General features: G+C 45.0%; 3 protein-coding genes and 1 pseudogene across 4 annotated transcripts; all 4 read left to right on the plus strand.

Annotated features, from left to right (window-relative positions):
* The first annotated feature begins 14,646 nt into the window (after positions 1 to 14,646).
* LOC121136376 (olfactory receptor 10G2-like) lies at positions 14,647 to 18,761 on the plus strand. Of its 2 annotated transcripts, XM_040736714.1 has the most exons (2): positions 14,647 to 14,662; positions 17,756 to 18,761. In XM_040736714.1, exons 1-2 carry the CDS (start codon positions 14,647 to 14,649, stop codon positions 18,682 to 18,684), a joined length of 945 nt encoding a protein of 314 aa, XP_040592648.1. In that variant the 3' UTR covers positions 18,685 to 18,761. The 2 variants fall into 2 exon arrangements, with proteins under 2 accessions (XP_040592648.1, XP_040592647.1); XM_040736713.1 differs by lacking the exon at positions 14,647 to 14,662 and having other exon boundaries at positions 17,728 to 18,761.
* Positions 18,762 to 32,590: 13,829 nt separating this feature from the next.
* On the plus strand, positions 32,591 to 33,992 carry LOC121136378 (olfactory receptor 10G3). The gene has a single exon (XM_040736717.1). It carries the CDS (start codon positions 32,591 to 32,593, stop codon positions 33,530 to 33,532), a length of 942 nt encoding a protein of 313 aa, XP_040592651.1. The 3' UTR covers positions 33,533 to 33,992.
* An 8,507-nt stretch (positions 33,993 to 42,499) lies between these two features.
* On the plus strand, positions 42,500 to 44,216 carry LOC121136379 (annotated as a pseudogene).
* An 18,010-nt stretch (positions 44,217 to 62,226) lies between these two features.
* Positions 62,227 to 67,287, plus strand: Sall2 (spalt like transcription factor 2). The gene is given in 3 exon segments (XM_005087013.4): positions 62,227 to 62,419; positions 62,797 to 63,218; positions 63,221 to 67,287. Coding segments are annotated over 3 exon segments (3,015 nt in total). The 5' UTR covers positions 62,227 to 62,352; the 3' UTR covers positions 65,747 to 67,287.
* The last annotated feature ends 4,353 nt before the right edge of the window (positions 67,288 to 71,640 follow it).

Genomic DNA, 71,640 nt, shown 5'->3' on the forward strand with positions numbered 1-71,640 from the left:
GGATTTCACAAATGTCAAGACACAGCTCAGAAAATGACTAGGAAAGAGCTGGGACAAAATTAGGAAGTGAATATAGAAATCCCAGACCAGAAAGCACTAGCCAAGGAGAACAGTAAGGCATGGAAACTTTGTGTAACCACGGCATGACTGTGGGTCAATTGAAAATATTACACACATAAAACCCAATAACGAACAGAAGTAATCATCTGCCAGTCACCTTAGAGACGGTGTCAAAGTACACTTAAAATTTCTCCATGACTAAGGGCAACAGTGGACATAAGAGAGGAGTGTTGGTAAGAGTCCAGTTTTGATGGTGTACCAAAGCCACAAGCCTTGAACCTAACCAACAACTCGTTGCACAGTGAAAATTTACAAGTAGTGCTGTTTGGACAGAAGGATGTACTTCTCAATCCACGGCAGCTCCCAATGCCCCTAGAATGAGTGGGGAGGAGAAGAGGGAAGTGTCTTTCCTCTTTATTGTTTATTTTTATCTTATTTAATTATTTTCTGGCTTTCCTTAGCGGGGAAGGATGCTACAGGAGTGAGGGGCAGGACTGGGGTGCATGATGTGAAATTCCCAAACAATCAATTTTAAGAATTCAGTAGAGAGAAGCGTTGAAACAGACCTAGAAACTGAACAAGGCATGCTAGGTGAAAGACACCCACGGGGAAGCTTGGGCCCTCACGGTCCATGTTGCCTGAAAGTATTCACAGGCCTGCCTGGCACCATTATGATGAGCAAGAAGATAGTGGAGAAATGAAAGAGAAAGAAAAGCAGAGTGGTTCAAGTGCTAAGAGGCGGTTGGTAAGAGGCGGAGCTAAAGAAGTGAGGGCAGACAGGAATGGTCTCACGGTGGGTGACCTGCTTACCACTCGGACCAGGGTGATGTCTGGGCCCAGACAGCTGCCTACAGCTATGTCTGGGCCTGTGGTCCTACTGCAGCTGGGGTCTGTGTTGATGTCTGGATTTCCTAACACCATTAAAGGCCATGGCCAATGCTAGGGAGCTGAGCTGCTATCTGAGGCCATGTTGGTGTCTAAGGGCCATGCTGCCACTGGAATCATGCCAATCTGTGTGGCCTGCACTGCCAACTGGTGCCATGGTAGCATCTGAGCCTGGGCTGCTGATACAGACCTTGTCTAAGTCTGTAGTCCTTCCACAGCTAAGGTCTGTGTTGATGTCCACAGCTCCTGATACCCCATCGCCATGCCATTGCCAGGAGTCTGAGCAGCCACCCGGGACCATGTTGGTGTCTGAGGACTACACTGCCCAGGATTACCTTGACTTTCCCTTTGTGACCTGTATTTATTAGTCCAATGCCTGCCTTTGCCACACCTACTGCATAATCCAGAAGGAAGGGGTGTTCTGTTTGGATTATGTTTATAAAAATAATTGTATCTAAAAATGCCCTTCTTACAATTCCCTAAAAGGTGACCTTGTCTGCCACAATCGAAACACTTGACATTTCAATTTTTCTTCAAACCTCCTACCCATGCATCATCACAGTCATGAGATTCAATATTAATTGTATCTCGGATCCATTCCTGGAAAAATTCTGACCTTGCCTTTAAAGGCCAAAAACCAGAGTTTCTGGCTTATGGATATGATATCATTCTATTGACTGCTGAAGTCAGTCTTCGTAAGAAATCCATGAAGGCTTCCTTTTGGTCCTGTATAACTTTTGCAAATGATTCAATTTTCTTTCCTCCTTCTCAAATTCTGTCTCAAGCATGCAAAGCTGCTGCACAGCATAAAGTCAAGAGGTGGTCATCATATAGACATTGCCTTTCTAAAGCAGCATAATCTCCTTCTCCAAGAAGTTGATCTTGGGTGACTTAACACCTCTAGCTTTAGCCCGTGTTCAATAGTCTTAGCCTTTTTTCTGAACCAGGTAGTCCATTGTAATTATGGACCAGGCTCTGAAACAGCTTTAACCAAGTCTATGCAATCTGTAGGGATAATTCTATTACAAACTGACCACATGTTTGCTTCACAAATGGTAAATGCATGCCATATAGGACTACTGCTTCCTTGAGTTTCTTTAAATCTAATATTGGCACAGGAGTTCAATTAGCTCTTATATACCCTCCATCATTTGGTAATTCCTGTAAGGTTACTGGATATACTAAGGTTGGTTGTTCGAAAACCTTAGGCCATTCCTCTCTTACCTTATAATGCAATGCTAAACTTGGTTCTCCTTTGATTGTCTGGATTCAAATATCTCTATGATCTGCTTTAACGAGCTCTTCTAAGACCTGTATCTTGGCATTTATATCAATCAACTTTTTTAGAAATAAACCAAGAATTGTAAAATGGACAACAAAAATTATCAAAATAGTAATTAGCAGTATGTCCTTCCCAGTTAAGTTTATTATCCCTTCATTTAACTGTTCCATTTAAAATCGTGCATTGTGAAATCATACAGAGACCTAACTCTTTCCATTAATATTGTTTCCCATTTTTTTAGATTTATTTATTTATTATGCATACACTGTTCTGCCATATCTCATTATGGGTGGTTGTGAGCCACCATGTGGTTGCTGGGAATCGAACTCAGGACCTCTGGAAGAGCAGCCAATGCTCTTACCCTCTGAGCCATTTCTCCAGCCCCCCTGTTTCCCATTTTTTAATGTAGGAAAAGTTCTCTCTTTTAGCCAATTCCTTCCTTTAAGAATTCCCAATTGTCTCACCAAATGTGCCAACAATGACAATTCTGATGAGGGTGAAATGTGAAACTGACTGCTGCTGCAGTACAACAGGAGAAGCCCGAGCAGGTTTGAGGGCAGCTACCTAGTTTGGCAGCAGCCTGAGGGGGTCCAGGAGGTCCAGGGAGAGCCCACAGCCAATGTGGGGAGTGGAGAGAGAGCCTGCAGTCTGAAAACCCACACACAGGATTGTGTGGGGAAAAAACATGTGGCAGGAGCAGCCCAAAGGAAAAGTCAACTGCTTCTGGAGTTTGAGTGGCAGCAGAAGACTGTTTACAGAGGCTACAACAGGGAAGTCCCAAACTGACTCAAAGACTTGGGGGGAAAAAAAAAAAGCAAAAGAAAACCTAGGTGGCTGGGCAGGGACTCCAGCAGAAACCCCACCAGCAACTCAGGCCTGGGCCTGAGCCAGTGACTTCAAAGCCACAGGCAAGCTGGTTTTTTCATGAAATCATACCTTTATATCAGGCGCCAATATGCAGCACTAATAATAAAAACCCAGAGACAAATATTGGGGTTCAAGGTGAAGATGAGAAAAACAAAGCAGTCAGCCAGTCGCTTTTACCTCTACCAAGGCTGAAATGGAGATGTTGTCTTCCCTGTGACTGGAAACTGAATGCTTAAGACTGAATGCCAAATACTAAATGTCTTACATACCTTTCTAGTGCTGGGATTAAAGGCGTGGGCTCTGTTTCTCTTATAGACTGATTCACTCTCATGTAGCCGTGCGTGGCCTTGAACTCACAAGGATCCATCTGCCTCTGTCTCCTGAGTCCTGGGTTTAAAGGTGTGTGCCACCACTGCCTGGCCTCTATGGCTGTGGCTAGCTTCGTGTTCTGATCACCAGGAAAGTTTTATTAGATCATAAGCAATATATTACCACATAGCCTTCGCAGAGACTAAATCTTGTAGGAAAGAGAAAAGAGACTGTAGCCAGCCTTTCTCTGTCCCACCAGCCAGCTCCCAAATCGTGACACATAGACTTGCTATTAATTAGGAAAGCTCAGCTAATAGCTTGGGCTGGTTTTTAGCTAGCTCTTACAACTTAAATTAACCCACTTCTTTTAATCTATGTACTTCCCCAAGACTCATTTGCCCCATCTATGTACTGTCCATCAGCTCTCCTGCTTCCTCCGTGTCTCCTCATCCCTGAACTTCTTCCTCCCAGCATCCTCTGTGCCTGAAAATCCTGCTTAGCTACTGGCCATTCACTTTTTCATTAAACCAGTCAAAGCGACACATCTTCACAGTGTACAAAAGTTTATTCCACGACAAGAGGAAGACATCATTATGGTTTGAACTTCAATTTAGAAAAAGAAGAAAACGGAAGTCCTGAAATGTAGAGGGACGCCTCCGAATAAGGCCACGAGACGGTGGTTTTGCTTATTCCAGTTAAAGAGCTCTAGCAGTAGCATAGTAACTTCGGGAAACTGGGTGTCTAGCATGTCTAGTTCCTATAATTCTTCCTCCCCTTCCTGTGTAGGGTTCCCCTGGATCTGTCGAGTATTTGGCTGTGGGTCTCTACATCTGTTTCTATCTGTTTCTGGATGATGACTCTCTAATAATGGTTGGACTAGGCATCAATCCATGAGTGCAGCAGAACATTGTTAGGAATCATTTCATCAACTTGGCTTTTTTTCTGGTCGTGTTTGGTTCTATCATGAGTCTCTAGGCTGTGCTGCCTTTGGTCCATGGCCATCCTCGCAGTATCAGGCATGGGCTTTATGATTGTCGGTTCAGTCTCTGTGAGCACCTGTGAGCCTTGGTTGGTTGATCTTGTGGGCTTTCTTGTAGTTGACCCCTCTGGCTCTTAAAATCCTTCCACTGCCTCTTCCACAGGATTCCCCCAGATCCATCTACTATTTGGCTGTGGGTCTCTGCATCTGCTCCCATCAGTTCCTAGATGAAGCCTCTTTGATGACAATCATGCCAGGCTCTGATCTATGAGTATAGCAGAGTATCATTAGGAATCATTTCATTGACCTTTTTTTTGGGGGGGGGCTGGTCATATTTGGTTCTATCCTAGGTCTCTGGGCTATCCAGCCTCTGGTTTCTGGACATGTAGGCAGTGTCAGGTGTGGGCTCCCTGTTGTAGAATGAGCCTCAAGTTGGGTCACAAGTTCTCTGTGGCTATTACCCCAGCACGTCTTTCAGGTAGGACAGATTGTAGGTTGAAGATTTTGTGGCTGACTTAGTGTCTAAGACCCACTTCTAGGAGCCTTGCCTCGTCATAGAAGATAAACAGTACAGGCCCCATATCCCCATTACTAGGCAATTTTGCTAGAGTCACTCTCATAGATTCCAGGGAGTTTCCATTGCACTAGGTTTCAATATCACCACATAAATGCCCCCCAATTCCAGTTGCCTCACCTAGTACTCTCTCCCATGCCCAACCTAATTCCTCCTATTCCCATCCCCACCTGCCCCCAGTGCACCTGGAAAATCTATTCTATTTCCATTCCCAGGGAGATCCATACATTCCCACCCCCAATCTTGATCCCCTTTTCTTACTTAGTCTCTATGGGTCTATGGATTGCAGCATGATTATCCTTTACTTAACAATTAATAGTCACTTATAAGTGAATACATACCATGTTTGTCTTTCTGGGTCTGGGTTACCCAAGTCAGTTTGAACTTTCCTAGTTCCACCCATTTGCATACAAATTGCATGATGTCATTATTTTTAACAGCTCAGTAATGCACCATTGTATAAATGTACCACATTTCCTTTATCCATTCTTCATTTGAAGGACATCTAGATTATTTCTAATTTCTGGCTATTATGAATAAATCTTCAATGAACATGGTTGAACAAGTGTTCTTGTGGTAGGAGGAAGCATCCTTTGAGTATATGCCCAAGAGTGGCATGGCTGGGTATTGAGGTGGATCAATTGCCAGTTTTCTGAGGAGTCACCATATTGATTTCCACATTGACTCTACAAGTTTTCAGTTCCACCAACAATGGAGCAGTGTTCCCCTTGCTCCACATTCTCACCAGCATGAGCTGTTACTTGTGTTTTTGGCTTAGCCATTCTGGCAGTAGTAAGATGGAATCTCAAAGTAGTTTTGATTTGCATTTCCCTGATGGCTAAGGATGTTCAGCATTTCTTTAAGTGTTTCTTAGCCATTTCAGATTCCTCTGTTGAGGATTCTCTCAACAGAGATCTGTACCCCATTCTTTAATTGGATTATTTGGTTTGTTGATATCGGTTTCTTGAGTTCTTTGTGTGCTTTATATATTAGTCCTCTGTCAGATGTGGAGCTGGTGCTTTCCCATTTTGTTCTATTGACAGTGTCCTTCGCCTTACAGAAGTATTGTTGGTTGTTTTTAATCTTTAGCTCTTTTAAGGAGCCTGCCACCCAGTACCCAAATAAATCACACACAGAGTCTTATTATTGTTTATGAAAGCCCAGTCTTAGCTTTGACTTGTTTCTAGCAAGCTTTCCTTAAGTCTTCCCATCTACCTTTTGCCTCTGGGCTTTTTCCCTTCTCTTCTGTAAATCTTACTTACAGATGGATGGATGGATGGATGGATGGATGGATGGATGGATGGATGATGGATGGATGGGTGGGTGGGTGGGTGGATGGGTGGCTGGGTGGGTGGCTGCCTGGCTGCCTCGATGACTGGGTGACCAGCCCCTGCTATCATCTCCTAGTTCTCTTGCTGCCTCGTGCCTCCTTCTATTTATCCTCTCTGCCTGCCAGCCCTGCCTATCCTGCCTCCTGTCTCACTATTGGCTATTCAGCTCTTTATTAGGACCACCAGGTATTTCAGAAAGGCACAGTAACACAACTTCACAGAGGTAAACAAATGCAGCATAAACAAAAGTCACAGACCTGAAAATAATATTCTACCACACAGAAGCTTTTTGGTTTCGTGAGGTCCCATTTATTGATTGTTGTTCTTAGTACCTGTACTATCAGTATTCTGTTCAGGAAACAGACTGCCTTATTTTTATTAAAAAAAAAAACTAGAAGAAAGGGTTCAGAAGTTCCCAACACAAAATAATGCTGGGGCTTCAGAGATGAAAAACCTCCTCTGACTGTTGTTACACATTGCATGCATGTATGGTATTGACACTATACCCCATAAATATGTAAAATTATGCATCAATTAAAAATACAGGGACTGGCTCAGCAAGTAAGAGTACTTAGTGCTGTCACCATCACCCACATTAGGCAACACACAACCACCTGTAACTCCATCTCTAGAGCATCCAATACCTCTGATTTTGAGGGCAGCTGCACTAAGCCCCCACATACAGACACAAACACCAATGTAAAATAAAAAATTAAATTTTAAAAATACAGTATGGGACAGCATGACAGCTCAAAGCCACTTATGGCCAAGCCTGACAAGCTGAGCCTTCTCCCTGAGACTCACAGGGCAGGAGGGAAAGCTGGCCCCCACAAATTCATTCTGACCATCATACATGCTCAACAGCACAAATGCCATCTCGAAAGATAAATGTAGTCACAAAATGTTAATGCAATGCAGATGTTTATAAGGCGCTGCCCTGTACTATTTCCCAGTTCCCATGGCATAAATGCTGCCACTGAGTCAGTCCAAGCTCTGCACATGGAACTCGTGAGAGGTGAGTAACCACAGAGCATGCCCACTACAGACAAGACCAGAAAACACAACAAAATAACTGAGAGTGGTGAGTTTTGAATAGTAGTGCACTTGTTTAATATGCCTTATTTAATCAAAATACATTCTAATTGCAAATTGGTATTTTAATTTCTACTTTGTCTTGGCATGGCAACTCACACCTTTAATTCTGGTACTCAGGAGGCTGAGGCAGAAGCATCACCATGAGTTTAAAGCCAGTCTAGGCTACAGAGTGAAACTCTGCCTCAACAGCAACCAAGAATATTAATAGAGTCATCCAAGACTATTTAAACTGAATGTACTCAACCAACCTGAATTTCTGGGAGGGAGGGGTTGTTTGTTTTGTTTGATATTTTTGTTCTTGTTTGTTTCCTTTCTGTATTTAGAGAAATGGGGAGAAGGAAGGATGATTAGCTAAATTATTGAAAATTGATGAAAGTGAGTCAATGTGGGTGAACGAAGTAACTCAACAAAGATCTCAGAAATTGTAACTCATCTGAATAAGTTATATTGCTCTTTACAGTTCACTTTCCAAACGTGTGGAAATTATTCTTGCTTATTACCAAAACAAGGAGTAATGAGGACCTGAGAGATATGGTTCTCACAAGGGAAATGTTTCAGGGTGGAACTCCCAAGAGGCAGAAGGTTTGGATTTGATTTTTTTTCAAATCTCTTGATGGTGTTTTCTAATCAAAGAGATCCAGCTAATAACTAACCACCTTTAGGACAGAGGAGAGAAGCCTTGTTGTATAAAGAGCCTTCCAGAACCATTCTACAAGCCTGAAGTAGACCACCATCAACCCCTGGAAGGTTTTAATTGCCTTCCAAAGCAAAGGACTGGCTGATAGCATCCTCTGAGGCACTTTCCTCAAGGCCACACCACCTGGGGAAGAGACCCACCTCCTCCAAGACTCCGAATCTGACCCAGAACAACTCACAATAATAGTAAATTCATTCCACAACTTAGACTCTTTTTAACAATTTGATCAAAAACAGTATTTAATTTTTTTAACCTTCTTCTTCCTCAGCCTATCCAAAGTTAATGCATTAGGCATGTTGGTTTTACATTAAAGTGGCCTTTTCCAGATTCAGGAACTTTTTCTACTTATTGTTTGTCTCTTTAGAAGGTGATAAAGTGACAGATGATTCCAGATTCCACTTCATTATGCAAGCACAGTAACAGGTAAGGTCCTTAACCTTCTCTTCCCAGTAATGAGACACTTAGTCTACTTAAAGGCCAGGGTGTCTTGTTTCTGGTGCCTTTCCTGTAGAACTTAGAGTGTAAGGACACTGATAGAGCAATCAGAAGGAAATAATATGGCTTCTCTCTCCCCACACTGAGCAAACTCTCTTCAGTCTCCTTCCTCTACCTCTCAAGTGGCCAATGGCCTGAAAGGGCTGTGTTGTCTGAATGGGGCTCTAAAAGCAGACTGGAGCCGGAACTTAATGTTTCATTCCACAGTCTTAAGCAATTGATATCTGCCCATAGAAAAGTGTCCCGTGCAAAATCAGCCTCAGTGCAGACATGTTGAAGAGGTCAGGCTCAGTGCAGCAGTGCCAAAAAAAAAAAAAGACCAACTGCCTCTGATACAGCTAATGTTGCGAAAGGCAGGAAGAGATACCACAAAGGGCTCAAAGAAAATCAGCTTCCCAGGGTAGGGTCACAGCAAATGGTCCACCCTATGGTTAAGAGGGACCTGCCCCCATCAGGGGAAAAAATGAAAACCAAGAGTAATTGAAGAATAACCTGTGATATTTTATTATATGACTCCCAGTTGCTTGAAGCTGTGTAGCCTTAGCCTATGAAAACTGAAGAGTGAATGCAAACTTGGACCCATTTCTTAAAAGATTTAAATACTGGAGGGGAAAGGAGACATGCCTTGACCATGCTACTCTCCTGAACCACATTGTTTGTTGCTTTAAATGTTGATTGTATCAGTGATATGGCCACTGATTTGTGTGCTTTTAATATTAAGTCACAGCTATTGCATAAGACGCCATCAAACAAACTGGGTTTTATTTCAAATAAGAAATCTTAGGATATATATTTAGCCAAGATATTTAAACTCTTAATGCACACTACTATATTTAATTTCATATGCTTTAAATCATCTAGCACATACTAGTTTTATTATTTTATTTGTGTGTGTGCCTTTTATGTTCATGTGGGTGTGTGTACATAGAAACTAGGCCAATGATGAGTGTCTTTTCCAATTGCTTCCCACATAACTTTTTTCAATTTGTTATTTTATTGTATGTGTATTGGTGTTTTACACGCTTATATGTCTGTGCACCACATGAATGTCTGGTAACCATGGAGGTCATAAAAAAGCATTGGCTATCCCAGAACTAGAGTTTCAGACACTGATTAGCCGAGATGTGGGTGTTGAGAATTGAACCTGGGTCCTCTAGAAGAGCAGCCAGTGCTCTTAATTCCTCAGCCAACTCTCCAGCCCCTCACTACATTTCGTTTTGAGACAAGGTCTCTCGCTGAACCTGAGCTCATCAATTGGCTATACAGGCTGGGCGTTGGTGGTGCACGCCTTTAATCCCAGCACTCGGAAGACAGAGGCAGGTGGATCTCTGTGAGTTCGAGGCCAGCCTGGTCTACAGAGCGAGTTCCAGGACAGCCTACAAAACAATACAGAGAAACCCTGTCTTAAAAAAAATTGGCTACACAGGCTGATCAATGAGTTCTAGGGACTCTCCTCACCTCCACCCTACCCACACCTACCCACACCCCACCCACACCTACCCATACCCCATCCACACCTACCCACACCCCGCCCACACCTACCCACACCCCGCCCACACCTACCCACACCCCACCCACACCTACCCACACCTACCCACACCTACCCACACCCCACCCACACCTACCCACACCCCACCCACACCTACCCACACCTACCCACACCCCGCCCACACCTACCCACACCCCACCCACACCTACCCACACCTACCCACACCCCGCCCACACCTACCCACACCCCACCTACACCTACCCATACCCACCCACACCCCACCCAGTGCTAGTGTTACAAATGTATACCACCGTCCCTAGCTTTTACATGGGTGCTGGAAATCCAAGCACGAGTTCTTAAGCTTCTCTCCAATATTAACATCTTTTAAGTGATAAATTCAAGTTTGCTTTCACTCTTCGGTTTCCATAGACTAAGACTACACACTTTTAAACAATCAGTATCATATAATAAAATTTCACAGATTAACATTTGGTTACTATCAGTTTTCCTTTTTTTACCCTAGGTTGGCTCCTTTTTCTCTATAAAAACAATCAAGACTCTACCCATTCCTAAAACTGATCTCCTGAGGACTCCATCCCGCACCATACTCTCTCCTAGTAGAACACAGACACTTCCGGGAACCCTCTTCCCCTTACCTCCCTGGTCAACCTTCTTCTGTGGCCCCGCAGCCCACACTCAACTCAAAACCAGGACTTTGTGCTATGTCTACCCAGAAAAGGAACCTGTCCCTTGGACCCATCCACAATAAGCACCCTTTATCTCCCTACCTACCATCTGAGTTTCTCAGGGCCAGACAACAAGGAAAGGGTTGGCAGGATCCCTCTCCCAGCAAAGCACTTGGGGAAGTGTACCAGAGTTTCCTGTCTCAGGTTGAAGAAACATGCGTTTTATTCCACACTAGGATTCCCAACATACATTTAATACCCAAGCAACTGTCTTCTTAATATAATGTATAATGGCAGTACGACCAAGTTCTCACAAAACCTTTAGAAACACTTCATTTCCTAATGTGGAATGTACTGAGACTGTACTCTCTTTCTCTTCCAGACAAAGAGCCGCCCCTCCTTCCAAAGGAAATTAAGGCACCCCCTCCTAAAAATAAGGTAAGAGTTGTGGACAACCTCTGAAACTAGCACTTATGTAAACCCTATAAAGTAGGTAGGATACATTCATTATTAATTACTAAATGTTATTGTACACACTAAGCCTTTTTCAAGAATAGTATGGATAAATGTGTTTGAGATTTGTGTTTATAAAGAAGAATGTTCTAATGGCATCTCTATGGTTCTAGCTGTTAATGTTAGGATCCCCATGTAATTAATTCTTTTTTGTTTGTTCTTTTGTTTGGTTTTGGTTTTGGTATTAGACAGGGTCTCTGTAGTTCTATGTACTTCTGACTGTCCTGGAACTTGCTATGTAAACCAAGTTAGCTTTGAACTCCCAGAGATTCACTTGCCTCTGCTTCTCCCCTGCTGGGATAAAAGGCATGCATCACCATCCCCAGATTATGATTAACTCTCCTTAGTTTAATATTTGTCATGTCCTTTTTGTAGACATAATTTATTTTTTTAAAACAATCTTTTCTCATTTTACATACCAATCCCAGTTCCCACTCCCTCCCCTCCTCCTGCTTTCCCCACCTTCTTGCCACCCTACCTCAGAGAGGGTAAGGCTTCCTATGGGGAGTCAATTAAGTCTGTCACGTCTCTTTGAGGCTGGACCAAGGCCTGTATATCTAAGGCCCCTGTATATCTAAGCTAAGCGAAGCATCCCTCCAAAGAGAATGAACTCCAAAAAGCCAATTCAAGCACTAGGTATGAATCCTGGTCCCACTACCTACCCCACAGACGACACAAGCCACACAACTGTCACCCACATTCAGAGGGCCCATACAGGTTCCCCAGTCCGGAATCAGTGAGCTCCTCTCATTAGCTCAGGTCAGCTGTCTCTATGGATATCCCCAAAATGGTCTTGACTGCTTGGCTCATATTATCGCTCCTCCGTCTCTTTGACTGGACGCTGGGAGCTCGGCCCAGTGCTCAGCTGTGCATCTCCACATCTATCTCCATCAGTTGCTAGATGAAGATTCTATGATGATAACTCAAGTAGTCATCAATCTGATTACAGGCGAAGGCCAGTTCAGGCACTCTCTCTGCTAATGCTTAGAGTCTCAGTTGGGGTAATCTTTGTGGAGTCCCAGGGATTTCTTTAGTGCCAGGTTTCTCATTAGCCCCATAATGACTCTCTCAATCAAGATGTCTTTCCTCGCTCTCCCTCTCTGGCCTTCCCCCATCCCCACAATCCAGTTCCCTCATGTTCTTCTCCCTCCACCCCTTCTCCCCTCCCCCTCCCCTTTTGCCTTTCCTTCTCCCCACCCCTCCCCCACTATGCTCCCAGTTTTCTCAGGAGATCTTGTCTATTTCCTTTCCCAGGGGGATCTATGTATGTCTCTCTTAGAGTTCTCCTTGTTACCTAAATTCTCGGGGGTCGTGGATTACAGGTTGGTTATCCTTTGCTTTACTTTGCCTCTTTGTATTTCTGAGTATTTACCTCACTCAGGATGGCTTTTCTCTAGTTCCATCCAATTGCCTGCAAATTATGTGATGTCATTTTTTTTTTGCTGCTAAGTAGTACTCTATTGTTTAAATGTACCACATTTTCTTTTTCCATTCTTCAGTTGAAGGGCATTCTAGGTTGTTTCCAGGTTCTCTTTATGACAAATAATGCTGCTATGAACATATTTGAACAGATGTCCTCGTGGTGTGATTGAGCATCTTTTGAGTATATGCCCAAGAGTGGTATTTCTAGATCTTGAGGTAGATTGATTCCCAATTTTCTGAGAAACCACCATACTGATTTCCAAAAAGGTTGTACAAGTTTGCACTCCCACCAGCAATGGACAAGTGTTCCCCTTATTCTGCTTCCTCTCCAGCATAAGCTATCATTGGTGGTTTTGATCTTAGTCATTCTGACTAGTTTAAGAAGGTATCTCAGAGTTGTTTTGATTTACATTTCCCTGACAGCTAAGAATGTTAAGCAATTCCTTAAGTGTCTTTTTGGTGATTTGAGATTCCTCTGGTGAGACTTCTCTGTGTAGTACCCTGTAAAGGGAAACCTTTTCCTTGTGGAGAAGCCTTCCCGCCACCTTGGTTCCAGAGCCGCATCAATCCCAAATAAACACACAGAAGACTATATTAATTATGAAGCTGTTGGCCTTGCTTGTTTCTTATTGGCTAACTCTGACTTAAGTAATTACCCCATAATTGTTAATCTAAGTATGTCTCTTACCGGAGAAGTTTCCGGGCTTCCTACCCCATGGCGTTACATCTCGACTCTCTCATGTTTCTCCTTCCCAGAGTCCTCCTGGACTCCTAGTCCCTCAGTACCCCATTTTTTAATTTGATTATCTGGTATTTTGATGTCTAGCTTGTTGAGTTCTTTATATATTTTAGAGATCAACCATCTGTCAGATATGGAGTTGCTGAAGATCTTAAGCCATTTTGTCTTAATGACTATGTCCTTTGCCTTACAGAAGCTTCTCATTTTCAGGAGTTCTTAGTGTCTATGCTACTGGTGCTGTATTTAGGAAGTGTTCTCCAGTGCCCACACATTCAAGACTACTTCCCACTTTCTCTTTTATGAGATTCAGTGTGGCTAGATTTATGTTGAGGTCTTTGATCCACTTGTACTAGAGTGGGGATAGATATGGATCTATTTGCCTTCTTCTACGTGTTAACATCCAGTTATACCAGCACAATTTGTTGAAGATGCTTTCTTTTTCCATTGTATAATTTTAGCTTCTTTGTCAAAAATCATGTGTTCGTAGGTATGTGGGTTAAGATCAGGGTTTACAATTCGATTCCATTGGTCTACCTGTCTATTTTTGTGCCAATACCAAGCTGTTTTCAGGACTATAGCTCTATAATAGAGCTTGAAGTCAGGAATGGTGATACCTCTGGAAGTTCCTTTATTGTACAGGGTTGTTTTGGCTATCCTGGGTTTTTTAATTTTCCATATGAAGTTGGTTATCATTCTTTCAAGGTCTGTGAAGAATTGTGCTGGGATTTTGATGGGGATTGCATTAGATCCATAGATTGCTTTTGGTAAGATTGCCATTTTTATTATGTTGATCCTCCCTATACAAGAGCATAGGAGACCTTTCCATTTTCTGATATCCCCTCCAATTTCTTTCTTCAAAGCCTTAACGTTCTTGTCATACAGGTCTTTCACTTCTTTGGTTAGCGTTACCCCAAGATATTTTATGTTATTTGTGGTTATTGTAAAGGATGATGTTTCTCTGATTTCTTTCTCAGCCCTTTTATCATTTGTGTATAGGAGAACTACTGATTTGATTTTTTTAGTTGATCTTATATTCTGCCACATTATTGAAGGTGTTTATCAGCTGTAGGAGTTATTAGAATTTTTGGGGTCACTTATGTATACTATCATATTGTCTGCAAACAGCCAAAGTTTGACTTCTTCCTTTCCAATTTGCATCCCCTTGTCCTCCTTTTATTGTCTTATTGCTCTAGCTAGAACTTCGAGTATTATATTAAGTAAATATGGAGAGAATGGACAGCCTTGTCTTGTTCCTGATTTTAGTGGTATTACTTTGAGTTTCTCTCCATTTAGTGTGATGTTGGCTGTTGGCTTGCTGTATATTGCCTTTATTATGTTGAGGTATATTCTTTGTGTCCCTAGTCTCTCCAAGATCTTTATCATGAAGGGCTTTTAGATTTTGTTGAAGGCTTTTTCAGCGTCTAATGAGATGATCATATGTTTTTTTCTTTCGCTTTATTTATATGGTGGATTACATTGACAGATTTTCATATGTTGAACCATTCCTGCATCTCTGAGATGAAGCCTACTTGGTCATAGTGGATGATTTTTTTATGTGTTCTTGGATTAGGTTTGCCAGGATTTTATTGAGTATTTTTGCATCAATGTTCAAGAAGGACATTGATCTGTAATTCTCTTTCGTAGTGTGGTTTGGGTATCAGGGTAACTGTGGCCTCATAAGGAGTTTGGCAGTGTTCCTTCTGTTTCTATTGTGTTGGAACAGTTTGAGGCATATAGTTATTAGCTCTTCTTTAAAGATCTGGTAGAATTCTGCATTGAAACCATTTGACCCTGAGTTTTGTTGTTGTTGTTGTTGTGAGACTTTTGATGACTGCTTCTATTTCCTTAGGGGTTATAGATCTACTTAATTTATCTAGTCATGATTTAATTTTGGTATGTGGTACCTATCCAGAAAATTGTCCATTTCTTTTAGATTTTCCAATTTTGTGAAGTAAAGGTTTTCAAAGTATGACCTGATAATTCCCTGGATTTCCTCAGTGTCTGTTTTTATGTCTCCCTTTTCATTTCTGATTTTGTTAATTAGTATGTTCTCTCTCTTAGTTTGGATAAAGATTTGCCTATCTTGTTGTTTTTCTTGAAGAACCAACTCTGTCTTTCATTGATTCTTTGGTTTCTACTTTATTGATTTCAGCCCTCAATTTGATTATGTCCTGGCATGTACTCCTCCTGGGTGATTTTGCTTCTTTTTGTTTTAGAGCTTTCGGGTGTTTTCTTAATTTGATAGTGTGGTATTTCTCCAATTTCTTTTTTTAATATTTTATTTATTTATTACATATACAGTGTTCTACCTACATGCCAGAAGAGGGCACCAGGCTGAATTGTAGATGGTTGTGAGCCACCATGTGGTTGCCGGGAATTGCAGGACCCCTGGAAGAGCAGCCAGTGCTCTTAACCTCTGAGCCACCTCTCCAGCCCTCTCCAATTTCTTTATGTAGGTTTTAATTCTATGAACTTTCCTCTTAGCACTGCTTTCATGTCCCATAGGTTTGGGTATGTTGTGCTTTCATTTTCATTGAATTCTAGGAAATCTTTAATTTCTTTCTTTATTTCTTCCTTGACCCAGGGGTGATGCAAATGAGCATTGCTCAATTTCCATGAGTTTGTAGGCTTGAGTATTATTGTTGTTGAATTCTAACTTTAAGCCATGGTGATCTGACAGAATATGGGGGTTATTCCAATTGTTTTGTATCTGTTGAGGTTTGCTTTGTTACCAAGTATGTGGTCAATTTTAGGGAAGGTTCCATGAAGTTCTGAGAATAAGGTATATTCTTCTGTTTGTGGGTGGAATGTTCTATAGATGTCTGTTAAGTCCATTTGAGTCATGACATCTGCTAGTTCTCTTATTTCTCTGTTAAGTTTCTGTCTGGCAGACCTGTCCATTGGTAAGAGTGGGATGTTGAAGTCTCCTACTATTAGTATGTAGGATATGCAATTTAAGTTTTAGTAATGTTTCTTTTACATATGTAGGTTTTCTTGTATTTGGGGCATAGATGTTCATAATTGAGACTCCATCTTGATAGATTTTTTTCCTGTGATGGATATGAAGTGACATTCTCCATCTGTTTTGAGTGATTTTAGTTTGAAATCTATTTTGTTGGATATTAGGAAGCTACACCAGCTTGTTTCTTAGGTGCATTTGATTAGAAAATCTTCTCCAAACCCTTTACTATGAGGTAATATTTATCTTTGTGGTTGAAGCGTGTTTCTTGTATGCAGCAGAAAGATGGATTGTGCTTTTGTATTCACTCTGTTAGGCTGTGTCTTTTTACAGGGAAATTGAGTCCATTGAAATTAAGAGATATTAATGACCAGTAATTGTTAATTCCTGTTACTTTTCAGTGGTAGTGTCCATATGTTTCCTTTCTTTGGGATTTGCTGGTGTGAGATTATCTATTGCCTTAATTTCATGGGTGTAGCTAACTTCCTTGGATTGGTGTTTTCCTTCTGGTACTTTCTGTAAGGCTGGATTTCGATAGGTATTGTTTAAATCTGGTTTTGCCATGGAATATCTTGTTTTCTTCATTTATAGTGATTGAAAGCTTTGCTGAGTACAGTAGTCTGGGGTGGCATCCATAAATTGTGTCACCCATGGTGTTTTATCACAGCAAGAGAAAATGACTAATACATGTCTGCAGAACATTTAATTATATTTAAACTATAAGCCAAAATAAATCCTTCTTTATTTTTTTCTTTTTTTTATAGAGGAGCTCACTATGTAGACCAGGCTGGCCTGGAACCCAGAGAGATCCTCTGCCTCTGCCTCTGCCTCTGCCTCTGCCTCTGCCTCTGCCTCTGCCTCTGCCTCTGCCTCTGCCTCTGCCTCTGCCTCTGCCTCTGCCTCTGCCTCTGCCTCTGCCTCAAGACATCAGGTTGGCCTGGGCATGACTCAAGAAGGTTTTCTTGATAACTAATTGTATAGGAATACCCAGACCACTGTGAGAGGTGCCATTCCCTACAAGACCATGAACAATGGGCTCATTTGTTTCCCTGCACTTGACAGCACATGCAATGTGCCTAGCTGTTTGAGTTACTACCTTTACTTTCTCAAAATGATTATGTAACCTAGAGTTGTAAAGCGAAAGAAGTGCTTGTCCCCTAACTGCTTATTGTCAGGGTATTAGACACAGCAAAAGAAATTAAATTAAGCAGATGGCAAATGCTTTCCCTCAAATTATACACGTTCTTTGTTTAAGGTCCCATTCCCAGATATAAGATTGCCTTACCTCTTCCTTCTATTGTAGTCCTCTTGTCTAACTTCATGATTCATCTTAACAGACTAAGACATGAGAAGAAACAGAAACACATCGCTAGACACTGTGGTGACAGATTTCATTCTCCTTGGCTTGGCTCACCCTCCAAATCTAAGAGCCTTCCTCTTCCTGGTCTTCTTCCTCATTTACATCCTGACGCAGCTGGGAAACCTGCTCATTCTGCTCACTGTGTGGGCCGACCCCAAGTTGCATGCCCGTCCGATGTACATTCTTCTAGGTGTGCTCTCATTCCTTGACATGTGGCTCTCCTCTGTCATTGTTCCTCGAATTGTATTAAACTTCACTCCTGCCAGCAAGGCTATCCCATTTGGCGGCTGTGCAGCTCAACTATATTTTTTCCACTTCCTTGGCAGCACCCAGTGCTTCCTCTACACTTTGATGGCCTATGACAGGTACCTGGCAATTTGCCAGCCTCTTCGCTACCCTGTGCTCATGAATGGAAAGTTATGCACAATCTTAGTGGCTGGAGCTTGGGCTGCTGGCTCCATCCATGGGTCTATTCAAGTCACCCTGACCTTCCGGTTGCCCTACTGTGGACCCAACCAGATAGATTATTTCTTCTGTGACATTCCCGCAGTCTTGAGACTGGCCTGTGCTGACACAACAGTCAATGAACTTGTGACCTTTGTGGACATTGGGGTGGTGGCTGCCAGTTGCTTCATGCTGATCCTGCTCTCCTATGCCAACATAGTCCACGCCATCCTGAAGATCCGCACTGCTGATGGGAGGCGGCGAGCCTTCTCCACTTGCGGCTCCCATCTCACTGTGGTCACGGTCTACTATGTCCCCTGCATTTTCATCTACCTTCGGGCAGGCTCCAAGAGTCCCTTGGATGGAGCGGTTGCTGTGTTTTACACTGTTGTCACTCCATTACTGAATCCCCTCATCTACACCCTGAGAAACCAGGAAGTGAAGTCAGCTCTGAAGAGGCTAAGAGCAGGGAGAGGGAATGTGGATGGAGATAAGTAGCCACATGCACCACCATCACTGTCGTGTTTTTAACTACTGTCCATGTGACAAATGTTTAATACACAGATAATACTTTAGAATGAACTGGATGTAATTCTACTACAACAAATGCTCCTGGTACCCTACATAATCTCAATAATTTGCTAGTTATTTTATATGTTTTGATCCATTCCTCAGAAAAACACATATTTTATACAAATGTTGATGGTAAGGAGTGAATATCTAAGCAGGCTTAGGGAAAACAGGACTCAATTTCCTTCCATCCCTTTGCTGCAACCTAACTACCCAAGCTCTCGACATTCAGGATCACTTTGTGTGAGTCAAGACACATGTGTGCTCTCAGCATTCACTTAGGAACTCTTTTTTTAGAATATTTTTATTAATTTTTATTTATATTAAAAATGATCTTATTTTGCATACCAATCCCAATTCCCTCTCCCTCCCATCCTCTCTCTCCCCATCTCCTCCCACCCCCCATCCACTTCTCAGAAAGGGTGACGCTTCTCATGGGAGATCACCAAAGTCTGTCAAGTCATTTGGGGCAGGGCGTAGGCCCTCCCCGGTGTAACTAGGCTGAGAGAGTATCTCTCTACGTGGAGTAGGCTCCAAAAAGTCGGTTTATGCTCTAGGGATAAATACTGGTTCCACTGCCAGAAGGCCCCATAGACTGCCCAAGCCTCCCCCACCCCCAACTGACACCCATTTTCAGGAGGTCTAGTTCAGTCTTATGCTGGTTCCCCAGCTGTCAATCTGGAGTCCGTGAGCTCCTTGGGAACTCTTTAGAGCCTCTGAGTGTCCATTCAGTCTCTTTCCCTTCCCCATGTAGTCATACACCAAATTCTGTCCACTCTGCCACCAGGAATGCCCCTCAGGCTCCATATCACTCCATCCTTTACCACAGCAGTACCAGAAGTTCTTTTCTGAAATTGAAGACTAAATAGTTCATGTTTTTCCTTCTGAATATTCACCGGCTTTCCACTGTATAAGACAAAGGTGGGCTTTGGGCATAAATTCAAAGTCCTGCATATCCAATCCCAATGTTCTTCCCCTCTCAAAAATACCTCTGCCTCCTCATCTGGCTCATCCCCATTCATTGACTTACCTGCCATCCCCTAAACATTCTGTGTGCTTTCCCACAACTGAGACTTTGCTTTAGTCCCATAGCTAAATGTGCTTCATCCTCCTCCATGTTGGTTAGCTGATATTTTATGTTTCATTCAAGACCTGTAAAAAAAAATCTTAGTCCTGAAAAAGCTTTTCATAACTCTCTTGGTCATATCCTCTATCTTCTTCTCTGTATAACTACAGGTCTTAGAACTCTGAAACAGCACTCTTCCTTAGTAACCTATATACTGTATATATATACAGTAAGCATTCCTACCCTACCTAAAGGTAGGAATCCCGAAGAACAGAAAGCATGCTTCATGGCTGTTTGTGCTACAGCTTTATCAAATAGCCTTCCTATATACAAATGACAAAAACACTGAAAAACAAATTAGAGAAGCAATACCTTTCACAATAGCCTCCCTTCCCAAAAAAAAAAATCTTAGGGTAACTCCAACAGAGTAACTGAAAGAAAGACATGTATAATGAACACTTAAAGGCATGAAAGAAGATACAAGAAGATAGAAAGATTCTTCCATGCTCACGAATTAATAGTATTAATATAGCAAAAATGGCCATCCTACCAAAAGCAATCTACAAATTTAGTGACATCCCCATTAAAGTTACAAGTCAATTCTTCACAAAAATTGAAAAACAATTTTCAGCCTCATACGGAAAAACACAAAACCCAGGAGAGTTAAAACAATCCTGAATAATAAAAGAACTGCTGGGCCAGGCGTTGGTGGCGCACGCCTTTAATCCCAGCACTCGGGAGGCAGAGGCAGGCGGATCTCTGTGAGTTCGAGACCAGCCTGGACTACCAAGGGAGTTCCAGGACAGCCTCCAAAGCCACAGAGAAACCCTGTCTCGAAAGAAAAAAAAAAAAAAAGACTAAAAGAACTGCTGGAAATATCACTTTCCCCTATCTCAAACTGTATGTACTACAGAGTTATAGTAATAGAAACAGCATGGTATTGGCACAAAAACAGACACGTTAATTAATGGAATTGAATTGAAGACCCAGACATGAACCCACACACCTATGGAGACCTGATTCATAAGGAAGCCAAAAATACACAATGGAAAAAAGAAAGTATCTTCAGCAAATGGTTCTGGTCTAACTGGATGTATGCATGTAGAAGAATGCAAATAAACCCACGCTTAGCACCCTGCACAAAACTCCACTCCAGATGGATCAAGGACTTAACATAAGGGCAGAATCACTGAACCTTATAGGAAAGAAAGTGGGAACTAGCCTTGAAATCACTGGCACAGGAAAAGAATTTCTGATCAGAATACTGTTAGCATAGGCACTAAGATCAACACCATGAATAAATGGGACCTTGTGACAATGAGTTTCTGCATGACACTGCCATTCAGACAAAGAGGCAGCCTACAGATTGGGAAAATATTTTTATCAACTCCACATGTGATAGAGGACATTAAAAAAACTCAAAGAACTAGATATCATGAAAGCAAATTGGGGTACAGATATAAAAAATTCTCAAAAGAGGAAACTCAAATGGCTAAGAAATACTCAAATGTTCAACATCCTTAACCATCAGGGAAATGCAAATCAAAATTCCTTTGATATTTCATCTTACACCTGTCAGAATGGCTAAGATCAATAAAGCAAGTGACAGCTTATTCTGGCAATGATGTGGAGCAAGGGGACTTTCCTCCACTGCTAGTAAAACTACAGCCACTATGGAAATCAGTGTGGTGGTTCCTCAGGAAGATAGGAATCAACATACCCCAAGATCCAGCTATATCACTATTGAACATATACTCAAAGGAAAGATGCTTCATCCTACCGCAGAGACATTTGGTCAGACGTGTTCATTGCTGCCCTATTCATAAGAACCAGAAACTGGAAACAATCGAGATGCCCTTCAACAGAAGAATGGATGAAGACAGTATCCATTATGCAAAAAGTGAGAGATCTTAGAACACTCAGCCCTAAATGGAATGTCTCTCTCAAACTCTCCCCCGGAGTCAGAGAACACCATGGAAGAGGAGTCAGAAAGAGTATAAGAGCTAGAGGGAATAGAAGACACCAAGGAAGCAGTGTCTTCCAGACGCAACAGGACTGGAGCACATATGAACTCATACTGTGGCAGCAAGCCCAGCGCCTGCATGGGTCTATACAAGATGGAGTCCCAGAGCTGAAAGGTGAAGTGGACACAAGCTGCCACCCCTAACCCAGAATCTATCCCTTACTGAAAACTGCTCACAAAAGAAAAATTAGTTTCCTCCAATGGAGTCTCACTGGGTATACAAACAAACCACACTACATATTTACCCAAAGGACTTGACACCAGTGTATCATACAGACGCTTGCACATCGATGTTTATTCCAGCACAATTCACAGCACCTAAATTCCATGCCCATGACAAAGAAACTGTAGTATGGGGTAAACAGTGAAATCTACACAGCCATAAAGAAGAAAGTTATGTCAAATCCAAGAAAATGAATGAAACTATAAATCATCACATTGAAAGAACTCAGCCAATCTCAGAAAAACAAATATGTTACATTTTTCTCTCATTTATGGCTCCTACATTGCACATAGATTCAGTGTATGAGGAGGCAGGGGAAGGCGCACACCTTTAATCCCAACAATTGGGAGGCAGAGGCAGGCAGATGTCTGTGAGTCTGAGGCCAGCCTCGTCTACAGAGTGAGTTACAGGACAGTCGGGGATACACAAAGAGACCCTGTCTTCAAAAACAAAACAACAACAACAACAACAACAAAAGATACAATGTGCAAACTCATGGAGATTAAATATCTTATTGCTGAAAGATGAATGGATCAAATAATAAATCAAGGAAGACTCATAGCAATGAACACTTACAAGTAAAGATGAATAGACTAAAAGATAAACTGTGTGACTCAGTAAGCCACACTACAGCTTCCACAAGATTCTTCTTTTTCTGTTTTTGTGTTGTTTTGTTTGTTTCACTTGGTTTTTGTTTTGCTTCTGTTTTTTAATTTGGTTTTGATTTGGGGGAGGTTGCATGGGCAGAGAACAGATTCAAGGAGATAGGTGGGATTGGAAAACATGATATAAAATTCATATAGAATCAATATAAGGAAAAAATAAAATAAAAATTATTGCAAGAACCTTCCCGAACCCTCCAGGTGTAGTCAGGTCCCACGTCCAGGGCCCAGCCTAGACCGGCCGCCTCTGAATATGCTGCAGCCTTCCTCTAGAATCCCACTAGGACCCACCCTACCTGTCACTGACACACAGGCCCCTCCCACACCACATCAACCTCTGCTCAGCCAGATCCTCCATATTCTTTTCCAGGGTCTAGCCTAGAAATGAATGGAACTAGAAAAGCTTATATTGAGTGAGGTAAACCAGGCCCAGAAAGACAAAGATCACATGTTCTCTCCCATCTGAGGCTACTAGCTTTAAATCCTCAGCAGTGAAAACATATCCAGAAATAACCAAAGAGACCAAGAAAGTGTACAGGGACCATTACTGGGATGGGAGAATGGGGAACAATGGAGAGGTGAATGATAGGATACAGTTGTCTTGTCAGCTAAGTGGGAAGGGGTCTCTAATTAGGAAGTGGCAATAACTACAAAAAAAGAGGGGGCTAGGTTAATAGTGGGGATGTCTGAAAGGTCAGAAGGAATCATACTATTAACTATCTACCTTTAAGACAACTATAATACACGCATCTCTGTGTAAGTCCTCTCTTGAGTTGTTGGTCAGAGATGTCCAACAGACTTCCAAAACGTTACAGGTGATTGCTGTTGCCCTTGGTTGTCCCCAGATGTGGAAGCTAAGTCACTATCACTGAAGACATCCATGCACACTGGACGCAGAACTCATAGGACCCTGAGCTAGAGAGCGCCATGCAAGCTTCCAAATGAGAGAAGAAACCAACAGCCCTAGCGAGCTATGACTTCTATGAACTACAACATGACCAGCATGGCACCGTAACCCTAAGGGTGCGGTAGTAGTGCACATCCCTTGGCAGTAAGCAACAGGGACAAGAGGGAAATCATGCCTGGTACTGGAAACTACTCAGGTCTATTGGAATCATGGATCTTAGAGGAGAACCTACAGCCGCTGCTTTACTAAACCATCATATTCCCTAGCTACACCTAAATCTTTGTCCTTACACTCACAGATAAGTGTAGCCCTCGCCATTCAACAAGGAGATGTCTCTTTGCAACAAGTGGAGACCGTTATAGAAAACCACAACCAATCAAAACGCAGAGTTGTAGATGCCAGTCCCAGTGGATGCATCTACAGAACACTCAGCCCCTAAAGCTCAGGGACCACTGTGAAGAAGGTGGTGGGAAGATTGTAAGAGCCAGAGGATCAGGGCACTTGCTGTGAGGTTGTGTCTCCTACGAATTTCAGAAGCTACACCATCAAGTCTCACAAACACAACTGCTTAAACAGCTGGACAAGGGCAATAGACACCAAAGTGGACACAGGAAGGACCAAGAGGCCTCAAGACTACACAAAGAACTAGAGGCGGCCAGGGGTGCTCAGGGACGGAGAAATGGTCTTTCCCACGGTAGAGCATGTCAGTTGGTTATCCAAAATGCCAAACGGTTAGCCCCAAAAACATACGCACAAATAGCACTGTGGAGGGTCCAAGGAAACGCTGAAGGAAGACCCTGGACTCAAATGGTATGTAAAAACAAAGAGCGTTTATTATGCCACACGCAAGTGAGGTCATTCACCTGTACAAAATGGTGATGACCCCTGAGAGGCGTGGATAGGCTCTGCTCCTCTTAATCGTAGCTAAGGGGAGTTTCAGGAGCAATTAGGTCATCTCACACTTAATTGGTTAAGCAAGCATCAGTTACATTAGCATGTTTTTAATTAGCTGAGGTTTAGTGTTATCATTTTTGGACTCATCTGCGCTAGCTTGGCGGTGACTCAGAACGGGGCTGCTGGGTGTCCTTGAGATACTGTGGGGCTGACTTAAGCCCTCTGTTTTCTCCCTCGACCCCGAATGTAAAGTAATATAGCGGATAATTGACCCTTTGTTGGGAGAGCCACCTGTGTGTCCTTCTTGGAGAACTGAACCCTAAACTCAGTTGTAGAAGTGGGAGAGCTTAACCCCTTCATTTGTACAGACTGAGCAGATTCTACTTAGGAGTGGGTGGTGGTGGTTTGCGTGGGAAAGACAGCCAAAGGCTCACGTATTGGAATGCTTGGTCATTAGAGGGTAGCGCTACTTGACAGGGATCAGGAGGTGTGGCCTTATTGCAGGAAGTGAGTCGCTGGGCGTAGGTTTGGGGGTTTCAAAAGCTCAAGTCAGGCCCAGTGTCTGTCTTCTTCTTCCTGCTGCCTATGGATCTGGATACAAAATTCCTCCAGCACCGTGCTTCCTGACATGCTGATATTAGACTAAGCCTCTGAAACCGTAAACTTCAGTTAATGTTTTCTTTTATAAGAGCTGCCATTGTCATAGTGTCTCACTTCACAACAGTAGAACATTGACTAAAACAGTATGTAGCAATTAACGAAAAAAGAAGCCACAAATTTGAGTGTATGGAAGGCTTGGGGAGGTGGGGAGAAAGGAAAGAGGGAAAGGATGTAATTACATTATAATCTCAAAAAACAAAATATTTTTTTTTATTTTATAAAAGTGTTGCCGGGCAGTGCTGGCACACGCCTTTAATCCCAACACTTGGGAGGCAGAGGCAGGCGGATCTCTGTGAGTTCGAGGCCAGCCTGGTCTACAGAGTGAGTTCCAGGACAGCCTCCAAAACAATACAGAGAAACCCTGTCTCGAAAAACCAAAAAAAAAAAAAGTGTTTAAAAAGGAGGCTGGAGAGATGGCTCAGAGTTAGCACTGCCTGCTCTTCCAGAGGTCCTGAGTTCAATTCCCAGCAACCACATGATGGCTCATAACCATTTATAAAGAGATCTGATGCCCTCTTATGACCTGCAAACATACATGGAAGCAGAACACTTTGCATAATAATAAATAAATCTTGAAAGAAAGAAAGGAAGGAAGGAAGAAAGGAAGAAAGAAAGAAGACTGAGCCAGTAAGAACATTCCTCCATGGCCTCTGCTTCAGTTCCTGCCATTAAAAAAAAAAGTGTTTAAAAAAGAAAAACTGGCCTGGTGTGGTAATGCATGTCTTGTCCTGTCCCAGCAGAGGCAGGCGGGTCTCTGTGTGTCCAAGGCCAGCCTGGTCCACAGAGCAAGTTCCAGGACAGACAGGGATACACAGAGAAACCCTGTCTCAAAAAGAAAAGAAAAGAAAACAGAAGAGCAAAAGATGCAAAGTTGGGAGGGCAGGGAAGAGCGATATGATCAAAACATATAGTACAAAAGTAGAAACTCGCAAATAACTAGTAAAAATAAATTTCAATAAGCTAATAAATATTAAATCAAAAAAGATATTGTGTGTGTGAATAGTACAAGCAAATTTGTCTAGAAGACAAATGAAGTTGTTGAGAGTGGGAATCAGGAACAAGAGAGTAGAAGATATGGGGAAATGTATTCAATTTTTGTATACTTGCAAAAACCTGAATAGATAAATACATTTAATGAGATAAACAGATTGTGAATCTCATAGAGAATTACTTGAAATACTGTACATAGGGGCCACCAAGTCTGATACCTGACTTGGCTTCCCAGAACCCACAGTGTAGAGAAAATTCACTCCCAGAAGTTGTCCTCTGAACTACACAGGAGCACCTAACATCTGCTCTGGACCATACATGTACACAAAGGCAAAACAAATAAATATAAAAACATGTGTAACTACATTTCACTTGATAGATGGATGGGAAGACCTAGTCAACACTAGGGGTGGTGACCACATCTATAATCCTGGCTACTTGAGGGGTAGAGGCAGGAGGGTCAGGATTTCAAAATTAGTTTCAATTACCTGAAACCCAGTAGCAAAAACCAAATAAACTATAAAATAAACATCTTCAGTAGCCTGGAGACCTGAGAGTCAGGTAATGCTTCTCGTAGTCTGTGAAGATCTACCATAGTACCTTAGTCATTCAAAAAAAAAAAAAAAACCTGAATTCCTGGTATGTGAAAGTGCTAATAAAAACATTCTCCACCTTTAACAGCCGTACTCCTCTCCTCCTCCTCTTCCTTTTTCTCTTCCCCCTTCCTCCCCCTCCTTCCTCTTCCTCCACCTACTCCCACTCCTCACACTTCCTCCTTCCCCTCTTCTCCCTCCAACTTCAAAACCTGTTCTGAGAGGGAAAGGAAACCACAGTCACAAAGTCATCAAGCCCTGATAAGCCCCAAAGACCTTATCCCCCCTGGTCTTACAACGCTGGAGAAACCCAGAAAGGCAGGCCATCTCCCAGGAGACAGATTACAGACATGAGAGCTGCCTTCTCACTGGGGTGCTGTTACAACAGTCCCCACACTGAAAATCTCACACACGAAAGTGCCTCTGGGGGGGAAACAAAGCAAAAACAGACCACAGCCGGGACCACCTTCAGTACCAGCCTCAATCTTCCGCAGCCCCCAAGGAAAGGTGAGAAGAAGTCCTACAAATAATAAATACCCCCACTACCAGCCAGGCAGTCCGTTACTTTGGTCCAGGCAGAGCTGGGTCTTCTCCCATCCGCTCCTCACACTGAGGACCCTGTGGGATGGAGAACTCTCTCCAGCAAGAGTGCACCCCTTCTCTCAGACTGTAAAACGGCCTTCTTCGGTGGATGCTGGCACCTCCTGAGGAGAGACCCCCACGCTCCCACACCAGCACGGTAGGAGTCCCGTCCCTCAGAGTCATCTGGAGGCTTGGCTAATGGAGAGGGTGCCAAAGAAACAGCACAGTGCTCGCAAATACCTGAGCTTCAGACACAGGCGAAGGTTGCGGCAAAGCCGTAAGGCGTGTCTCCTCTTACTCTGTTCTTTAGTTATTGGGCATGCTTTTCTTTCTGCTCTCCAACAACGTTTCCTTCTGTGAAATCACAGGACGCTGCCTCTCCTGCTGTCACTGGCTACATCTTTCAGCAAAGCTCTTCCTTAGGAGCAACAGTCATCGACTGCCATCTGTGTGAGCCCGGGAGGGCGACAGTGTGTTGGAGTCTGTAGTGAGTCCACGTGTGATCCTTGTGGTCCACATCAAGTCATTGCCCCCAGCCCCACCCAGAATTTGAAGGTGATATTAAGCAAGTTGGAATCTGGTGGTTCTGTTAGTGAATATTTTAAATGGATAATCCAGAATGTTACTAACAGCTTCATAGCCTTTTCTGTTTTGTTTTTGGTGGTGTTGTTACTGCTGCTACTGTTCGTTTTCGTTTTTTGGTTTTTGGTTTGTTTGTTTCGTTTGTTTTAAGAGAGTGTCTCACTAGATAGTTACTGAATTATAACTCATTTTGTAGACCAGGCTGGCCTCAAAGTCACAGAGATCCGCCTGCCTCTGCCTCCTGAGTGCTGGGATTAAAGGTGTGCGCCGCCACCACAACTAGCCCTCAGGCTTCACATTCTTTTTGGAATGTGTTAGTTTCTTGTCTCATATTTTATTACAATACTTTCTCATTGCACACATGCACACACACACACTTATTCATTGTAATACAGTTCATCTTTAGATTATCTTTTGTTAAAAAGCTTTATTGTAAAATTCAGAAAAGGGGCAAGAGTGAGACATGTAAGTAGAGTTAGGAACTAACAAATCCTTGCAAATTAAAGGATGATACAAACCAAGAAAGTTACGTTGCATCACTGATAGTTGCTAGTGAGAAAGTTTCAAACACGCCGTCTAAATTATGTAACTCTGAGGCTGTGGGTGGGGACAGGTGTGTGGAATCCCAGTGCTTGCTCCCTAGAGACAGGTGAGCAGGAGCTCAAGGCTAGACAGGGATACATGTGCCCTGTCTCAAAAAAAATTTTATGCCAGGTGGCGGTGGCACATGCCTTTAATCCCAGCACTTGGGAGGCAGAGGCAGGCGGATCGTTCAAGGCCAGCATCTCAGGCTTTTTAACTTGGTTTCTGGAAATTGAACTCAGGTCATGAGGCCACATGAATACCAATTCTGTCCACTGAGTCATCTAGGTTTTGAGACTGTTAGACTCTGACTCTTTAAATTCATTATTCAAACCGATGCTTTATTAAATTATTTTGGATTGCTATTTGTGGGTATTCAGTAAAACAGAAAACTTCTGGGCAGGCAACCACAAGGCATGGTTGGAAGCTATACCCCATTATCCAGCTGTGAGATTTCTCGGTTATTTAACTTCTGGGGAATCACAAGAACGTTACCTGGATGCAGATGATATTATTACTCTATAAACTGTCTTGTTTTGCTTTGTTTTTTTCTAATTTTGTTTTCAACTAAAATATTTGCCCATTTTTCTCTCTCATATCTCCAGCCATTCCTATGACCTCCCTAAAATGCATGGCCTCTTGTTCTTCAATTAATATATATTAGCCAGGCGGTGGTGGCACACGCCTTTAATCCCAGCACTCGGGAGGCAGAGGCAGACGGATCTCTGTGAGTTCGAGGCTGGGCTCCAAACAATACAGAGAAACCCTGTCTCGTAAAAACAAAAAAAATTAATATATATTATATTAATATGTAATATAATATATTATATATTAGTCTATGATTTTTCTACTGCACTCCAATGAGGGAGAGGCTGCAGTGTTACTGTCTCGGTGCTGAGTCTGAAGCCAGAGCATTGCATATACTTCTCTATGGAGCCTCAGCTCCACCCAAATGAGGCTTCACCAGGAATTGGTTTCTTTCCCTTTCTGCCATGCTTCTTCCTTCCTCTCTCCCCTCAATTCTCTGCTCTTCCCTCCTTCTTCATCTCCCCATGTCTGTCCTTGAAAGGCATTAAATTGTCTCAGGCGAACCATGTCTGGGGATATTAATAAATCAAACTACATCATAGAGTTGTTGCTCTATAGATAACAACCTTCATTCTTAAAAATCTATGACAGCCGGGCATTTGTGGCACACGCCTTTAAGACCAGCACTCGAGAGGCAGAGGCAGGTGAATTTCTGTGAGTTCAAGGCCAGCCTGGTCTACAGAGCGAGTTCCAGGACAGCCTCCAAAACAATACAGAAAACCCTGTATCAAAAAAACAAAAAAAGGGCTGGAGAGGTGGCTCAGAGGTTAAGAGCGCTGCCTGCTCTTCCAGAGGTCCTGAGTTCAAGTCCCAGCAACCACATGGTGGCTCACAACCATCTGTAATGAGATCTGGTGCACTCTTCTGATATTTAGGGATACATGGAGGCAGAATGCTGTACACATAATAAATAAATCTTTAAAAAAAATCTATGACAATGGCCATGACCCAGAGGGAACAGCATTGACAGTCAGAGGGGAAGGGAAGCTTACCTATTCATATTTATAATTAACTGAGAAGAAAAAGAAATAAATGACAGGAAAATCTTGCACCTAGAATGGCTTCACGTCAAATAGACATTCAGTGTTACAAATAGGACTGTGTCCTTCATTGCTCCTAGTAAGAAGCCCTGTCATCCAAGGACAGGCTTAAGAAATAACTGTTCTCTCCAGCTCTGTGTGGGTGGGCTGCAGTTCACACTGAGAATGAACTACAACTCACTAGCAATGGTAACTTCTGCACAAGAAATTACTCCTTCTGGACAGTAAAGAACATTCTCCACTGGGGTGTAACTCAGGATAGACCCTTGCCTCCCATACCTAAGAGCCTGGATCCAATGCTCAGCACTGGGGTTAGAAGAGGAGGAGGGAGGGGGGAAGAAGGACGAGGAAGAAGAAACTAACATTCCCTAACATAAAAAAACAGTGTGACAACTGTCTAATTGTGGGTCCACGGGACCTGATACATTCTTCTGGCTTCCATGGGCACCGGTCATGCAAGTGGTGCACATATGTACCTTCAGACAAAGCATTCAGATACATCAAATAAACATTAATAAATCTTTTTAAAAAATAGTGTGAAGGACTGGAGAGATGGCTCAGAGATTAAAAGCACTGACTGCTCTACCAGAGGTCCTGAGTTCAATTCCCAGCAACCACATGGTGGCTCACAACCATCTGTAATGAGATCTGGTGCCCTCTTCTAGCCAACAGGCTACATGCAGACAGGACACTGTATACATAATAAATAAATCTTTTTTAAAAATAGTGTGAAAAGTAAGAATTTAGGGAAATAGCCGGGCGTTGGTGGCGCACGCCTTTAATCCCAGCACTTGGGAGGCAAAGGCAGGCAGATCTCTGTGAGTTCGAGGCCAACCTGGTCTACAAGAGCTAGTTCCAGGACAGCCTCCAAAGCCACACAGAAATCCTGTCTCGAAAAACCAAAAAAAAAAAAAAAAAAAAGAATTTAGGGAAATATGTAACAGGGAACAGGGGAGTGAAGACACAGATTCAGAAAGAAAATGGAGTGAAACTGGATCAATATATCCTCATTACTACCTAAAGGAAAAGGCCGTGTATCTAAAGAGAGTGTGGAAGTGTCCCTCACAAAGTGGTAGTTTGCCAGACCAAATGCCTCAGAACTTCAACAGCCCAGATTAAATATGTTGTATCAAATTCCCTTTGCCCCTAAGATAGGTGGTGGCAGCGCACATCTTTACTCTGAGCACAAGGGAAACAGAGGCAGGAGGATCTCTGTGAGTTTGAGGCAAACCTGGTCTACAGAGTGAATTCCAAGACAGCCAGAGCTGTTACACAGAAAAACCCTGTCTCAAAAAAAAAAAATCCTGGGCTGGGGAGAGGGCTCAGTGGTTAAGAGCACTGACTGCTCTTCCACAGGTCCTGAGTTCAATTCCCAGCAACCACATGGTGGCTCACAACCGTCTGAAATGAGATCTGGTGCCCTCTTCTGGCGTGCAGGTAGAACACTGTATACATAATGAGTAATAAAATCTTTTTTTTTAATCCCTTTGCTCCCACTCAAAATAAAGAAACATAAACACAGTTCCTAATTTTATTTCTAATAATGACCAAGTAAGTGTCCAGGTAGTAGACTCACCATTTCAGTCACAGCAATGAGCTGTCTTAGTGTTCCTTTGGTTTATCATTCTCTTAGGTACTGGAATGGTGCCAAATGATTTCCCAGAGTCTTATTGAGGAAAAGACATGGCCGACTAAGCCTTCTAATTGTAAACACAATAACGCTATGACTCAGGAGCCCCAGAAAGCTAGAACACCAGTGACATGCAGATTACCCAAGCACACTTAACGAGGTGACGCTGCTGGCCTAGTTGGGAACGTACCACAGAACTGAAATGGGAACCTAGGCCCAGCTTGGCTCATCGAGTTTGGAGAGTATGTAGGGAAATTGGAATCGGTAACTCACTAACACAGTGTTCCCTTTCTGAAGCGCAGTTGTCACAGTTTACCTGTGTTAGCCTGTTGGCTTTCATTTCTTTTCTTTGTTTTCTCAGCCAGCTCAGGCTGGCTCAGACTCTCTATGTGCCTGACGAAGATCTTCCAATCCTGATCCTCCTGCCTCTACCATTGAAGTGCTGGAAATAAAGGTAACCTTGAACTATCATGATATTTTTAGATTTGTGTGGCTTCTTAATAAAAATTAACTGCCACGATTTGGTCATTATAATGTGATTGTCAGCATGTGCTACAAAAGGAGAAAGAGAGAGACAGAGAGAGAGAGACAGACAGAGAGAGAGAGAGACAGACAGAGAGACAGAGAGAGAGACAGAGACAGAGAGAGAGACAGAGAGAGAGAGACAGAGAGAGAGAGTATGGTCACGTCTCCACAGAACTTCCCCACCACAGCCCCAGGTTCCCTCAGTCTCCCTTCTTCAGTCCCCTCACTTCCAGGCCACCTATGCTAACCCCTACTTGTCTGTCCTCTAGGTAACATATCTCCCAAAGATGGAAAGAGTCAACTACACACTCTTGACTGAGTTCATCCTGACAGGAGTTCCCCACCCTCCCAGGCTAAGGACATTCCTCCTTGTGTTCTTTGTGCTAATCTACCTCCTGACTCAGGTGGGGAACCTACTCATCCTGGTCACTGTCTCTGCAGACTCACAGCTCCATGCACGGCCCATGTACATCTTCCTCGGTGCCCTCTCCATCATCGACATGGGCATCTCTACCATCATTGTCCCCCGGCTGATGTTGAACTTCACTCCAGGCGTTAAGCCCATCCCATTTGGGGGCTGTGTGGCTCAACTTTATTTCTATCACTTTCTGGGCAGCTCCCAGTGTTTCCTCTACACCACAATGGCCTATGACAGGTACCTGGCAATATGTCAGCCCCTGCGTTACCCAGTACTCATGTCTGCTAAGCTGAGTACTTTGCTGGTGGCTGGGGCTTGGGTGGCTGGCTCAATCCACGGAGCAATCCAGGCCATTCTAACCTTCCGCTTGCCCTACTGTGGTCCCAACCAGGTAGATTACTTCTTCTGTGACATTCCTGCAGTTTTGAAGCTAGCCTGTGCTGATACCACAGTCAATGAGTTGGTGACCTTTGTGGACATCGGAGTGGTGGTTGCCAGTTGTTTCTCCCTGATCCTTCTCTCCTACATCTATATCATCCGGGCCATCCTGAGAATCCGCACGGCTGACGGACGGCGAAGGGCCTTCTCAACATGCGGAGCCCATGTGACTATTGTCACCGTCTACTATGTGCCCTGCGCCTTCATCTACCTGCGACCTGACAGCCACAGTGTCTTGGATGGGGCGGCCGCTCTCTTCCCCACAGCCGTCACTCCTTTCCTCAACCCCCTCATCTACACTCTGAGGAACCAGGAGGTGAAGCTGGCCTTGAGGAGAATGATAGGAGGCCAGAGGGCTAAGAGTGAGGTGTGAAGACCTCTCCTCTACTGACGAGACACACGGGTTTCAGCTTGGGTTTCACAAGGCTTCCTTCTTGGGTTTCCTCAACTACGTAGACACACGGATTCGTACAATGAGAGGAAACATGGATGAAGACAAAAACACGACTTCCTAGGAGTTTCCCAGTTTCTGTTCCACACAAACAGCTCCCAGGTGCCACAGGAGTAGACAGTAACACACAATTACCCAACCAGGCCGGCACACTTGACATTCTTAAAGCATCCGATGAGACTTTGGTGTCCTGGTTATCATCAGTTAAGTCCTTCTACTATAGTCTGCAGTTCCCAGTTCAATATATGCCTCAAGACCATGTGTTAGACAAGGAACTTTAGGGATGCTTGCTGGCTTCCTAACAGGCCTTACTGGGGATTCCCTGTGGCCACCCCAGGTAGGCAAATGGGTGAAGAGGGTCTCTTGCCTGCTTGAGGAATAAACCTTCTCTTGAAATGGTGCTTTTTCAAATTAAACAACCCAGAAGACAGAGTGCAATGTGGTCTTTTCAAATAATATATTTCTCAATGCCCAAAGGAAAAGCCTATTGTGAAATTTTACGTGAAGAGAAAACTAGGAAGTGGACCAGAGCACCTTTGTAATTAGTGCAAAGGAGCACCTCATGGTCTATGTGAGATGAACAAGCTCTCACTGAGTTGCCATGGCCTACAAGTGTGAGCAAATTTCGTGGGACCTCTGGCTTGGGCCCATGAGCACCTACATATTTTGCTATGTTTCTGTTTTGTCCTCTAGCTTTTCAAGTTGAATAGTCACTATATCCACATGGTGAAAGCTCAGCGCCTACACTGCCGAGTCTCTCAGTTAATCTTGGTCCTATGAATGTTCATCCCCAAGGGACTCACCACTAGTTCATCTAACTCTGCAAATAGACAGAACCTAACCTTCCCCCTGAGATGAGGCTAATCCTCAGTGTTTTGCTCAGAAAACAGGCAGTCCACCAAGCATCAGATTCCTCCCACCGTAATGTACTTATACACTCTCCTTTCCATATTTGCTATATGGATGAATAATACATTATAAAAATAAGTTTAAGGTCAGGCAGTAGTGGAACATGCCTTTAATCCCAGCACTCGGGAGGCAGAGGCAGGTGGATCTCTGTGAGTTCGAGGTCAGCCTGGTCCACAGAGCAAGTTCCAGGACAGCCTCCAAAACCCTGTCTCAAAAAAAAAAAAAGAGCCGGGCGTTGGTGGCGCACGCCTTTAATCCCAGCACTCGAGAGGCAGAAGCAGGCGGATCTCTGTGAGTTCGAGACCAGCCTGGACTACCAAGCGAGTTCCAGGACAGCCTCCAAAGCCACAGAGAAACCCTGTCTCGAAAAACCAAAAAAAAAAAAAAAGAAAGAAAGAAGAAAGAAAGAAAGAAAGAAAGACCCCCAAAAAAGGGAAAAAAGACATGTAATAGTTGTTTTGTGTGTCTTTATTATGTCTAACAATGATCTCCAGTTTCATCGTTTTCCTGAAAATGTCATAATTTCACCTTTTCATCACCTTTTGCAAGCATGAGGCTCTTTGTGGGATCTCCAGCGTCCCTACACACCCCCCAAAAAGATTTTTTTGGATTAGAAAAGAAGCCATCAGGCCAGGCAGTGGTGGCACACACCTTTAATCCCAGCACTCGGGAGGCAGAGACAGGTGGATCTTTGTAAATTCAAGGCCAGCCTGGTCTACAGAGCAAATTCCAGGACATCGGGGACTACACAGAGAAACCTTGTCTCAAAAAACCAAAAGAAGAAAAAGAAAAATATATTTTAACTGTGTGTGTGTGTGTGCTTGTGTGTTGGAGTATGTGCGTGTAAATGGAGCTGTCTATGGGAGCCTGAGGCTTTAGATCTCTAGGAGCTGGAGTTAGAACCAGTTGTGAGCCGCCCGGTGAGCAAGCTGGAAACAGAATCCAGGTCCTCTGCAAGAGCAGTACACCGTCTTAACTCGAAGCCATCTCTCCAGTCCTTAATACAATGTTTAACTCCTAGTATAATTTATGCTAAGGATGTGTCAAATGTATCAGCTGCGCTTTCCTAGGCAAGAGGCAGAAACTTCAGATGTTTTCTTTAATTAGGTCGTCTCTGGGTGGTAGTTTGACATTTCTACCACCAGGTGGCAATGTCCTACTGCCTTCCACCTACTCACTGGGCAAGCCGAAGTCGGCTTAGCCCCTTCTGAATACACACGTAAACACTTGCTCAACGTGAGAGAATACAGGGCAAACGCAGGCAGTCTAGCAGCGGCTGCCTCTTCCTCCCTTTTTTTTTCCCCCTCAGTCTTTGGTTTCCATAGGAACCAGTGTTTGACAGGCATCTCGGAAACGTTTGCGCTTCTCCCGGCTTCTGAGCAAAAGTAGAAACAGCAATCTTTGAAAACTGGAGAGAACGCGGTAAAATGAACCAGAGATGCCTAGGGCCACAGGAGGCATGGTGGGAAGGCTGCACAGAGAGCTGTGAAAGGCAGATAATGCTCTCTGGCACAAAAAAGAAAAGGGGGAAACTTGGTATTTGGCTTACTTCTGTGGGGGCGCCGTTCAGTTGTTTGGATTTTTTTTTCCTCTTATTTTTTTTTTTAAAGGAATTGTTTTGTTCTTTAGCTCTCATGGCCTGGCTGGCCAGCCACTAAAGTACCCAATAGACCCAAGAGACTCTCGGTCGATGGTAGAATTCACCTTCTGAGGTAGAACAGGAAAATACGTTTACTGAGTACACTGAACACCTGACATTGACCCTCGGCCCCGCCCCGCCCCCCACCCTCCTGTGCACACAGACACACACCTAACAACAGGTTTCCAAGTCTTACCCTGTGAAGTCTTTGTGATCTGCCTTTAATCTAAGCAGTGTTCTCTGCAGCTAGGAGTGAATTTTCCTTTCCCTAAAGATGAGAGGACCCGTTGGTTGCCTACCCCGGACAGCAGCTAGCAGATGCGGGGAGCTTCGAAGACTGCCAGGCCCTAGGCCAAAAGCTTTCACTGAATTCTGTTAAACCTCCACCACGATCCTGGAAAGTAAGTGCTAATAGCCTGAATTTGCATAGGAAGAAACCAAGACCCATAGAAGTTAAATAAAATGCCTAAGGTCATGAAGGTGTAAAGTGGTGGCAATTTAAATGTAAATCTAAGCCAGGCTACAGAGTAGTCATTGTGTCTAGAGGAGATCTGTTTGTAAATAAATGTGCTAGAGTTCCAGTTTCGTCATTTATGGCTTGTTACTTTAAGCCAATATAAAGGAGAATGCTGGATATCTGTATAAGCTATGGGGAAAAAAACTGTCTCTCACATAATGTACCTGTTTTCCAAGGGCTATTTCTTCATCCTCTTTTCTTTCAGACTCCCACTAACTAACACACACACACACAAAGTCGTTGAACAAGATATAATCAGGTCATTGAGTGTGTCCCACGTCATGTCCAGTCTCTGTCCCCAAATCCACCGTCCGTCCCCTCACCTCTGTCTACTTCTTCATGTCCCCGCTACCCTGTCCACAAGTGCTATCAAAGCCAGGCCTGTTAGCTCACTCCAGTAATCGAAGCACCTAAGAAACTGAGGCAGGCAGATTGTCGTTTGGTTCAAGGTCAGCCTGGGCTACACTGTGAGTTCCGGGGCAGCCTGGGTTAAAAAGTCATCCTGCTCTCTTCTACCAACTGTCACTGCCTCCAGAACTTCTTGTCTTGCCCTTTAGGACACCTCAAAAAGAATTCTCTACCTGCTTACAGGGAGAGTCCCCCTGGTTTCTCAGAAGTATGTATGCAAGTATCCCTGAGAAAGTGCCGGTGGTCACGGAATTTATGAACTGAGCAAACACTAAGCGCTCACTCACTGAAGGCTCACTCTGCACGGTGGCACCCATCACTCTCACCTAATGCTAACGGGTGGTGGTGGTGGAGACTGGGTGCTGGAGATTTAACTCAGAGCTTTGTATACGCAAAGCTCACTGCTACAATGTTAAAATCACAACAGGCTAGTCTACTTTTGCTCTTAGCCAGGGACCCAGAGGCAGTCCAGCCCTTTTCGGATACCTGCCTCTCCCTGTGGAGGACAGAGCTGTGACACAGCTGAAGTAGCAAAGCCTTAGACCTTTCTTTTCTTTTTCTCTGCTTCCCTCTTTATCTCCCTTTTCTCCTGCTTTTCCAGTTTCTGTTTAGTTGGTTGGTGGGGGGAGGGTGTTGTTTTGTTTTCTTCTGTTTGAGACAGGATCTCACTCTGTAACCACGATTGGCCTAGAACTCACTATGTAGACCAGGCTGCCCCCACTCAAACTATATGCTTTTTGTTTTTTGTTTTTTGTTTTTTTTTTTTTGGTTAGTTGGTTGGTTTTGGTTTTTTTTAAAGATTTATTTATTTATTACACATACAGTGTTCTGCCAGAAGAGGGTACCAGATTGAATTGGGGTACCAGATTGAATCGTAGATGGTTGTGAGCCACCATGTGGTTGCTGGGAATTGAACTCAGGACCTCTGGAAGAGCAGTCAGTGCTCTTAACCTCTGAGCCATCTCTCCAGCCCCTGGTTTTGTTTTTTGAGACAGGGATTCTCTGTCCTGGAACTGTAAACTGGGCTGGCCTTGAACTCACAGAGATCCACATCCTGAGTGTTGGGATTAAAAGCAGGCACCACCAATGCCTGGCTGCCTTCATTTCTTATAACATGGGTGTTAGAGGCTGAAGATGTAGCTCAATTAGTGGAATTTTATGTAGCATTCATGAAGACCTGAGTTTAATCCCCAGCCCCCAATAAAACCTGGAGTGATGGTGAAGCCTGAAATCTTAGCACCCCAAGATAGAAGCAAAAGGTGCAAAGTTCAATGTCATACTCAACTGAATAGTAAGTCTGAAGCCAGTCTGGGACCCTGTCTCAAAAATAATGACAATAATAACTATTAAAACATATTAAAATAATACTTACTTTATAAGATTGTGCCAATAAATGCAACAAAGAGATGTTAAGGAGACAGAGGCAAGCTGAAATCTGTAAATTTGAGGCCAGCCTGGTCTACATATAGCCAATTCTAGGCCAGATATGTCTACATAGTGAGACTCTATCTCAAAACAAACAAAAACTCAAGTCTAACCAATTACAAAACAGCTGCATAAGGCTAGGAGAGAGACTCAGTGGTAGAGTGTTCTGGTAAAGTGTCCGGCAATGAGTAAGGTACCAGCTTCCATGTCCAACACTGGAGAAAAAGTTAGAAATTCTTAAAAACTACACAATGGAGACCGGGTGGTGGTGGTGGGTGGTGGTGTTGCACGCCTTTAATCCCAGCACTCAGGAGATAGAGACAGGCGGATCTCTGTGAGTTTGATGCCAGCCTTGGTCAGCAAAGCAAGACAGGCTCCAAAGCTACACAGAGAAACCCTATCTCCAAAAACCAAAAAAAAAAAAAAAAAAAAAAAAGGAGAAAAAAGAAAGAAATAGCCAGGCATTGGTGGCGCATGCCTTTAATCCCAGCACTTGGGAGGCAGAGGCAGGTGATCTCTGTGAGTTCGAGGCCAGCCTGGTCTACAGAGCGAGTTCCTGGACAGCCTCCAAAAAGATACAGAGAAACCTGTCTCAAAAAAAAAAAAAAAGAAAGAAAGATAGAAAACCCTACACAATAGTCAAAAGAACAAAATCTGTTTTATATTGTTATGGATTTACTAGTTATCAACACCAAAACTAAATCCCTCATCCATGATCCTAAGCAACCCTAATTAAACTCACTGGGACACACACACATATACACTCACACTTACATACACACACATTCGCACATGCTCACACTCACACACAAGGAAGTAAGACTACTTGGGAAGAAGAAAGGGATCACCTGGAGAGCCAGGGCATAAGAAAGGGGTGGGAGGTATAAGGGGCTATTCTTGGTTGTCAACTTGCCTACATCTGGAGTTAAGTAAAACCCAAGCAGCTGGGTACACCATTGAATGATTATTATTATTATTATTATTATTATTATTATTATTAAATCATTTGACGTGGGAAGAGCCACCCTAAATCTGTATCTTTTGAGGGAGAGTCACCTTAAATCTGGGCCCTGATGGCAGCCTATGTAAAGGACACAGAAAGAAGCAAGCCACTGCTCTTGGCCTGTCTGCCCTCACTCTCACGGGCAAGCCCATTAGAGCCTACTTCTTTGGGATTCCAGCAATTACTGAAGATCAGTGAGACATCATCCATCATCATAGACCAAACAACTACTGGACTCCTGGATAGGAGGCAGCCATTGCTGGATAGCCAGACAACAGCCTGTAAGCCACTCTGATACATCCCATCTTTAGGTATATAGAAATCCACTCTGTCTGTTGTTTCTCTAGACAACCCTGGCTCATACAGGGTCTAAATGTGCTTAGCAGGAACTTAAAGCCTCAGTGTAAAGTTCAACCCCAGCAATTTTTTCTCAATGCTTAAATAGTCACCAAGGGTTTCCTTTCCTAGGAGTGGTCTCTAAAATGGAATGAATTATCTGACAGATTAATGAATAAACAATAGCTTAATTAATCAGCTGTTACTATTACCCCACAATGCTGAGGAAAAGGAGTAAATTCTAGAGAGGACTGCAAGTTTCTGTACCCCAATAAGCCTCTCCACCTATGCAGCAATCCAAATCAAACTGAACTAGAAAAAGTCCACATTTGCCGGGCATTGGTGGCGCAAGCCTTTAATCCCAGCACTCCGGAGGCAGAGGCAGGCGGATCTCTGTGAGTTCGAGGCCAGCCTGGTATACAAAGTGAGTGCCAGGACAGGCTCCAAAGCAATACAGAGAAACCCTGTCTCAAAAAAAAAAAAGTCCACGTTTAATGGATACAACGCTAAGCTCCTGGGTGGCCTTCCAACCCCGCAGAGAGGAGACAGGAAAGAGAGACCAGAAAAACCCTGAGTCTAATTTCTGAGAGGTAGTTTAAATACCCTGTGGGAGTGGTCTTGAGCATCTCTGGGGGAGAGGTCATCATTTGGTGGGCTTTCTGAGATGCAACAAGGTTTGGAGAGAGATAGGGGAGGGAGCTTGGGTGGAACTTCCACTATAGCAAGGACCGAGAAATTAAGTTGTTATTTGCTTTACTTCCCAATTGTTCCTGTTTCTGGTGTGTGTGCGAGTGTGTGTGTGTGTGTGTGTGTGTGTGTGTGTGTGTGTGTGTTTTGCATGAGTACATGTGTACAAGCCTGTGGAAGCTAGAGGTTAGCATGGAGTATTTTCTCAGTTTGTTCCATCTTATTTTTAAGACTTTTTGTTTGTTTGTTTGTTTGTTTTTGTTTTTCGAGACAGGGTTTCTCTGTGTAGCCCTGGTTGTCTTGGAACTAGCTCTGTAGACTAGGTTGACCTTGAACCCAGAGATTCACCTGCTTTTGCCTCCAGAGTGCTGGGATTAAAGACATGCCCCACCATCGCCCCAGCCTTGTCTTTATTTGTTTGTTTGTTTGTTTGTTTTAATACAGGGTCTCTCTATGTAGCCCTGGCTCTCTTAAACCGGAACTGGAGAGCAGGTTGGCATCAAACTCAGAGACTGCATGCCTCTGCTGAGATTAAAGGCATATACCATCACACCCAGGAAAAGGTGACTCACAATTTCTAAATACTTCAGTATATGCCCTCATTGCTCCAAAAGCTTGCCTCTAACACGTGATCCTTTTGTCTTTCTGGTTTGTTTTTCTCTCTGAAGGCTTTGTTAAAGGTTTGGGTTTCCCACTGTCCCGATGCCTCTTTGTTCCTGACCCCAGGCCTTGATTTGCTTACTAATGGCAACCCTAGGATCCCCGGAATTTTAATAAATAGTTCTTATAATTTCACACACACACACTCCTCCTACCCCCTCCCCACTCTCATCCTCAGCCTCCCAGCCCTTCCCCCACACCCTCCCTTGCCTGTTCCATTACCTTTCTTCTCTTTACAAACTCCAGTTTCTCTGGTATCTAAAGGAAGGCCAAGAGTGAACCCTACCCTTCCTCTTTGGAATGTTTAAATTCCTGCCGTCCCTAACGGAATGAACTCTGAGAAGGAACCACCAGACAAGACTCTGAATAGCCCTCCTTGATCTTCACCCCCCCCTCTTCCCCTAAAACACCATGGCAACTGCCACCTGAAAGAGAGGCTGGGGCAGCCATGGAGTAAGACTGTTTGCCCAGGCTCTTATTCAGCAGTTTCACAGGGCACTCCCCTCCTGTCTGCACAGTTTGTGTACTTTTGCTAGTGGGACAGCCAACGTGACAGTGCCTGCATTGCCAAAAGCCAGAAAGTACTGAACGTGTTTCCTTGTAGACGCTCAATATCTATTTGTTTTGTTTTGTTTTGTTGAGACAGGGTTCCTCTGTGTAGCCCTGGCTGTCCTGGAACTCACTCTGTAGACCAGGCTGGCCTCAAACTCAGAGCTCCACCTGCCTCTGCCTCCTGAGTGCTAGCCACTGCCCAGTTTAATTTCTATTTTTTTTTCAGTCTTGAAGTTTAAGCCATTTTTCAGTTCTGTAGCAAGAAAATGGGGCTCATGAATAAGGCAGAAATCAGTAGGAAGGTAGGCAACAGTGTCACACCGGGGTTAAAAAAAAAAAAAACAAGCCGGGCATTGGTGGCGCACGCCTTTAATCCCAGCACTCGGGAGGCAGAGGCAGGCAGATCTCTGTGAGTTCGAGGCCAGCCTGGTCTACAGAGTGAGTTCCAGGACAGCCTCCAAAGCCACAGAGAAACCTTGTCTCGAAAAACCAAAAAAAACAAAAACAAAAACAAAAACAAAAAAGCTGTCCAGTCATGCACTCCTTAGGCATGTTTCCCCTCTCCAGTTACCAGCTTTGAGACATTGAACAAGAAGCTACTTTGTCTCTCTACTGCCCACCTTCCCTACTTTTATGTTCCCAGCAGAGGCAGAAGCAAGTGGATCTATGTGGGATCCATGGGAGTTCGAGGTCAGCCTGGTCTACAGAGTGAGTTCCAGGACAGCCGAGGCTACACAGAAAAACCTTGATCGATAAAACAAAAGCAAACAAACAAACAAACAAAAACTGAGATATACTGCAGGAACAAGGAAAACAAAACGAATATGGCCTACCTTTTATGATATGAGATTCTGCAACAAAGTCTATGTATATAGTACGCCCTGCTAAAATAAGATAGTATAGTCAAGCACTCGGGAGGCAGAAGCAGGCAGATCTCTGTGAGTTCGAGGCCAGCCTGGTCTACAGAGTGAGTTCCAGGACAGCATCCAAAGCCACAGAGAAACCCTGTCTCGAAAAACCAAAAAAAAAAAAAAGATAGTATAGTCAAAGGTCCAAAGTGAAGACTATTGTAGAAATCTCACATGTATTTCCAGATTCCTGATTCAGTCCTCTATTAAGTTATAGAAACATAGCATTCTAGTTCTTTCGAAGGTAGAAAAAATGGCTCTAATAATGCCTATATTTCTATGAACAAACTAGAAAAAGAACAGGGTTGTATCCTGAGAAGAGTCATCAAATGAAATGCCAAAAGGTTTCTGGGGCCTCCACGTGACTATAACTTTACTTTAGAAAACAGAAACTTTTTATTTTATGTGCATTGGTGTGAAGGTGTCAGATCTCCTGGAGCAGAGTTGCAGACAGCTGGGAGCTGTCATGTGGGTGCTGGGAATTGAACCTGGGTCCTCTGGAAGAGCAGTCAGTGCTCTTAACCACTGAGCCATCTCTCTAGCCTTATAATTTTACTTTTAGGACAAATCCCACTTTGAGTTTGATATCACAATTACATGACTAAAAGTGATTCGCTTGCTCTTACAAAGAACCAGAATTGAAATCCAAGCATCCCCATCCATTGACTTAAAAACCACCTCTAGGGGCTGGAGAGATGGCTCAGAGGTTAAGAGCAGTGACTGCTCTTCCAGGGGTCCTGAGTTCAATTCCCAGCAACCACATGGTGGCTCACAACCATCTGTAATGATGCCCTCTTCTGGCCTGCAGGCATACATGCAGACAGAACACTGTATACATAACAAATAAATAAATCTTTAAAAAAAAAAACCACCTCTAACTCTGACTTCAGGGCATTGGACAGGCTCTTCCAGCCTCTGCAAACGCCCACATTCATATGCACACTCACATAAATAAAAACATTAAAAAGAAGTCCTTAAAAAGTAATTTGCGGCTTCGCAGATGCCGCTGTCTCTTCGCGTCTTCCTTCAGCCATGGTCAACCCCACCGGGTTCTTCGACATCACAGTGGATGGCAAACCCTTGGGACACGTGTCCTTTGAGCTATTTGCAGACAAAGTTCCAAAGACATCAGAAAACTTTCGTGCTCTGAGCACCGGAAAGAAAGGATTTGTTCATAAGGGTCCCTCCTTTCACAGGATTATCCCAGGATTCAATGTGCCAGGGTGGTGACTTCACACGCCATAACGGCACTGGCGGCAGGTCCATCTACGGAGAGAAGTTTGAGGATGAGAACGTCATCCTGAAGCACACAGGTCCTGGCATCTTGTCCATGGCAAATGCTGGACCAAACACAAATGGTCCCGTTTTTTTATCTGCACCGCCAAGACAGAGTGGCTGGATGGCAAGCATGTGGTCTTTGGGAAGGTGAAAGAAGGTGTAAACGTTGTGGGCGCCATGGAGTGTTTCGGATCCGGGAATGGCAAGACCAGTAAGAAATCACCATTTCCGACTGTGGGCAACTCTAATTCTTTTTGTTTGTTTGTTTGTTTGTTTTGTTTTGTTTTTCGAGATAGGGTTTCTCTGTATTGTTTTGCTAGCTCTGTACACCAGGCTGGCCTCGAACTCACAGAGATCCGCCTGCCTCTGCCTCCCGAGTGCTGGGATTGCAACTCTAATTCTTCTGACTTGCAGGCTTCTTACCCACCAGACCATTCCCTCTGTAGCTCGGGAGAGCATCCCCCCCCCCCATCTGCTCACAATGCTCTGTAATCTCTGCCCTCACTGAAATTCTTTGGGTTCCACATTCTCCTCATTCCCCTCCAAGTCTAGCTGGTTTGCAGAGTTAAGTTTATGATTATGAATAAAAACTAAGTAAAAACTGAAAGAAAAAAAAAGCAATTTGCAGCCGGGCGTTGGTGGCACACGCCTTTAATCCCAGCACTCGGGAGGCAGAGGCAGGAGGATCACTGTGAGTTCGAGACCAGCCTGGTCTACAGAGTGAGTTCCAGGACAGCCTCCAAAGCCACAGAGAAACCCTGTCTCGAAAAACCAAAACCAAAACAAAAAACAAAAAACCATTTGCACCTAGACACTCTGCGTGTATGTGACAGTTTTGTGGCTTGGTCCTCTTGCAGGACTCCTAACAGTGGGACCAGGGGCTATCTGTCTCTGACTCTTTTACTGGCTTTTGGGACCTTACTCTTCATGCTGGGTCTCCATGCCCAGCCTTAATACATGGGGAGGTGCTTAGCCTTACTGTAACTTGATATACTGCGTTTTTGTTGATTTTCACGGGAGACCTGCCCTTTCCTAAACAGAAACAGAGGAGTGGATTGGGAGGTGGAAACAGAAAGGGGCTGGGGGCAGGGACTGGGAGGAGAGGAGGGAGGGAAAACTGTGGCCAGGATGTAAAATAAATACTAAATAAATTTATTAGAAAAGTTTTAAAGGTTTTTATTTATTTATTATATATATAGTGTTCTGCCTGCATGCATGCCTTCATGATAAAGTAGGGCACAAGACCTCATTATAAGTAGTTGTGAGCTACCATATGATTGCTGGGAACTGAACTCAGGACCTCTGGAAGAGCAACCAGTGCTCTTAACCTCTGAGCCATCTCTCCAGTCCTATTAGAAATTTTTTTAAAAAGTCATTTTTACCCCAGCCTGATCTACAAAGCAATTTCCAGGGCATCTATGGCTGTTACACAAGGAAACCCTGTCTCTAAAACACTGGAAGAAAAAAAATGCTGGGTTGGGGGGCACGGCTCCTACCTTCAATGCTAGCACTCCAGAAGTAGAGGCCGGCAGACCTACAAAATGAGTTACAGAACAGACAGAAGTGGTACATGGAGAAACCCTGTCTCAAAACAACAACAAATAAAAACAGCAATTTGCTGGGGCTGGGGAGACAGCTCAGTGGTTCAGAACATCAGCTGTTCTTCCACAGAACCTGGGTTCAATCCCCAGCACCTACATGGCAGTTCACAATTGTCTGTAACTCCAGTTCCAGGGGATCTGGCACCCTCAGAGATATATATGCAGGGAAAAAAAATCAATGCACATAAAAATAAATAAATCTTTTTTTAAAAAAGCAATTTGCGGGCTGGAGAGATGGCTCAGCAGTTAAGAGCACTGACTGTTCTTCCAGAGGTCCTGAGTTCAATTCCCAGCAACCACATGGTGGCTCACAACCACCTTGAATGAGATCTGGTGCCCTCTGCTGGCCTGTAGGCAGAAGGCTGTATACACAATAAATAAATAAAATATTTAAAAAAAATAAAAATAAAAAACCAATTTGCCTTTTGATGATTTCCTGGGACAGGGAGACAGAGTCTTACTTTGTAGTCCCGACTGGATTTCCTTACCTAGACCAGAATGGTCTCCAATTCACTATCCTCCTGCTTCAACTTCCTAAGTAAGTACTGTATTCACAAGTATGAGCCACTTAGTCTGGCTTTAATGTTAGTTTTGACACCAAATTAGCTTCATGCTCATATTTTTGTCTTATTATTTTATTCTACTTATTTTACTTTAATCTTTTGAGACAAAGTTTCCCTGTTATATAGCCCTGGCTGCCCTGGAACTCACAGAGATCTGTCTGTCTCTGCCTCCCAAGTGCTGGGATTAAAAGGCATGCGCCACCATGCTCTTTTTTTTTATTCATTCTGTATACAGTGTATACAGTATTCTGCTTGCACGTGTCCCTGCAGGCCAGAAGAGGGCACCAGACTTTATTATAGATGGTTGTGAGCCACCATGTGGCTGCTGGGAATTGAACTCAGGACCTCTGGAAGCATAGGCAGTGCTCTTAACTCCTGAGTCATCTCTCCAGTCCTGGCTCCTTTTTTTTTATGATTTATTTCTGTTATTTTTAATTATGTATAGGAGGGGTGTGGGGGCATAGCACAAGGGAGTATGGGTGTTTGATCCCATGAACCAAAGTTACAAAAGGCTGTGAACTACTCGGGTGCTGAGAATCAAACTTGAACCTCCGGAGGAGCAACAAGTGCTCTTAGCTGCCTGCCAGGCCACCACTTTGTTTCGTTCTATGGCTGTGCTGGGAGCAGAACACAGGTCCTTGCAGAACCTGGGCAGAGGCAAGTACTGTACAACTGAGCCCCCTATGCTTCCTCTTGGTTTTGTCTGCTTTCATTTTGCTCCATTTGTTGATATATAGTCTCATATAACTCAGGCTGGCCTCAAATTTGCTGTGTCACCAAAGATGACCCTCCTGCCTCTACCTCTCAAATACTAAAGGATTACAGATATGGGTCCCCACACCTGGTTTTATGTAGTGCTGTGATTAAACCGAGGACCTCCTGTCTAGTAGGTGAGCACTCTACCAACTGACCTACTGTATCCCCAGCCTCTGGGTGTTTCAGTGATCACACTTAAGAAGAAGAAGAATTACACCACGCATTAGTGGCTCACACCTATAGCCCAGCACTCAGGAGGCAGAGGCTTGCTGGTCTCTGTGAGTTCAAGACCAGCCTGGTCAGAATGAATTCCAGGACAGCCAAGACTACATAGCGAGACCCAGTCTAAAAACAAAACAACAAACAAACACAAAAAGGAGGAGGAGGGGGAGGCTAAAGAGATTTGGAGGCTCTAGGAAACTTAGGATCATATGCTCAGATCAGTCTAGAAAAGACAAGCCCAGCAGGCAGGAATGTCTGGTTGCCAGGAAGCAACAGGGGCTTTAGTCTGAGTCGTTTCAGAGAAGAGGACTGTGGAAGAAGTGACAAGTAGACAACCTGCTCCACAAAGAAGTAGCCAGACACACTTTATTGTCATTCCTTACGTGTGCGTGTCTGTCTGTGTGTATGGTGTATAAGCAGGTATGTGCGCATGTGAGTGTGTGTCTGATGTATGTGTGCTATGATGGGTGTATTGCTGTATATGTGTGTGTATGATGCGTCTGTGTATGAAAGTATGTGCATATACACATATATGTATGATATGTGAGTAAGCGTGAGTAGGGGCCACCGCACGCATGTGAAGGTAAAAGAACAATTTATGGAAGTCCGTTCTCTCCTGCCAGGGGCTAAACTCAGGTCATCAGACTTTCACAACAGGTGTGTTTTACCCCATGAACGGTTTTTCTGCCCCCTTAACATACAGTTTAGCAAAGCCAGAAACAACCTTTATACACAGATGAGGGAATTGACTTATGAGCAAGTGGTCTGGTTTTGTGAACTAAAGACCTTAACCATACTATAAGCCATTCCTAGAATTTATTAGACCAATGAGCAATAAGGAAACCAAAACTGGAAATACTGATAGATATTAGAAAACATCATAAAGAATCTCAATGTCACCAGCCTCTCCACCTAGAATATTCCCCCAGGACCTCAGGCTTTCTGGAGGGATGGAACAGAGGAAATAAGTCCCCTCTTCCTACTGTGTGTCATCTCTGGTGCTCTTCAGTGCCTTGAGATCGTAGTTGATTTCCCAAGAACGGGATCGCAGACTGAAGGGGAAGGCCGCTACTTTCACATTTTCTCGCCACAGGATCTCTCCCTTGTGACTCCCTGTCTTCCCTTTCAATCTCTTCGCCTTCTCTCCTGCCCCCTTTTCCCCTTCTCCCCACCCCTTCCCCTCTCCTCTCCACTTCACCACACACAGAAATCCCTTTTGAAAGGGGCTTTTTTTCCAATTCAGTGGAGTAAAGTCTTTGCCCCTTTGTGGGGAAGGCTCATTAACATTCCCACAGCAGCATCTCTTCAAGGATTCTACTTTTGTAACTCTGTAGGGAGGTCAAGAGGCCACAATGGAGAGGTAAAAAGGAAAAAACTGTGGTAAGAGGAGGAGGCGGAAGAATGGAGAGGAGGGGAAGAGCCCTTCCTTTCAGAATACGGCCAGTAAGGGAGGGGAAAGATGAAGATGGCCGAGACTCGGGGGAAAAAGCAAATGTGGGTCCCCAGGTCTGCCCCCTTCGAGGTAGACAGATATGTGAGTAGAGAAGGCTGCATTCCTGCTCTTTCTCTTCCTCACAAAGGAAATAAACGATGCAAACGATGGGAAGAGGGGAACAGGACACAGTCCTCTGCACTGAAGAACCAGAATGTTCCCTGCCTCCACACCCCATTTCTAGTGACGATCGATAATCACTAAAATGTGCATTAAAATATGAGGACCAAGAGTTGCAAAAGTAGAAGGCGAAACAGCCATTCAGGGTCAGTTCTCAGTAGAGATTCTGGGAACTGCGTAAACAATGCACAATGACTCGCCAAACCTCTCCACAGGTGACGCCTTCCTTGTCTTCTCCAGCATCCCTTCCATCACCATTGTCTTCATTCCTGTTTTTGGTATTTGCCAAACTAGCCAGGACTTGTCAAGACAAGAATGAAAAGCCTACCCCCAAGGTTTGCTGCTCTGAAGACCCTGGCCACAGAGCTTTGCTTTTCCAACTGATGGTGTTTCAAACATTCCCCTGCTTCAGCCAGAAGAGTAAAGGTTAAAAGAAGGGAATTCAAGTATGTTTGACTAAAAGGTAGGACATGGCTAGGATATTCTAGACCCGATATTACTCACTTAGGTAGGACACCATAATTAGAAGTTAAAGAACAATATATTAGATGACTAAAGACTTATGACTGTTGCTGAATTCACTTTTTAAAAATTAGGGTATGGGGATTTATGCCTGTAATTCTGAGGCAGGAGGAATGCTATGAGTTCCCAGGCCAGTCTGGACTAGATAGTGAGTTTCAGGCTACCCTGGGCTACAGAACAAATTAGATAGATAGATAGATGGACAGACAGACAGACAGATAGATAGGGTTTTTTTCTGACTAAGCATCTCTATATTCAGCCCATGTTGACCCTAAACTTATGATAATCTTGTCTCAGCTTCCTGAGTATTAGGAATGCAGGTAGGCAGCAGTATGCCCAGCTGGATCAATTCCTCTTTTGTTTTTCCCCCTTGGTGATAGGATTAAAGCCGAACCATTCACCATCCTAGGAAAGTGCTCTGTTAGTAAATTGCAGCACAGCCCACCTGCTAAACAATTAAAGGTCTAAATTCACACCCACAAGAAAGTCCTTTATACAGAATCCTTCACCGTTTCTCTGTATAGCTCTGGCTGTCCTGGAACTAGCTCTGTAGACCAGGCTGGCCTCAAACTCACAGATATCTCTGCTTCCTGGGTGCTGGGATCAAAGGCAAGAGCCACTCCTGTCCAGCCAGATTTATTTTCTACCTGGGAAGACATTATCCAAAACTTATAGATTCACCAGATCCTCCTTAAGGCTTTTTTACTCTGGAGTGCAGAAGGAAATCATCTGTCATTTCGCAGGCATCCCTTCCACTGAGAGACCTAGACAGGATCAGGAGAGACAGCCACCAGTAGTGCTATTTTAAATAAAATTTCTTCAGATGCATCACTTTTATTTTTTCATGTTAGCTGTGTGGTGCCACGTTGCATTCTTGCCAACATAAAAATATGCCCTGGGTTTCTCGTATAATCTTGGGCAGGTTCCCTAACCCCCATGTCCCTTTTGATTTATCGGTAATCAGTATCTCCAGTATAAACAGCATTATAAAATCTGATGCGGATGTAGGAGTGTGTGGTGCCATGCTCCTGCAAATCCTAGCAGGGGCAGGCAGATCTCCTTAAATCTGAGGCCCGCCTGTCTACACAGTGAGTTCCAGGCCAACCAGAGCTACAAAGCAAGGGGGTTGGGGGGGAGCAAAAAAAAATCTGCTGAGGAATGACACAATGGTTCAGCACTTGATGGTCAAGACTGGCAAGCAGAGTTGGATCCAAAACCACATACAGATATAAGAAGAAAACTGATTCCACAAAGTTGCCCTTGAGCTCCACATATATGTCATATCAGGAATGATAATACATGTACATGTATTATGCACCCATACACAATAATACCTTTTTTTTTTTTGAGACAGGGTTTCCCTGTATAACAGCCCTGGCTGTCCTGGAACTCTGTTTGTAGACCAGGCTGGCCTCGAACTCATAGAAATCTGCCTGCCTCTCTGCCTCCCAAGTGCTGGGAGTTAAAGGCATGCACCACCACTGTCTGACTCAATAATAACTTTTAAATTAGAAATTAAAAAGAAAACCCGCTGAGCTAATCTCATCAAGAGTCATAATACTAAAATACGTCATATAAATAAAGGTCTGTATAAATTACCAAAGCTGTATCTACATGATTATTATAATGTCTATCCTTACTCGCTCCACTAATCTTTTATAACCCCATGTTCACCTGGCAGTCGCTAACTTCTTGACCTAAAAAAATCAAAATATACGAGAAAGTTTGTGTTGAAGCTTATAACCCAGAAGCTGAGCATCATCGAACACAGGAGTACAGTTATGGGAAAATCAAAAATCCTTTGCAAAGATCTTGGGCGAAAAGTTAGAAAAACAAGCCAGGGGCAGTCCCAGTGAGGCCGGCAGAGTCCTGGCAGGGAGGAGAGGGTTAAATCCTTTCCTCCGCGGTACAAAAGAAAAGAGTGTGCGGAAAGATTAGGATTTTTGCTTTTACAATAGGAGCTGCAGGAGCGTTGAGAAGAAGCCGAAGGGGAAAAGAGGGGGCGTCTGTTCTTTAGACTTGGGAGACAGAGAAAGGGAGTCGGGAAGGAGTCACACTAGTCCTACCGACCGACTCTGGGAAGGGAGAATTCCCCTGCTTCACGGTGGTTTGCACTGGGGGACAAGACAGTGGTTGGCCTCAGACCAGAGGGGGTGATCCGACCAGGTCACCCAGTTAAAACTCAGTGCGTGGCGTCCTGCCTCTCCGACCGCGCTCTCCTCGGGAATGTCTCGGCGAAAGCAGCGGAGACCCCAGCAGTTAATCTCGGACTGCGAAGGTCCCAGCGCATCTGAGAATGGTAAGGTGCTGGGGGAGGCGGGGGTGGCTGGGGCGGGGGCAGACGAAACCTACATGGTCCAGGCCAAGGCAATGGAGGGCACCTCGGCCACGAGCCAAACAAACCTGAGCAGGGTTTGGTCCCTGGGCATGTGAAAGGACCGCAAACCTCACGAGGTGAGGAGACTGACCTGTGCAATGGAGGCACCCCCCCCCCCCGTATCTGTCTGTGTTTTCCCTGCTTTTCTCCGGACGAAATGGAGTTTCCAAACTGTCTCTATCTCCCTACCCAAGAGTTTTCTCTCCAAGTCCTTCTTTGCTCACTGGTCTTTGTGCCGTTGCTAAGTAACGTCCTCAGACCTGAAGACCCGTCTCTTAGGGATGGGATTTCCCCCTCTTCTTTCTGGAGAGTTGGGTTGCAAGAGAATGAATTGGATAAACGTGAAGGTTCCCCCTGAGGGAGAAGAGAATAAAGTTTCTCATTGTTGGGCTGAGCTGAGAGCAAACCAGAGCTCCCAGAGGGAGAAAGCTAATGTCGGTCAGAATGCAGGCTAGCTTAAAGGGTGCGCTCCTCCTCATCGGGAGAGGAGACTGAAGAACAGTCCTGTAAAGGGACTCAGGCTTGTTGTTTTAAGGGAGGTAAAGATAATACTTACGTGCAAGTCAGCGTACTTGTTAGTATATGCTATCACTGTATAAGGATCTTGCTACTTCTTACTTTTGGGTTTTGAGACAATCTCCGTACGTTACTAGCCCTGAAGTCACCATAGAGCCCAGGCTGGCCAGGAATTTACTGCAGTTCTCCTGGCTCAAGCTCCTGAAGAAATGTGCACTAACATATACTAAGTCTCTCTCTCTCTCTCTCTCTCTCTCTATATATATATATATATATATATATATATATATATATATATTATAAGTCGACATAATATAAGTCGAGAGAGATAGATAGATAGATAGATAGATAGATAGATAGATAGATAGATAGATAGATAGATAAATATTTTAACTAACAAATTTCCTCTGGGAGAAGTGAACAAGTTATGTAGCCAAGCTGGCTTTAAACTCTTGATCCCCTTGCCTATGCCTTCTTCGTGCAGACTGCAGGCACGCACCAGCAGAGCTGGATGGAAAAGTCAGCAGACCCTTAAGACTCTCCAGCATGTGGAAGGCCAGGATAGAATGATGAGATATTAGGAAATGATTGTTCAATACCTCACAGACGACCAAAGACAGAGTCAGCACAAAAGCTTAGGCATCCCAGGTGTTTGTCCTTCCCCTATGGCTGGTGGCACTCACTCTCTAGGGCTGAGCTAGGTCTAGGAAGAGGTATCTGTGTCTAGGTCATGCTTAGACTCCAGCCAGTTTTAAACTAAATAGCATAGCTACATATGCTTACAAGGTGGAAGTTTGAAAATCCCCTTAGGGGGCCAATCTTTTGCTTAGCAAACATTTGGCATGCCCAGATATATGGTAAGATTAGCCATTTGGGTTCTAAAGTCATATTTTTCAGGATTAGCTTTGGACAAACCATAATCCACCCTGTTGACTGTCTATGCAAGCTTGGTTGGTTTACTTTGCTTCTGCACGCCTCCATTTCCTCATTTGTTAAACAGATGGATGAGTATAACATTTACCTTGCTAACTTGTGTGAGCCCTTTGGGGAAATAACCAGCATAAACAGTATTTCTTAGTGACATACTTACCACAAGTACTTAGTGGGGAGGAATATCACTATTATCATATGTGAGGGCAGTGACCACTCAGGAACCTCTGGGCAACTTCAATATTTCTTTACGGAACATGAGAGGCTCTGGGATACTGTATTTGTGGTGACTAGAACTAACCATGGATTGAACTTGTCTTGCTATTTGTACAAAAATGACGTTAAGTCAAGTCTGTGCGCCATGTACAACGAAAGCTTAACAAACAAGTTAAGTTTGGGGTAGGACACATCTTCCCCCAAGCCACTGCTTGGCTGAGATCCCACTGTGCCGATATTTAGAGGTTCTATGGTGATGGCATCCTTCCCTCCTGAGACACATTAAGCCTCCTTAATGCTGCTATAGGCCGGATGTTTCCTCCGTGCGCTCTATAGGAGATTTCCCCTAGAGCCTCAGCGTTGCCTTACAGTCCTGCTCCCCTGCTGGTTCAATTGTGGAATTCTGCTGAACACCGCCCCCAGCCCCCCTCCCCCAGAGAGGCATCTTCTCTCCCCCCCCCCCAATCTGCTCACCCATTCCCCACACCGTGGCTGAGGGAAGGTTTTCCGTAAGAGGCAAAAGCTATCTATGAGCTGCTGCCGGGGGTAGATTCTCAAGCCTTTTTCAGGCTCTGGATACCTGGAAGTGCAGTTGCTCTAGGCCCATTCCCACAGAAACCCATAAAGGTTTACACCCACTAGAAGCGAGAAAATTTAGGTAAACTTTCATTTGAGCTATGAAAGGCAAAAACTAATAGGGCACAAGAAAGCATTAGAAACGCGGGTCAATCCGCCTTAAGTGGGAGAAGAACACCGACTTCACCACGCTGTCCATCCATGGCTGTGGTGAAAGATTCAGGCATTACGCTGGCCTGCCCTGTTACCGGGCAGGATGCACTCAGGCAACACACTCGGGCCAGCCCAGAGTTCTGTGAGAACCACGCAGGTGCAAAGGACCCTTTAAAGGACTGACCCCTACCTGCTTACGCTCTCTTTTACTCTCTCTTACTCTCATCTTACTCTCCTCTCTGTCTCTGTCTCTGTCTCTGTCTCTGTCTCTGTCTCTGTCTCTGTCTCTGTCTCTCTCTCTCTCTCTCTCTCTCTCTCTCTCTCTCTCTCTCTCTCTCTCTCTCTCTCCAGTGGCTCTCAACCTTCCTAACGCTGCCACTGCACAATACGGTCCCTCAAGTTGTGGTGACCACCCAACCATAAACTTTTAAAAAAAAATATTTATTTTGTTACATGCTTTGGTATTGGTTGTCAGATCCCCTAGAACTAGAGTTACTGGTTGTAAGGTGCCATGCGGGTGCTGGGAATCGAACCCACGTCCTGTGGAAGAGCAGCCAATGCTCTTAACCTATGAGCCATCTCCTCAGCCTCACCATACAGGACTTCTTGTTGCTGCTTCATAACTGTGATTTTGCTACTGTTGTGAATCGTAATGTGAGTATCTGTGCTTTCTGGTGGCATTAGGCAGTCAGTCCTGTGCGGGGTCACCACCCACAGGTTGAGAGCCACTGGCCCAAGGCATGCATGCACGCACACACAAATATTACTAATAATAATCATGATCGTAAATAAATAAAGTTTTTGCTTTTGTTTTTAAGGTTTGCTTTAAGGCAGTTTAGATTCACAGCACCAATATGACCAATGGCAGCTCACAGCCAACTGTCAGGGGACCAGTGCAGAGACAGGTAGATCTCTGTGTGTTTTGAGAAAATCCAGGGCTGCACAGGGAGACTTTGTCTCAACAACGACAAAAAGAAGGAAAGAAAAAAAGGAAGGGAGAGAGAGAGAGAGAGAGAGAGAGAGAGAGAGAGAGAGAGAGAGAGAGAGAGAGAGAGAGAGAGAGAGAGAGGAAAAGGAGAGAAAGGCACTCCTAAGGATTTTCATACCAGAACTCCTTAGGGACTCTCTTACCTGAATGAAGGTTTGTTGGGTCTCATCTGCAATTTGACATGGCTGTCTGACATCCTCTCCTACTCCTGAAAAATCTATTTCTCCACTTTCTTCTGGTACCCTGACTAGAACACCGAAACCTAACAGAATGCTTACTTCACGAAAGTGATGAGCAGGACACAGTCTACTTAGAAACTCTAGGGGAAGAAAAAGCTCTCTTCCCTACAGAGTCTAGACATCTGCATTAGAGAACATAAGGGATGCAACTGGAGGAAATGTTACCTGGTACATCTGGGAAATGAAGGAAATGATCAGAAGCCCAGATATTTAGTGAGGAGAAACCAGGGCAACAGCCACGCAGACCTGGAGGGAGAGAAGGGAGTTGGCAGACAGCAGAATAGCAAAGGCAAGGAAAGCAAAAATCAGGCACCCACACAAGAAAGTACAGAGCTGAAGTGCAGTGCTTGTGGCTGAAGCAGGATGGCCATGAGTTCAAGGCCAGCCTGAGCAACTGTAGACTGTCAAAAAAAAAAAAAAAAAGAATGGATGGATGGGGGTGTCACAGAGGTGAGGGAGAGAGACTAACTTAGACTTGGCTACAGCATGAAGTAAGGAAATAGAAAACCTGGTTTCTTTCTTTGTTTTTTGTTTTGTTTCTGAGACAGGGTTTCTCTGTATAGTACTGGCTGACCTGGAACTCACTCTGTAGAGGCCAAACTCAGAGATCTGCCTGCCTCTGCCTCCTGAGTGCAGAGATCAAAAGTGTGCATTACCACCACCCATTGGGGAAAACTGGGTTTTCAAACTAGTCTGGATCTCAAGACGACATGACTTTGTAACCCTGGACAAATCCTTTATTCCCTAAGGTTTCAAGGTAGAGTACCATGTATGTGTGCTTGGTGGTGCGCACAGAGGCGAAAAGAGGCTGTCAGACACTGTAGAACTGGAGCTAGACACAGTTGTAAGTTGCCATGTGAGGGCTGGGGACCAAACCTTAGTCCTCTGCAAGAACGGCGAAGTGCTCTTATCTGATGAGCCACCTCTAACTCCTGTACTCCCATTTTCAAAACAAAGAAGTCATAGCATCAGATGATGAGATGCTTTCCCCAAGCCAGGCATGGTAGTGCATGCCTTTAATCCCAGTGCTCAGAATGCAGAAGCAACCTATCTACAGAGATAGTTCCAGGACAGCCAGGGCTCCTCAGAAACCTTGTCTCAAATTAAAAAATAAATATATAACAAACAAACAAGGAAGCATTCCTCAAATCAGCTTGATGACACACAATTTTAATCCCTCCCCACGAAAGACAAGTCTCCAGGGAACAGTCCAAGGGTGTATCCATAGGTTTCAGTATAGTAGTTTGGTTTGGAAAAGAATTATGTGTATGAGCCTAATAGAGAAGACTGGGAAAGAGAAGATGGGACATTCTCTAAAAAGTGGTCTTGGCAACAGTTACAAAATCTTTTTATAAACTGGGCAGTGGTGGCACGTGCCTTTAATCCTGGCACTCAGGAGGGAGAGACAGGTAGATCTCTGAGTTATTTGTAGATCTTTGATCTACAAAGCTACACAGAGAAACCCTGTATCAAAAAAAAAAAAACCAAAACAAATCTATATATTTCTGAAGACTGCCAATTAGTAATGATTTAATTCAGGTAAGATTTGTGAGGGGTGGGGGGAATGTTTGAGTCCTCTCAGCTCTATTACTGGAGACTTGTCTTTCGTGGGGAGGGATCAAACACGTGTGCTGCAGACTGAACACAAGGCCCGTGGGCCGATAACGCTCTGCCATCGGACACAGGCACCATCACACCTTAGTTTCAACGTACACTTTTGTATCTATAATGTATACCAGGGTATCACCACGTAGCTCAGGAGTTGAGTAGTGGCATGGCCAAATGTTGGAATGACAGGCGTTTACCAAATGCCCACCTCATGTGTGCGCATACGGGTTCACTGGGACTAAACCCAGAGCCTCAATTAGTGATAGGCAAGTGTTCCCCCCATGAAAGCTGCATTCCCAGATCTTTGCTGTGCAGTGGAAAGGAGCTCATAAAAATACTAATGTTTGTGCTGGGCATGGTGGCACACACCTTTAGTCTCAGCACTTGGGAGTCAGAACCGGCTGACCTCTATGAATCTGAGGCCATTCTGGAAATAGCAAGTTCCAGACTCTATCAAAATGATGATGATGGCCGGGCATCAGTGGCGCACACCTTTAATCCCAGCACTCGGGAGGCAGAGGCCGGCGGATCTCTGCGAGTTCGAGACCAGCCTGGTCTACAGAGTGGGGTTCCAGGACAGCCTCCAAAACAACACAGAGAAACCCTGTCTTGAAAAACAAAAACAATGATGATGATGATGATGCTAGGTTAACAACCCTTAGGGATTTTGACTTATTTTGATTTATTTTAGAGTTGAGATTGCTTCTCTCTCTCTCTCTCTCTCTCTCTCTCTCTCTCTCTCTCTCTCTCTCTCTCTCTCTCTCTCTCTCTCTGTGTGTGTGTGTGTGTGTGTGTGTGTGTGTGTGTGTGTGTGTGTGTGTGTGTGTGTGTGTGTGTTTGTGATTGAGCTTGGGCCTCATGCCTTCCAGGTATGTGTTCTACTATTGAGTTACGGCCCCAACCCAAGATATCAGTATGTCCTACAGCTCTTAAGTTAATATGAGCATAGTAAAGGCTGGGAGCCACTGTTTATACTAGGTATACCACTCTGCCTGCCGTTCAGGCCCTATATGTGGTTTTTTTTTGCTGTTTTGTTTTGTTTTGTTTTGTTTTTCGAGACAGGGTTCCTCTCTGACTTTGGAGGCTGTCCTGGAACTCGGTCTTGTAGACCAGGCTGGTCTTGAACTCACAGAGATCCACCAGCATCTGTCTCCAGAGTACTGGGGTTAAAGGTGTGTGCCACCACTGCCTGTCGCCCTGTGTGTTTTTAACTGTGTTCTTCCCAACCATCCTCTCCCAAGTCTGAAGCTGTTTATCAGGGCACCAGGTTTTTTGTTGTTGTTGTTGTTTATTTTTTGTATAGTGTCTTTTATAGTTCAGGTTAGCCATCAACTTGTGATGGGTCAGGGAGGATACTCTTGAACTTCTGATCCAACTGCCTCTACCCCCAGAGTGCTGGGATTGCAGGTGTGACTGGTTTATGCTGGGGGATTGAAGCCCCTGGGTTTTGTGCCTGTGTGGCAAGTACCCTACCTACCAAATAAACCACACCCCCACGCCTGGGCACTAGTTTAGAAGAAAAGCTATCCGGTTTCATTTGTTTTATTTTATGGATTTATCTTTATTTGTTTTCAAGTTTCATTTCATTTATTTTTGTTTTTTCCAGACCAAGTTTCTCTGTGTGTAGCCCTGACTATCCTGGAACTCATTCTGTAGACCAGGGTGGCCTCAAACTCAGATATCTGCCTGCCTCTGCCTCCCAAGTGCTAGAATTAAAGGAATGTACTACCAAATCCAGCGCTTTTGTTTTTGCTCTGTTTTTGTCATTTAAGCTCTTTGTAAGTTTGAACGGGCGTGTGCAGGTTCGCACCCATGACAGTCCTTGCCTGTGATCCAGCTCATTGTACATTTTCTGCTATCCAGGCTTACAGTTACCAGCTCAGCATGCTCCTGTGTTTTGTGACTTCAGTTTTGTTTGCATAGGAATCTTTTTCAGGCTAGGCAGAGAGTGTAAAAGGCACTGAGACTTAGACATCTCCTCTTACAGGTGGCTGTTGATACATCACCTTTCACCGGGGACTAAATTTACCCTAGCGAGCCCAGATCAAATGACACATCCGAAAGCACATTTCATTAAAACGCTAGAAAGGGGACACTGTTTCCCAGGAGAAGAAAAGGATTTCTTTTCTTCTTGTCCAAGGACTTGACAGAACGGCAACTGGGTATCAAATGTGCCGTGCTAATTAGCAAATGCTGGGTAGAAAGTCCCCTTCTGATCCCTTCTCTCTGACCTGATGGCAAAGGGCAGGGAGGAGCCACACAGGGCCCTTTCTCTAGCGTTAGGATGTGCTGGAGGAGAGCTGGACAGGAGCCAAAGACCTGAGTGTGGCTCTGCTGAATTACTCTGTGAACTTGGAGAAGTCACTTAACCTCTTTGAGCTTCAGTTTCCTTATCGGTAACACGACAGCGTTCTGCACTTACCTGTGTCTGGGACTAACTGAAATAGACGCCTCCTTCATTTGCAAAGACCAGGTCTAAAGGAACAGAGGTTATTCGTTTTCAGTGGTCTGCTTCACAAGGCTAAAATCATTGACATTATCTGAAGTTTTAAAGCATAACACTATGAGTTGTTTTCAATTTATAAAGACAGTAGTCATCTACTTTTTTTTTTTAGACAGGGTCTCACTGTAACGCCAGCTGGTCTGGAATTTTCTCTGTAGATCAGGTTGGTTTGAACTAACAGAGATTGGTCTGCCTCTGCCTCCTGAGTGCTGGGACTAAAGACACTTGTCACTGCTCTCAACTATTCCAATTTTGATTAGTTAGATCCACCTGGCCCTCCCCCCCCTCCACAAGAAGACTAACCTAGACATATCAACGATATTGCAGAGAAATTAACAAGATTGAGGGATGAGGCATAAGGATGTAACTTAGTGGTAGAACTCTTGCCTGGCATTCGTGAGGCCCTGGGTTAAATCCCCACAATGGTGTAATGCAGAAACAGTGGCTCAGATTTATGATAATTCCAGTACTTGGCAGAAGAAGCAGGAGGATCAAAACCAGCCTTTGCTACATAGTGAGTTTGAAGCCAGCCTAGGCTACAGGAGATCCTATGTAAAAAAAAAAAAAATCCAACAAACAAAAAAGATGTTATTTTAGTGTGTGTTCATTTTAGGCTATTTTATTTTATTATTATTCTTTTTTTTTTTTTTGGTTTTTCAAGACAGGGTTTCTCTGCATTGTTCTGGAGGCTGTCCTGGAACTCGCTCTGTAGACCAGGCTGGCCTCGACTTCAGAGATCCGCCTGCCTCTGCCTCCCGAGTGCTGGGATCAAAGGCGTACACCACCAACGCCCCGGCTAGGCTATTTTATTATTAAAAATGTAAATTCTTTATTCAATAATATCTAAGACTTCAAACTTTAAAAAGTTCCTCATGTATAGGCTCTTTTTGGGGGAAAGTCCCACATATATTGGTTAATACTACATTTCTAGCATTTTCTACTGGGCATGCAGCTCAGTGGTAGGACACTTGGTACAAAGTTTATCTCCAGCACCAAACACACACACACACACACACACAGACACACACACACACACACAAACGACAAAAAAAAAAGGTTTTTAATTTTTCTGCTATCAAAATATTCCTCCAATAAGGATAGTGTATGTAAGACATTATCTCTTTATAAAAAGGGAGATGATGGCATATTTGGTGGCACGCACCTTTGACTCCAGCACTTGGAAGGCAGTCCAGCCAGGTCTACAGAGTTCCAGGGCAGCCTGGGCTACATAGAGAAACCCTGAACAAGACTGTGACCCCAACATTTTTTGTAAGACACAGGAAGGTTGGGAGTTTGCCACTAGACTGAGTGACACAGCCAGCCTGGTCTACATGAGACCATGTCTCAAAAACAATAATGAGGAAGCCAGTCATGGTGTGTGTGTGTTGGGGGGAAGGGGCAGGGAGTAGCACATACTATAGGCCTAGCATTTGGGAAGCTGAAACAGGAGGGTTGCTGAGTTCAAAGTCAGCCTGAGCTACATAGTAAGAACAGGCTCCAAAAAAATTAAAATAAACAAAAGAGCAATATGTGTTTATTGATCACCACCCCCAAACCACAAATCCAAGACCTGAGGTCACTTTTTACATCTAAAAATAAAGGATTTTTGGGAGCTGGAGAGATGGCTCAGCGGTTAAGAGCACTGACTGTTCTTCCAAAGGACCTGAGTTCAATTCCCAGCAACCACATGTGGCTCACAACCACCTTGAATGAGATCTGGTGTCCTCTGCTGGCATGCAGAAGATTGTATAATAAATAAATAAAATATTAAAAAAGATTAAAAAAATAAAAATAAATAAAATAAAGGATTTTAGGAAGATCCTTTAGATCTCATCTCAAGGAAGAAAAGGAATGCCGAGTACCTAGTCTGAAGCACCTGACCCCCCACTGTCTATGAACAGAAGGCAGGCCGGTGTCAGCCTCGTCTGGGAATTCAGATCTGGTTAGGGGCTTTTGGACTCTGAGCGGCAGACTGAAAGCTCATTCCGAATCTTCCCTATTGTTGCAGGGTGAGCTCCCCTCCCCCAAGGTTGGAGCTGGGAGGATCTCCTTAGGCCTTTACAAGCTAATGTCTTTAATTGTCCTTCTTAGGGACGGTGACTAGGGGGTGGGAGGGAGAGTGGGCAGTAGAGTAGAGGGTACCGAGCTGGAGAGGGTTGTTGGTTTTGTTGTTGTTGTTTTTAAGTACGAACTCTATGCATTAGGTATAGGGCCTGTGGCCTGTGGATTAGCTGTTATTCTGGGGCTTATTCTGGCTTAGTGTTCCTCAAGAACGGGTCCTCAAATGACTTTCTTGGGAATTCCATCTTGCAATCGCCCCCCTTCCTCCCCCCCTGAAACTTCTTTTATGAAGAAGGATGACGGTAGGATGGGAGTAAGGGTGAACACAAAACTTGAGATGTCTGTGATGTGCGAGCCGGTAAGGGGGTGGGTGTCTGGGGGCGGCTCCTCCCACTCTTGTCCTCCGACCTCTGCGGCGGGCAGACCACCCTTTGGAATCCACGATTTCCAAGCTCAGCAGATCCTTTATCCGAAGAAAAATTACTGAAGCCTATCGCCTTAATCTATTGAGCGGGCAATGCTTCCCACTGAGCGCTTGGGGCTGACCCGGTGGGAGCAGCAAGAATAAAGACATCGAGGGTGGGGGGCTGGCAGAGGCTAGGGCACAGGGGGCCCCCAAGGTGGCTCGCCGCACCTGTCCCAGAGCCCGGGTAAAGCTTCCTAGGCCTGCCACACTCGCTCACCTCTTTTGCCTCCTCAAGCTCTCGGCTCCCTCCCCGGCAGCTCCTCCCCGCCCCAAACCCTCCTCCCCCCACCTCCCCTCCACCGGCTTTCGCGCTCCAGCTCCTCCCCTCCTCCGCGTCTCCTCGCTCCCCTCCCCCTCCGCCGCTGTTCCCTGCCCCCCGCCACCGCCGATCTCCTCCGCAGTCCGGGCCGCTGGGCGCAGAGGCTGCCGCAGCGCCGGCGGCCACCGACGCCTTCCCACGCCGGATACCCATTGTGTCCTACCCCATCCCGCCTTCCACCTCCCCACGGCCATGGCGCAGGAAACCGGGAGCAGCTCTCGACTCGGGGGGCCCTGCGGGGAGCCTGCGGAGCGCGGAGGTGCGGTAGGGCCAGGCTTGGGCAGAGACGGGGGCTGAGGGGCTGCTCGCGCATAAGGACTTTAAGTGGACGGATAAAATGTATGATTCTACACAGAGCCCCAGTTCTAACATCCATTCCCACTCTTCCTGGGCCAGAGGAGGGGGAGGGGTGACGGGGGAGGCTCGGAATGTGCCAGCCCTGACTCCCCCTCCCCCTTTTGCTGGGTGTCCCGGGAGCCACGCGGGTCGGGTCTGGTCTGAGCGTTGGCTTCATGCAGGATCTGACTGTAAGCTTATCTCCCCACCCTCACCCGCAGTTCCTGGGTTGCCCGTTCTTTAGAGCTTCCGCTACCCAACAAAACCGCATTACCCACACTCTCCTTGTCTTCTCCCCAGGTGATGCTAACGAGGAGGACCACCCCCAAGTCTGTGCCAAATGCTGCGCACAATTCTCTGACCCGACCGAATTCCTCGCTCACCAGAACGCGTGTTGCACTGACCCACCCGTGATGGTGATAATTGGGGGTCAGGAGAACCCCAACAACTCATCCTCCTCCTCTGCACCCCGGCCAGAGGGCCACAGTAGGCCCCAGGTCATGGATACTGAGCACGGCAATCTCCCAGATTCTGGGTCTTCTGGGCCCCCTGATCCTACGTGGGGGCCAGAGCGGAGAGGAGAGGAGTCTTCGGGGCATTTCCTGGTCGCTGCCACAGGTACAGCGGCTGGAGGAGGTGGGGGCCTGATCTTGGCCAGTCCCAAGCTGGGAGCAACCCCATTACCTCCAGAATCTACCCCTGCACCCCCTCCTCCTCCCCCCTCCCCCTCCTCCCCCTCCCCCCTCCGGCTCCAGGTGTAGGCAGTGGCCACTTGAACATTCCCCTGATTTTGGAAGAGCTGCGGGTGCTGCAGCAGCGACAGATCCATCAGATGCAGATGACTGAGCAGATCTGCCGCCAGGTGCTGCTGCTTGGCTCCTTGGGGCAGCCGGTGGGTGCTCCTGCCAGCCCTTCAGAGCTGCCCGGGACAGGGACTGCCTCCTCCACCAAGCCCCTGCTGCCTCTCTTCAGTTCCATCAAGCCTGTCCAAACTGGCAAGACACTGGCACCTTCCTCCTCCTCTTCCTCTTCCTCAGGGGCAGAACCGCCCAAGCAGGCTTTCTTCCACCTTTACCACCCCCTGGGATCGCAACATCCCTTCTCTGTTGGAGGAGTGGGGCGAAGCCACAAACCCACACCTGCCCCCTCCCCTGCCCTGCCAGGCAGCACAGACCAGCTGATTGCCTCGCCTCATCTGGCATTCCCAGGCACCACAGGACTCCTGGCAGCTCAATGTCTTGGGGCAGCAAGGGGCCTTGAGGCTGCTGCCTCCCCAGGGCTCCTGAAGCCAAAGAATGGAAGTGGTGATCTGGGCTACGGGGAAGTGATCAGTTCCTTGGAAAAGCCTGGCGGAAGGCACAAATGCCGCTTTTGTGCCAAAGTATTTGGCAGTGACAGCGCGCTGCAGATTCACCTGCGTTCCCACACTGGCGAGAGGCCCTACAAGTGCAACGTCTGCGGTAACCGCTTCACTACTCGGGGCAACCTCAAAGTGCATTTCCACCGGCATCGTGAGAAGTACCCGCACGTGCAGATGAATCCGCATCCGGTACCTGAGCACCTAGACTACGTCATCACCAGCAGTGGGCTGCCTTACGGGATGTCCGTGCCGCCGGAGAAAGCCGAAGAGGAGGCCGCTACACCAGGTGGAGCGGTTGAGCGCAAACCTCTAGTGGCCTCCACGACAGCGCTCAGTGCCACAGAGAGCCTGACCCTGCTCTCCACTGGCACAAGCACGGCGGTGGCTCCTGGACTCCCTGCTTTCAACAAGTTTGTGCTCATGAAAGCCGTGGAGCCCAAGAGTAAAGCTGATGAGAATACGCCCCCGGGGAGCGAGGGCTCCGCGGTTACCGGAGTAGCAGACGGTGGCGCAGCCACCCGGATGCAGCTAAGTAAGCTGGTGACCTCGCTGCCGAGCTGGGCACTGCTTACGAATCACTTGAAGTCAACCGGAAGCTTCCCCTTCCCCTATGTGCTGGAGCCCTTGGGGGCTTCACCGTCTGAGACGTCAAAGCTGCAGCAGCTGGTAGAAAAGATTGACCGCCAAGGGGCTGTGGCAGTGGCCTCTACCGCATCAGGGGCTCCCACCACCTCCGCCCCTACACCTTCATCCTCGTCTTCAGGACCTAACCAGTGCGTCATTTGTCTCCGGGTGCTGAGCTGTCCCCGAGCGCTGCGCCTGCATTATGGCCAGCATGGAGGTGAGCGGCCCTTCAAGTGTAAAGTGTGTGGCCGAGCTTTCTCCACAAGGGGCAATTTGCGTGCGCATTTTGTGGGCCACAAGACAAGTCCAGCTGCCCGGGCCCAGAACTCCTGCCCCATCTGCCAGAAGAAGTTCACTAATGCTGTCACGCTGCAGCAACATGTTCGGATGCACCTGGGAGGCCAGATTCCCAACGGTGCTTCCACACTTCCTGAAGGCGGGGGAGCTGCCCAGGAGAATAGCTCTGAGCAATCTACAGTCTCTGGACCAGGGAGCTTCCCCCAGCAGCAATCCCAGCAGCCGTCACCGGAAGATGAGTTGTCTGAAGAAGAGGATGAGGAAGAGGAGGAAGATGTGACGGATGAAGATTCCCTAGCAGGAAGAGGCTCAGAGAGCGGGGGTGAGAAGGCCATATCAGTGCGAGGTGACTCCGAAGAGGTATCTGGGGCGGAGGAGGAAGTAGGAGCAGTGGGAGCAGCACCCACCACCGGGAAGGAGATGGACAGTAACGAGAAAGTCTCTCAACAAGCGTCTCTGCCACCACCTCCGCCTGACAACCTGGGTCATCCCCAACCCATGGAGCTGGGAGCCAGTGATGTTTCTGGAGGCATGGAGGAAGAGGCCAAACTGGAGGGGACCCCAAGCCCGATTGCAGCCATCACCCAAGAAGGGGAGGGCACCAGCACCCCTTTGGTGGAGGAGCTGAGCTTACCGGAAGTCGTGCAAAAGGAGCCAGGAGAGGGCAGCAGCAGAAAGGCCTGTGATGCGTGTGGCCAGACCTTTCCTACCCAGACAGCTCTGGAGGAGCACCAGAAGACCCACCCTAAGGAAGGGCCACTCTTCACTTGTGTTTTCTGCAGGCAGGGTTTCCTTGATCGTCCTACCCTCAAGAAGCACATGCTGTTGGCTCACCACCAGGTACCCCCCTTTGCACCCCATGGTCCTCAGAATATTGCTACTCTCTCCTTGGTCCCTGGCTGTTCCTCTGCCATCACTTCTCCAGGGCTCTCCCCGTTCCCTCGAAAAGATGACCCCGCCATCCCATGAGCCTGTTTTCTGTACCTGATCCCCTATGTGTAGGGCACAGAAATTGAGGCTCCATAGAAGGACCTTCAAGATTTACTCAACTTCCCCTTTTCTCAAGTTTTAACATGATGTTTCTAGTGGTTTCTCTCTAGTCTCTGAGCTTAAAAATTGAGTTCAAAAGGGAATGCCCCCTAAGAAATTTGTATCACCTTTTTGTTCTTTGTAACTAGGGAAAACAAATTCTCTGTAGCTTTCTCAAGCTCAAGGGGAGTCCTCCCCTCTTCTCCCTTTCCCTTTGGCTGGTACACCAGAACCCCCATCTGTGGAATGGCAGCCTTGCTCAAAGGGGCTGGCATCTGTCTATGGAGGGCCCAGTGCTACTCCTTGGTGATCTTGACCAAGTCACCCTGCAAGACTTCCTTGTGCCAGGACCTTCTTGAGAAGCTTGCGAAGGGTGGGTGTCTTACTTTTCTGCAACAAGTACAGTTTTTCCTGTCAGGTGGCCTACCCACCAAACCCACCATCATTGCTATTAAGCCCAGGAACTGTGTTTGAGAAGAGGGCTCCAACAACAAGATCCAGAGAGGCAGTGGAGAACATAGCCTCTCTCCTGATTCTGCCTTCTGTATCCATGGCGGTACCTACCAAGCACACCAGAGAAAAGAAGTAACAAACTATAACCTCTTTCTCCTTCCCCCTGCTACAGAAGGTGCTGGCAATGAAGATATTCTAGTAATTGGTGGCTCAACCCTCGGAGTTAGGGAAGGATGAAGGGTTGGGTTGCTTTTTCAGTATGTCCCTTGACTTGTCACATTAAGGCAAAGATATTAGCTGATCAAGATGCACAGACTCCTTCAACTTCTCATTTATCATGGCCTCTCAACCGACAAGCAGATTTCCTGCCAGGAGGTCTCCATGAGATAATCTTAGGAAGTATAAAGTTCCTAACTTTCAAGAGCCGTATTTGTGAGGATAGTTGATGATGTCATGGCGAGTTGAGGAGTGTTTCTAAAACAGGGATTTCTGGGAACCTATTTGATAAAGAATGGAGCGTGATGTAAGGGAGAGGAACTTCAGCTCTTGTGAATGTGAACATTCTAATGAATGTCCCTTTGGGCTAACGGTGATATGGTGTTGCAGCCCCAGGAGTCATAGGGACTTCCTAGCACTAGAATGCTTTAGTTTTAGATGGTGCGCTATTTCATTCCCTTGCCCCTTATATGCCCCTGGTCTTCTCAAAACCCCTTTCCTCCCCAATTTTGCCTGATCGTGGACCAGAGCTTATGTCTTATTTTTTTGTCTGCTTCTTAGAGCCCCAGACATTGAGAGACAAGCTTCAAGTGGCTCCTCCCTGCCTCTCTGTCTTGTAGTGAGACGTAGTATTGACTCTTAACATAGGATCCTGTGGAACAGGAGTTCTGAGAAGGAGACTGGATTTTGTTAGTCAATGATGATTCTAAAGTAGTAGCTTCAGAGCTCCCTAACACGGTGAAATGTGTAAGAGCAGAAAGGGGAGATGTTAGTATCTTTCCCTTCGTCATTAAAGGTGTTTGAGCCAAGTATTTGTGTGTTTCTTATTTTGTGACTAAATAGCCAGATGGGGTGTGATATTGGCATTCCCTAGCATGGGGAGTCCCTTCCCAACTCTTTCTCCTGCCAAAGCTGAACATATGGTATAGGAATACTTAATTTACTCAGCTTTGTCCTAAAACAACCTCCAGTGAGGTTGATTTCACTGTGAGGGGAAAAAAGGCCCTTTTAAATGGAGATTCTATTTTTATTTATTTATTTATTTATTTTGGTTTTTACGAGACAGGGTTTCTCTGTATTGTTTTGGAGGCTGTTGGTCCAGCCTGGCCTCAAACTCACAGAGATCCGCCTGCCTCTGCCTCCCGAGTGCTGGGATTAAAGGTGTGCGCCACCACCGCCCGGCTCTATTTTTTTGAAAGGTATTTATTTGCTCACCATCCAGGCAATGTCTAGGTTTTCACAACTTTGTGTTGCTTTGTTTGAGTTTGGAAGCTGTTCACCAGTATCTCCGAGACCTCCAACAGCCTGCTGGCATCAGTGACTCTATAGAACAAGATAACTGACATTTTATGATTTTTGAGATCCAATATTGTAATCAGAAAGGGAAAATCTCTACCAATAAAGGAAGGTCTTATTATTAAAAATTCAGACAAGGGGGCTAGAGACATAGCAGCTAAAAGCATTGGCTCACAGGCTGTGCTTTCAAAGGACCCAGGTTGGGTTCCCAATACCTACATAGAGACCCATAACTATCTGTTAGCTCCAGTTCCAGGAGCTCTGACTCCCTCTTCTGGCCTCTGTGAGTACCAGGCACACACATGGTGCAAATACACATATGCAAGCAAAGCAGTCAACTGCGTGAAATAAAATAGTTTTAAAAAAATAACTCAAGCCAGTTGGTGGCGCACACCTTTAATCCCAGGCAGAGGCAGGTGGATCTCTGAGTTTGAGGCCAACCTGGTCTACAAGGGCTAGTTCCAGGGCAGCCAGTACTACACAAAGAAACCTTGTCTTAAAAAAAAAACACATAAAGAAGCAGTGAAAGAGCTAGGACCGTAGCTGGGTTTGTAGAGCTTACTTAGTATGCATGGAACAAGTCGGCATCTTCTCAACTACACAAGGGGTTAGAAACAAGCCTTGGATACATAAGGACCTTGTCTCCATAGCTTTGGCTGTCCTGGAACTCACTATGTAGATCAGACTGGCCTCAAAAATCACAAAAATCCACCTGCCTCTGCCTCCTCCTAAGTGCTAAGATTGAAGGCCTGCTACACACCTGACAAGAACATTGTCTCGTGTGTGTGTGTGTGTGTGTGTGTGTGTGTGTGTGTGTGTGTGTGTGTGTGCATGGGGCAGGTGGCATGAAATGAACATATATTATAATGCATTTTTAACTTTGTGTTTCCACAACACAGTAAAATTATTTTCTCTAAGACATTGCTTTTCCTAAAGAATTGGCATTCTAGAAATGAGGATGTAACTCAGCAGTAAGTATATGAGAAGGCCAGGGTTCAACTTCAGGAAACTTCTCCCCACAACCACTATACACACACACACTTGGAAAATTCTACAGATTTTACAGATTTTTTCCCCCTCATAAGATACTAACATCACTAAACCTTCATGCTAAAAGAAAAGAATGGGACTGGTTTTTAAAACTAAAAGCACAGTGTCTCAGACCCAGATTGAGACAGGCACACCTGTGATCCTAGCACTTGGTAATTAATGACCAACCTGGGCTGAATGAGACTAAGTCAAAACAACCCAGAAAGAAATCAAGCAGCTTAAAGAACCAGGTCCAGTTAGGTGGTGTGATAGAGACCTGTAATCCTGATATAGGTGTGTGTGTGCAGGAACATCACAAGTGGAGGGTTGGCCTGGACTACATGGTTCTCTTAAAAAAAAGGAAAAGAAAACTAGGCCCCGAGATGCCAGGTCTTAGAGGTACTTTCAGGCATCAGATGTGGGTTTCCTGCTGCGTCGATACTACTGTGACAGATGAAGGTGAGTAAATATTTTCTTCGCTCTGCTTAGAATAAAGAACTCTTTGATTCTGGATGTTCCTACCAGAGCAGTGGAGAAGGCCCTCTTTAACACCTTGGAATTTGGGGGTGGCTAACGGGGCAGAAACAGCTCCTTTGTTTTTCATTCCTGGCAAAGCTTTGTAAACACCCACCCTTTCGGCCATGGAGGAAGGCAAGTGACTGATTCTTCTATTCCTTTAGGTTCCTTCATCCCCACTGGATGGAGATAATGCCATTTGCCTAATTCTACCAGACTGGCCTGCTAGTTAGTGTCAGTTCTCATTATGGTAACAGCTGTCGGGAGGTTTCTTTGACACAAAGCTGCCTCTCCACACTCTTTCCAGGCTCCTTTCTATCTCCTTTTCCTGCTCTGCTTTTCTTGCTTTTGTAGTTTTTTTTTCTTCACTGCTAATTCATTTTTTCAGGGTGCCCTTGGTTTCTTCCTTCTTGCTAGGACCCTATCCTTGCTGTCACTTTCCACTAGGTCTGCCCCTTTGGAAGGTGAGTTAATGTTGACCTGCTAGAATGAGTATGCGTGAATGCAGCTTGCAAAATATGTACTTTACATAAGCAAGAGGCTCTAGTCCGAACCGGAGGAGCAAATGTATGGATGAGAAGCAAGAGACAGCTGCTTTTTCTCACCTAATTTCTGGGGGTTTACTTCATTTCACAGGCCAAGTGCTCCTTGGGTAAGAAGGTAAATAAGACATGACAGCAGTCTCATGAGCCTATTCTAGGAGGATGCATTACATAAACAGTCTTTTATATGTCGATAGATGAGAAAAAAAATGTCCTTTGGGATCCTAGAGATAACCAGCTGGACTCCAACACTAGAAATGAGGTGTGTCTATACAAGAGCCATCCTGGAACATAGTCACTGATTCAATACATTCAATCTAGATACCGTTTTAGAAACCTGTATAAGATCTGTTAAAGTTAACTCCCCTTGGCATACATTTGAGATGCCCTTGTGAGAACAACTGTCTTCAAGGAGCCTGGTGAACTGACACTGGCTATCTGACTCTCTTCTACCTCTGGCCCAAAACTGAAGAAGCCCAAGATACTAATGGCACCGGGGCCTCTAAGGAGTAGTCCACTCTGGCAGCCTCCACTGATTTGCATCCTTCCCCTCCCTTCAGGTCTTAGATGTGCTTCTCAGAGAATTCTACCCATCACCCGCCTTCTCCTCCTCTTCCTCTTCCCCCCTCCTCCTCCCCTCTCCATAGTCATCATCGTTATTGAACCTCACTGACAGACAGGGTTTTTCTATAGAGCCCTGGCTGTCCTGGAATCAGCCCTTGTACACCAATCTGGCCTTGAACTCAGACATCCACCTGCCTTTGCCTTCCAAGGCATGCCCCATCCCTCCCATCCCACTACCTGCTTCAGCCCTGGCATGTTTTTATCCCTCTTAAACTCTTGTATCTGAGGCACTAGTTACCATTCTTAGAACTTAACTAAGATCTCCAGATTTCCAAATCATTGCACTAGCCCTTTTCCCAGTGAGGCCCAACTTTGGCGCCCCCCCCCACTTCTGCTTGTTTTTTTCACACATTTAATAACAGTAAACTGATAAGTCCTAGTGGACACTTAGGTTTTGGGCAAGTTGTAAGGAAGTGGCTAGGCTGGCTTAGTGGCAGAGGCCTGTAACCTCAGCTCCTAGGGAGTTGAAGAAGGGTTGCAAGCTCAAGACATGCCTGCGTTACAGAGCAAGTTCGAAGACTCCAAGGACAGAAAAAGGCCAAAGATACAACTTAGTTAGAACCCTGTCTCAAAATGTGAGGGACGAGGACATGTGAGGCCCTGGTTAACCCCTAGTGCCACAAAAATAAATATGAACAAATAAGTAAGTAAAAGTATGAGTAGGGGGTGGCTGGAGAGATGGCTCAGCGGTTAAGAGCACTGACTGTTCTTCCAGAGGTCCTGGGTTCAACTCCTGGCAACCACATGGTGGCTCACAACCACCTTGAATGAGATCTGGTGCCCTCTGCTGGCATGCAGGCAGAAGGCTGTATACACAATAAATAAATAAAATATTAAAAAAAAGTATGAGTAGGACTGAAATACCAAAACGGATGGGTACTGTGTTTAGGTAAGTTGCTAGGAAGAATAGAAAAGTCGTATGTCCCAAATAAGAACATGAAGAATTAGAGGCGTGGCCAACTGTAGAACCATCTTCCGCAGCACAGAAGGCCGACTGTGAGGAGCATGATGACTCTGCTCATAATCGGGCTCACACTCTGCCTTGCCCTGCTGTCCTGGAGGTAGATCTCTGGCTTTGTGCATGCTAGGTGCCCGATCCACCAGCGAACTAGAGATACCACCTTACATGTAAACTGTGACCCTTTCACCAATGTTGAC

Source organism: Mesocricetus auratus, unplaced genomic scaffold, assembly GCF_017639785.1.
Source record: "Mesocricetus auratus isolate SY011 unplaced genomic scaffold, BCM_Maur_2.0 Super-Scaffold_100066, whole genome shotgun sequence".
Classification (NCBI taxonomy): Eukaryota; Metazoa; Chordata; class Mammalia; order Rodentia; family Cricetidae; genus Mesocricetus; species Mesocricetus auratus.

Bases quoted from the DNA above. Each gene is read 5' to 3' on its own strand.
- LOC121136376 (XM_040736713.1), top strand. From the start codon at position 17,728: ATGAGAAGAAACAGAAACACATCGCTAGACACTGTGGTGACAGATTTC.
- LOC121136378 (XM_040736717.1), top strand. From the start codon at position 32,591: ATGGAAAGAGTCAACTACACACTCTTGACTGAGTTCATCCTGACAGGA.